The 72,089-nt window shown below is 45.9% G+C and overlaps 4 long non-coding RNA genes across 4 annotated transcripts; all 4 read left to right on the top strand.

Annotated features, from left to right (window-relative positions):
• Positions 1-25,032: 25,032 nt before the first annotated feature.
• Positions 25,033-27,326, top strand: LOC144118926 (uncharacterized). The gene is made up of 4 exons (XR_013312193.1): positions 25,033-25,196; positions 26,309-26,358; positions 26,432-26,524; positions 27,184-27,326. It is a non-coding gene; the product is annotated as an uncharacterized LOC144118926 (long non-coding RNA).
• A 10,193-nt stretch (positions 27,327-37,519) lies between these two features.
• On the top strand, positions 37,520-40,554 carry LOC144118923 (uncharacterized). Its single transcript, XR_013312191.1, has 4 exons — positions 37,520-37,684; positions 39,503-39,552; positions 39,627-39,719; positions 40,377-40,554. It is a non-coding gene; the product is annotated as an uncharacterized LOC144118923 (long non-coding RNA).
• Positions 40,555-60,590: 20,036 nt separating this feature from the next.
• On the top strand, positions 60,591-62,714 carry LOC144118924 (uncharacterized). The gene is made up of 4 exons (XR_013312192.1): positions 60,591-60,733; positions 62,129-62,181; positions 62,257-62,352; positions 62,507-62,714. It is a non-coding gene; the product is annotated as an uncharacterized LOC144118924 (long non-coding RNA).
• Positions 62,715-69,818: 7,104 nt separating this feature from the next.
• On the top strand, positions 69,819-70,411 carry LOC144118927 (uncharacterized). The gene is made up of 3 exons (XR_013312194.1): positions 69,819-69,872; positions 69,947-70,042; positions 70,201-70,411. It is a non-coding gene; the product is annotated as an uncharacterized LOC144118927 (long non-coding RNA).
• The last annotated feature ends 1,678 nt before the right edge of the window (positions 70,412-72,089 follow it).

Genomic DNA, 72,089 nt, shown 5'->3' on the forward strand with positions numbered 1-72,089 from the left:
TCGTGCACGAAAATGCGTGGGATGGGCACCTTGGCTTAAAAAGTTCGAGGCTAGAATGGCTCAGGAGTTTTACTGGCCGTATTGTTGGAAGGATGTCGAACAATTCGTGCGCTCTTGCGACACCTGCCACATAGTCGGCAAATCTACTGACAAGTGGAAGGCACCGATGAAGTTGGTGCCAGTCATAACTGAACCTTTTCGACGACTGGTAATCGATATTGTAGGTCCTCTGCCAGAATCAACGAACTGTTGTAGGTATGTTCTGACCGCCCTCTGTGTCGCGACCAAGTTCCCCGAGGCGGTACCTCTTAAGGAGCTAAATTTCTCCCAGGTCGAAGATTGAAGAAGGAAACCAGCGCAAAAGACGAAGACACAGGAACAAGAAACACAGGACGACGCTGGACTATCGATATTCCAGCGTCGTCCTGTGTTTCTTGTTCCTGTGTCTTCGTCTTTTGCGCTGATTTCCTTCTTCAATCATGTACCGACTCGCCCAGCTCTCCACTCTACTTCTCCGAGGTCGTAGACGCTCTGCTCTCCATGTTCGCACGCGTCGGGTTATCTTCCGAGATTCAGTGGGACAATGGCAGCGTCTTCACCAGCTGCCTAACTTCGACTTTTTTAGAAAGATGCGGCATCAAAAGTGGTGCACAGTTCCATCCATCACCTGCAATCTAACCCAGTAGAGCGGATGCACTCGGTACTGAAGCGTATATTGAGAGCCGTGTGCTTTGAGCGTCACAGTGTCTGGGAGGCCTGCATTCCCGCCGCTATGTTCGCCTTGAGATCTGCTCCCCATGAGAGCACAGGCTTTAGCCTCGCGGAGCTTGTATATGGCCGGAGCCTAAGAACTCCGTTGCACATGCTACGAGAGTCTTGGGAAGGCAGTGACGACGACACAAATTTAGTCTCCTACGTCCTCGACCTCCTCCAGAGGCTCGGGAAGACAAATGATATTGTAGAGAACCACATAAAGGCGGCCCAAACCTTGTCACAGGAATACTACGATAAGTCAGCAAAAAACGCACCTTCGAAGTAGATACCCAAGTGATGTTGCTGCGACCGTCGAAGAAAAACAAGCTCGAAGTTCATTGGGAGGAGCCCGCAAAGGTAGTAGCCAAGCTTTCCGATACCAACTACGAAAATTAGAGAGACGGCCCAACAAAATTTCCCATGGCAACTTGGTGAAACCCTACGTTCAGCGTCACGCGATTGTAAGCATGCCGGTAAGTGCTGCCGATGAGGAAGGGGCCGAAATCCTGACGACGGCTGACGTAAAGGAATGTGGTTTAGAGCTAATGCTGGAACAGCTGACGTTGGACGTGCGTCTAAGTGGTGCCCAAAAGGAGGAGATAAAGGAAATCATTTCAGAGTGTAAGGAGGTTTTTTCGAACCATCCCGGAAGGACCACGGTACTAGAGCACGACATCTAATTAACATCTGAGCAACCGATCTGCAGTAAACCGTATCGTTGTTCACCCGTGCAAAAAAAAATCATGGCTGAGGAGATTCAGCGCATGCGTGACTTGGGAGTTATAGTCCAAACTGAGAGCGACTACACATGAGCTCCTGATACTAGTCCAGGTTCCGGGAATAGATCCGAGGCCGTGCGTCGGTTATCGTCGTCTGAACACGATAACCCGAGACCAGACATATCCGATACTGAACCTGGAAGAAAGGGTAGAGATGGTGTCGAAGTCAAATTACACTGGACCTCGCGCCAGCCTATTGGCAAGTACCCCTTAGGAACGGGCTAGCCGCTGCGCCGCCTTCGTTTCCCCGCTTGGAACGTTCCGCCAACTCATGTTCAGCTTCGGACTCAAAAACGCGCTGTACTGTTTCTCTAGCCTGATAGACAGAGTGCTTGAAGGTTTGGGTGAGTTCGCATTGCCGTGCCTCGATGATGTTGCCATATTTTCGGACACTTGGAGATCACATCTGGAGCACTTGCGAGTCATGTTGAGCAGGTTGAAAGAGGCAGGCCTTACTGTGAAACCAGCTAAATGTCACAAAGGTTGCGGTGAAGTGACTTATTTGGGCCATGCGGAGGGCGCGGCTAAATCATGAGGGATTCAAGGAATAAGTAATCCTTGTATGTACTGTTTACTTTTCATTTTTTTCTCAGCGGTAGATGGATGAGGGCGAACCAGGTTTTGATTATTTTTCCTGAGTGTATTTCGTACTTTTCGTGGAACTTTCACGTCGAAGATGCAGCTTTTCAAATCGTGTAACTGTAATTCAATATGACCAGTGTATGGCGCAATTCCTTGTAGCGGTAACGATTTCTTTTGTGAAATATACTCTCACCCACGCAATTATTCTCTAATGTCTTGTTTTTTTCCTGGCGTCGCTTATGCTGAAGTTCAATGTAAATTCGGTTCCAGCATGCAGTTGCTGTGCATAAGTTTAGATGCGCTGCTCATAGTGAGAGTGTCCGCTGAAGCGGGGAAGTATAGCGAAGTAACTCATGGGCCATAGGGCGTAGTCTCTCTCATGGAAGCCTCGTGTATACGTTGGGTTACTTATGTGAGCTTTGTTATGTAGTTTTGCAAGTGAACTTACTTGCCGTATTTGTTAGGTGCTACAATCCGCAGACATTGAAACGTGGGCGAAGCCTCTGTTGGGCACTCTAGCTTAGGTAACTGGCGTAAACTCCCAGATATGCGACCTTTTCACCTGCATTAAGTATTGTAGTATGTTGCTGCCTCTGCATTGTTCTGGGGTGCAAGTTTGGCGCATTTACAAAAGCTGTCGCGGTGTCTACTGCTATGCAAAACGGAAAGGAAGAACGCATGGTCAGCTGTGCTAGTTGCGAACAGGGAGTAGCTTGGGGCAAAATTGAATGACCTCTTTTGATTCCTCAGTAGGTTGTTTTCGGTCCAAGCAATTTAAAGGGGACCATTCTATTTTCATTATTATTGCTGATTATAATGGTTCCTGATATTTTGATGTCTTCTTAATATAAAAAATCATTGTTTGAATCTTGTGTACCAGATCGTACACCTGTCTCTTGTTGAAGCGGGAGCAAAACGGGGGGGGGGGGGCAGCATTTTGTTAGGTTGATTTGGATTATGGCCTTGTCTGGTGTTTGACTGGAGACAGAAGGCGCTTGCTCGTATTGGGTGTTGCGTTTTGCCGGTCGGTTTTGCAAGCTGCAGAACGACCAACCATGACCAGCGGCGAGAGGCAAGGGCATCGGAACAACCCGAGCGGAGATGGTCGAGCTGCCTTGGCGACAACGCTGGGAACAGAGATCCTGGCCCGGCGAGTGGGACCTGGGCACGTGAAGTTACCTGGCGTCCGGACACTGGACGTGAACTTGGAAGAGCCTGACGAAAGTGCGCGCCTGGCATCCGAGCCACGTGGAAGCAGCTCGTCTTCCCGGCACCTTATCTGATGGCGGGGATGCTGTTGTGCCCGGACAACCAGCCCGGATTCCGAATCTACAAGATGCAGAATTTATCCTGCGAACGCCCTTGGACAAGCCCGGTGCTGCGCCGCAAGGCCACAGCGCCCTAACGCTCCCTTGACAAGCTAAGATGCTGCGTCGCTAGGCAGCAGCGCTCTATGGAGAAGCATCAGCGAGCGACATGTCCAAACGTGCAGCAAATTGCTAGACAGCCAGGCGCCGGTTCCCCTTTCCCCTGGAAGTCACCGCGCGCTGCAAACTGACCAGCGTAGTCGCTGGTTGGACCTCTCGGACGGCCGTCAAGTGCTGGCTTTGTATTGGACCGTTGGAGTGACAACCGTTTCTCGGGGATTATAAGCCCCAACGCTGCCGCCGGGAGAGCCCCTCCGATCCACCGAGCCCGACCTACAGAAAGACCGACCCACCGTGAGCCGAGTGCCGCTCACGAGGGAAGTGAGATGTGTGACGCGTTGTAGCCTCGCCGGACGTCGCCGTGCGAGAACAGTCGCGTTTGCTGTTAGCTCTCGGCCCTCGAGCCGATCTTGTCCTGTATAATGAGTTGTACATAGTGTATAAAATCCCTTTTCTTATTCTCACCGACGCCTGACTCCGAGTCTTTGCTACCGACTTGAGAACTGGCAAAGCTCTGTCACAAAACTGGTGACAAGAGCAACGGGACCACCTCAAAGTCACAACAATACACAGCTTCCAACGACTCTTGAGGTCTTGGAAACAGTGGAAAAACGCAGCTTTTTGCAGGGATAGCAGCTCCTTTGTCGTCGCGTCTTAAATGGTTTCCACGCTCCCCATCCAGATACCTTTTAGGGCTCTCATCACACGAGGAAACAGGAAAAAATCGCATGGGGAGATGTCAGGCGAGTATGGCGGATCTGGAAGTACAGTAATGCTGTGCTTGGCTGGAAATTTTGTCACGCCTAGAGCAGTGTGCAGCCTGCCGTTATCGTGGAGAAGGTTCCATTGTCCAGATGACCATACGTCAGGCCGACAGCGTCGCAGTGCATCACGCATGTGTTGGAGCACGCGGATATAAAACTCCTGATTCACAGTCTGACCTTGTGGGACGAACTCGTGGAGTGTGACACCTCTGGCATCGAAAAATACTATAAGCATCGTCTTTGTTTTTTTCTTCTGTCGCCGCACCTTTCTCGACGCCAGGGAGCCTGTGGACTGTCATTCGGCGCTCTGCCTCTTTGCTTGAGGATCGTATTGAAAACACCATGTCTCGTCTTCAGCAATGATGCTGTCTACAAATGAAGCATCCTTCTCTGTCTCGGAGAGCACATCAGCGCTCACTGCTGACCGCGTGTCATTAGCGTCCTGTGTGAGGGAGTGCAGCACAAGTCTGGCATTCAGGTTTCGTTTCCCCAAGTTGTCACGCAAAATTTGGTGGCATGTTGTCTTACTAATGTCGACAGCATCTGATAGCATGCGGACTGTAATGATGCAGTCTTGCTGTACGATTTCCCTGATCCGAGCCACGTTGTTTTCATTTCGTGAGGTTGAAGGGGCGTCCCTGCCTTGTGTCGTCTTCCACCGACGTTCTTCACGAAACGAACCTCTTGTGCCACTCGAAAACTCGAACCCGCGATAATGTCTCGTTGCCGTACGCGTCACGAAGGAGCTCATACATGTGAGTGGCTGTCTCGCCGTGTCTGCAGGTGCCACCAAACCCCTGTGCTTGTGCGATGTCGGTGCACGTCAAAGATCGCCTAGGTGATCGCAATCACTCCTGAGTTCTCCTCTACTTTACCTATTTCTCTCTTACTTCATTCACTCCTACCTTCCACACTTCCCTCCGTGCGGGGTTGAGGTATTCACCAAGAAGTGAGGCGGTTACTGCACCATTTCCTTTCTTCAAAAACCGCCAAAAATTTGAAAGGACACTTTAGCTCCGCCACCACGGTGGCTCAGTGGTTACGGCGCTCGGCTGCTGGCCCGTAACACGCGTGTTCAACCCCAGCCGCGGTGGTCGAATTTTGATGGAGGAAAAATTCTAGAGGCCTGTGCACTTTAAAGAAGCCCAGGAGGTCGAAATTTGCGGAGCCCTTCACAACGGCGTCCCTGAGTTACTCTGGGAAGTTAAACCCCCTTAAACCAAATGAAACTGTGGAGGTCGCCCAGGAAGGCGACCGCGGCGACATTTATTGAGGGCTGCCGAAGAGGAAACGGCAGCGGAGCGGCGGCGTTGGCGTCCGGCCCTGGCCAAGGTCCCGAGGGTTCTCCCCAGCGCGTGCTGGGAAAACTTCGACCTCTTCGACATTGCTCTAGTGCCGGCCGCGTGGGTCGCTACAAAACCAAACTTTAGCTTCGCATTAAAAGTACGACGCCGTAGCGTTAATGAGCCAACGCTTATATTGTTGTAATTGGTCATTGGTAGCTCCCTAGGAGTCCTCTTACCCACGTACTCCTTGCACCATGGCGCTACGGTTAAATTATGCACCACTGCGCTGCGATGGCAGGTGCTTCCACCGGTGTTGTGCGAGACAAGTTAATCTTCCCGAGTGGTCTCTCGCGGTTAAACATTAATTTAAGTGCCACCAGCCAGCGTGGTTAGTTTGCTCACAGTCCGGTGGGCAGGTTGTTATGGCGCCACAAGGTCACGTGACCTGGGTAGCGCACCTTGGTTGCTTCTGCGGGGCTGGCCACCTGGGCTACGCTACGCCACCCTGTTTATCGCTCACAACGCCGACGGTGCTGGATTTTCTGCACAACGGGAGCCTTAACACTGTAGCGCCAAAATGCGCCTGGCCGCCTGGCGCGTTCATCTCTCGGCTTTCCTTGCTTGAATACTTTATTGGTCTACAGGGTTGTTACACCCTATGGATATACACTCTTCCTGGAGGAGTGGCTTTCAGACCAGGGCTCAATGGACTCGACTGCTCAGTGCCCTCGGGCGATAAGCCATCACTGGCCCTCGCGGCAAGTGCTGCCGAGTGCTCTTTTCCAGGAGACTCCTTTGGGGTGTAAGGTCGGGCGCGTGGTATGAGGCGTGGGTTTTTAACAGCGAAGCTGTTCCTGGTTGAGGCTTTTTTAGGACAAGGCGTAGTAACGCCGGCGCAGAGATGTGGAGAGGGCATAGCCTAGCTAGGGGGAGAGCAAGCGCCCAGCACAGGTGCAGCGTAGTGGAGAAAGGCGGAGAGAGCGTCAGATGCAGGTGGTCGAAGCCAAGGCGCGGGTGAGGGCACGCGCCGAGCACAGGTAGGCGGACACAAGGAGAGGAGAGGAGTCGGCCAATTGGAGAGCGCGGGCACAACAGATGGTTCGGATAAAGCCCCTTGATAATATAAACTGCCGACACTCTCCTTCGTGCGGCGCTTTCCTCCTCGTTTCTCCTCACATACTGAAATGTGATGGTACCATCCCGATGTCGATGCAGGCACAGCGACTCTTCCTGTGGCCCTAGGGTTGAGAGACAACATTGGTTATGTAAGCAAATCTGCGGTGGAAATTAGCGAAAAGCGATTGGAAGATTGGAGGCTCAAAAGCAGAGAGGTGGCATAAGGTTAAAAGTGTATGAAGACATATTTAAAGAAAATGGCGAATGTTAATAACTTACTACGCAGTTAAACGAAAATAAAGGGAAAAAATGCTGGGCATGGTGGCTACTGCCATCACCTCGTTTCAAAGGGGACGCTCATACCTTCCATCCATCCATCCTCCTCACGCGCCGGCTCCCAACGCTCCACACAGCACGCTTTTTCGTACAGGCGCCCGAAGGCCATCCGCAGCATTGAATGCTGGCGCATGTTTTAGGGCTGGCTGGGGCCTCACCGAGTTAGCAAATCTTCACGGATGGTGGTAAAAGAATTGGTAACGCTGAAAGTTACCGTGTGGGTAGTTTTGGCTACTGTTTATGCCGTCTGAATAGGGCGTTCTGATGCCTTACAATTTTTGGGGGGATTTGAAGCTTCATAAACTTGCTGCGTCATGAAATAAGATGTTGGAGTCCGTGTATCAAACCTAGTATTGCCGTTGGCAATATTTATGTGTGTTAAGGCTTGTTCAGTCCGTGCGCGTAAATAAAGCGCTTGTAATATGTTTGGCAGGCCTTATGATAAAATAGTCTCGAATGCACAGCAAGACCAAGTGTTCGGTTTCCTAATGTGAACATGGCTCTAGTGAATTATATCTGAGCTATACGACAAAGTGTCATATTGTACAGTGCCAGCGGTACCGACAACCGCTCATCGACCGCAATAATAGGAGCTGGCACACATGACCTGGTGCATTTTAATGCGAAATCGTTTTATGAATCGTTGAGTAGAAAAACCGGCGCCGTGCGTCCGATGGCGTTGGTTGCGTGCGGTGGTACCATTGCGAGTGTGTTTTGGTGCATATGAGAGAATAATAAGAGCCGTACTGACCAACACTTCTTAGGTAACGAATGGGTGAATAGTGACTGCCAATTAGTGGCAGTTAATTTCTTAAGTCTAAATGATGAACAAAAACGGTGACAACGCCAGAAATGAACTTAATGTAAATGAAATTGCTAGTACTTGAGTTGGGGAAAGCAAAGTTGTGACTGACCCCTAATTAGTGAATAAAAGGGATAAAAATGCTCTGAAATAAATAAAAAATGGTGGTACCAAATTACCGACCCCTATTTACTTATAATTAATTAGTTAGTTTAATATCCAAAGTGCTCCCAATATAATCAAATGAACCGTAGCTGAACTTGAGCTAGTAAAGGACTAAATAGTAACAACTAGCTACCGATCCCTAATTAAATGTAATTACTTAATAAAGTAGCTAAAATGACCCGAATGTAATGAAATGAACAGTACCTGAACTGGATGTAGTGAAGGACTAAATACTGACACCTAATTACTGGCTCTTAATTAGTGAATAAAGTTACCAAAAATGCTCCAAATGTAAAATTAACAGTACTTGAGCTCGACGTAATAAATGACCAAGTAGTAGTACCTAATTAGGGACCGCTAAATTTTATTAGTAATAAATACTGTTAATAATAATAATGTAGTAATAAATAAAAGATTAACTTAGTTACTTAAATGACCGAAATCCTCCGATTGTAATCAAATTAACAGTACTTGAACTGGAGGTAGTAAAGGACTAAATAGTGACACGTAATTACCAACTCCTTATTAGTGAAAAGTACCTAATGAATGAGTGGATTAACTGCAAGCCCCATTGCACTGATGACTGACTTTTGGGAGTGGCCCGGCCCAAATTTAGGTGCGGCGATCGTACTGGCCGTGGTCCATCATATTTCGCTATTAATTTTGGTTCAATTTTGCCTAAGTCAATGTTTGGGCGACTGGTGCCAAATTCTGGGGATGGCCCGGTTCAAATTTCGGTGCGACCATCAAGCTTGGCGTGTTTTATTACTCGTGTGTATCAATTTTGGTTCAATTAGGCCAAGGTCAATATATGGGTGAACCGCGCCGAATTTTGAGGGTGGCCCGGACCGCCAAAGTTCAAATTCAAGTCACAGTCAGGTCATGACTGACCTTGGTTGTGTCTATCATGTATAGGCAAAGTGTCATTAATATGGTTGGCTAAATGTTATAGTGTTTTATTCAACTGCTGCTGTGCAGCTGCTTTACAAGTAAGCAAGACAAGATTTTGGTGGCAGCCTCAGGATTAGTGCTTTCGCACAAAAAAAAAACGACAGAATTGCTTTCACAAACTGAGCATAGGGCTCCCGACCACTCCGTAGTAGTACATATCAACTTAAAGCATCCGCGATCACTTTGCAACTCTGTCAACCGAGCCTGTAACTCAGCCTAAAGCAAACTGTAATCACCACCCACTTAAGCATGGCCGCAGTGTTCAAAGCAAATATAACAATAGAAGTACAACGTGGAATAGGTAGCGCTGATCATCACTTTACAACACGTGAGGTATGCAGATGTCAGGCAACAAGCTTGAATTAGCAACTCCTCTGTAAGGCACTGTTTGAGTTCCAGTAAAAAAAAAAACGGCTTCTAGCATGTTCAGGAAAGGTGTGCTCAAGCTCATGTACTCAAATGCGTGCTGTTCACAGTACAAATCAGTATCTACGGTGCTGCTAAGCTGTTTGTTGTCGGAACGAAGTCCTTTCTGCGACTGTTGTGAAGCCGCTGCATCCTCCGAAAGTCATCGCGCTTTCTTTGAGGGATCATAAAAACTGCGAAGCCATCCTCACGCCTCATACTGCAGTTTAATGTGCAGTAGCGCGGCATAACGCGAGCGCGCAGCACAGAAAACAATTAGTGCTACATCCGCTGCGCCCAGGCACGGCGAAAAATGGCGTGAACCGAGAAGAAAATCACAAGCAAAAACACAAGCGGCGCGCGTTTCCATTGACAACGGCGTGGAGACAAATAGGCGTGAAGCAAAACGGCGTGCAGCCAATGCCTGCGGCCTGGCAATGCGGAGACGAGGAGGAAGCGAGCACGTCGCGCGGTGGCCGCGAAGTTCTAAGAGTGGCGATACTTTGAAATTATCGAGGGACTTTAGGTTCGGAGGAACACGATTGCGCTGGGCGGCCGTTTCTCGAATGTTCGCAAATAGGTTAAGTCGCGCGCTCTACGGAAGAAGCCGCGCCGTCATGAGCGCCAGCGAGAGTTGGTGCGCGAACGGGCTAGGCGTCGTCAAACGAATCCAGAAGCCCGCGCGAGGGATACTGGAGCCATGCGCCAGCGGAGGGCGGAAGGTCCTGAGCGAGAGAAACCAAACGCCAGGCAGCCTCGCTGTTGGCATCAGCATTCGCGATGTTAAGTCAATGGAGCTGGGCTAATTATTTTGGAAGTTACTCGAATTGTTATCAGGTGGGATCGAAGAGGTGGCGTTGGAGGAAATGCGGAAAAATGAAAGCTCATACAGGGCTCCAGGTGAAAATGTCCTCTTGGGAGAGAGCCGGGTGAGTAGGATACGGGTATCTGCGGGCTCTGTGGTAGGCGAGGTGCGATGCTGCCTCTTCGCATACAATAGCCAGCAATGCTCTCTCCGCGATTGCTTCATTCCGTGGCTCGTGCAGCTCGCGCCATCTGTGGAAGCTTCTTGCAACAAGAATGACTAGCAAATTCGTTGTTATAAAAAAAGAACTGCTTTTCCTTCACTCGTTACTGATTACAGTTGGTGCAGGTGGCAATGCAGAGAGGGTGGCAGCATGCCCACCGGGTGGCGGGCAACCTGCACAAGATGGCACGTGGCAATGATATTATAAAAAATAAATTTAATTCAACTGCCATCTGCCCACTGTCGCACTGCGTCCATTGTTCGAGAGGTTTACAGCCTCCCGAGGAAATGTCTGTAGAAAAATTAGCCTTAGAGAGACGAGAGCTTGGTTGGGGTTCGTGAGCTGGGTCTCCCAACACGCGGCGGCCGAGTTAATACACAGATAGAGCGCCTGCACTGAGGTGATTATTTACGGAGACAACACAATAATGTTGTATGCTGCACACAACCTGCGGTAACTCAAGTAACTCCTATATACCGTATGAACCTTATTAATCGTCGGTGAATATTGTTTGCCTGCTGTGGCTAGCCGCGGAGGAACCAGACAGGGAAGGATAAGGGCTAGCACGCCTCTTTCCCCGTCGGTGACGTGCTGATGGAGCTTTCAAGAAGATGCAGTGCCCAGCATATGTCCCATAGTTCCACGATGGCCGCTGAGGTCAGTATTTGCCACGTTTTGTGAACATGCCTCCTAGGAACGCCGTACTCAAGAAGACGATTACTTGCAGTTGGATTTAAGGGTACCAGGAAAGAAAACCTTTCCTAGCGGCTAGCGGACAACACTAAGAGCAGGAGGCTGCTCAGGTTTCTGGAAGAGAACAGCCTCCACGACCTACTTTAGCTTATTGACAGCCTTTTTTATGGAACATCGCTAGTCTTCGAATTGAAAAAAAAACCCCAGACAGTGAGGGATCCATAAAAGAGCTCTACCCGTAAAAATAAATGACTTCCGGATTTATTTCCTCAAGATAACGGAAGAACTGATTTTTTCCTCTTTTGATGTGTGACAAACCGATTTCTTCAGGCGTGCACGACGACAGCCTTTTGTCGCCCTCTTGCTAACTTGTGTAGTGGTACGTGTCTACTTGCACACAATTCGCCTCTGGCGCTGCGGCCGAGAACAGGCCCGGGCTGGGTATCATGCCGAGTTTGGCGGGCGTGGAAGGGGTGAGTAAAGCAATAATTTAGAAAACCTGTGCCAGTCTAAACCTTTAAGCCACGGGCCTGGGCTGAGCAAGTAGATACCAGTGCGAACAAGTAGATACCACGCGGCTCTTTCATTTTTATTTTGCATGCAACTGATGTCACGCTTTAAAAAAAATTAGCCGACGATTACATTTCTCACTAATGAGATTTTCGTGCGCAGCTGCTGTGGTACTCGAACCCTAAGCTGTCGCATACAAACACGCAATGCCGAAAAGAGGTGGCTCTGGGTTTCGACATGGGCAGAGCGCAGAGCGTTCCCCGCCTGTGAGTTTCGCCTCGGTCGAACAGCCAGCAAGCTTACAGCGCGCTACTCTCGCGCCATTCTTGGATAGCTTCGCGTACCTTACTGCGTACGTCATCGGCGAGCTGGTGATCGCGGGCGCTACTCTGGTGCTGCGGGCCACCGCCGCACAACCTGCCTTCATGCTACCCCCATGCCCTCCTCCTCCGCTTTCCTCCTCGCGCTCTTTTCACTATGGCTGTCTTTCATCCTCCGCACTCGATTACCCTGGTGGCGAGGAACGCTGGTCAACCCGAAAACGGGCGCCTGAGAGCGGCGCTCTAAAATGGTTCCTTTTGTACTACCGGCATCGGCATCTGCCCAAACAAGTGGAGTACCCGCAGTCTCCCTGCCACAGAAGCGTAAAGGATTGGACAAGTTGGTCAGACATGCGTAACGGAAAAATGGTGCAGATCAAATGACAGGACAGCAGGAGAGCACACGCACACACACAAGCGCCAACTTACAACTTAATTGTTTGGCTGCCAATATGCCGAATTTATACCAAGCAACACGCCCAACCTGTGAACAACAAACAGTGACGCACATGGACGCGATGTTCGAAGCGGCAAATCATAATATCGCACAAGGCAAACAACTTGACGAGTGCACTAAGCTCTACCGCAGTACGTGGAACATCCCTGTCTCAGATGACTAACTGAAAAAAAAAAGAGGTAAAAAACGGGATGACACAAGCTAAAACCTAAACTACTAACGAACATATCACCGAAGAAAAATTATGACGGAAGGCCTCGTCACAAAACCAGGGAAATGACAAAGGAGGACTAAAAGGGCTAGAACCATGAGAATGAAACCTGAAACGTCAAAAAAACATGGCAAAGACTCAGTGTAAAACAAGACGCATAAAACAAAATTACAAAGCCTACAAAAACACGGCTAATTCGATGAAAATGAATAACAAGAAATCTGGTATAAAAGCGCTAAAAACACACTAAGCATGCTGACACGACCTCGGGGCCCCGTATGGCGAGTAAAGGACAACAAAATCAAAACCCTTCAATTAGGTCTGCCACCTCCAGAGCGCTCTCGTTCGGTGGCGAACGTTAATTCTTTTTTCGTTACACTAAAGTTGTACGTTGGCGCTTGTGTGTGTTTGTGCTCTCCTGCTGTCCTGTCACTTGATCTGCGCCATTATTCCGTTAAGCTTACCACAGAAAACTGGTTGAAAATTACCAGAAAACTTAAATTGATAAACCGCGGCTAGTAGTGTAGTCGTTTACAGCCCTCTAATCCCCACAAGCATTGTAACTGACGGACTCCGATTATTTGGATGACCGCTAGAATGCACACTCCTACATACTATCGTATACACAGTCGAATACACCACCCATCAATCAATCACTACGCACGTCAGCGGTTCACAGTGACCGGTAATTGCTCCCTTATCTCCTCCTATCATTTTCAAATGAATGCAGAGTCATTTAGCGGTAGAAAAAACAGTTGTGAGCAAAATTCTTTCAGTGTACGATTTCTTTATTTGTCCTGCATTGAATCCTACTTTGAAGCAGCTCACTTGCGGCCAGAAAGGTTTCTCTGTACTCATTTCGTCGTTGCTGTGGCGTCTATCTGTTACGCAGCAATAATTTTAGTTCCGAAACAGTGTGAAAGCGCTACACGGAGCGCAGTCGTTATCGATTACTCCAAGCGTGTCTGTTGCGTGAGCGGAACAGCGCCTTACATCGAGTGCCTTTGGTGACAAGGCCGGCGAAGCGATGGGTCACGCTCGTAAGATTCGCCGCTTTAGTAACAGTCCATACGCCGCTGCACATCAAGCTCCTGATCGTGCACTGTCTCGTCCAAACTGAAATACTTTTCGGACAGATCGTTGGGTAACAAAAAGCTTCGGCTGCGTGGGGTGACGAGTCCGTTGTGACAATGCCGAGTGTTCGCCACAATCGCAGGCGCCCGCATATCGCCCGGAACACCCATTGGCAAAATTCAACAAGTCTATGTTGTAGCAATATTGCACGGTGTCTCAAGGAAGGAGGTTCTCGATTCCGCCGAGCGATTACCGTTGGCCCATTCCGCTGGGGCATACATTTGGAAAATGTGCTGTTATCCAAGCGGAAACGCGTAAGTGCTTGTCGTGAACACAGAAACACAGAATGAGGGTATTAAACAATGTCGGGTCAGGAGAACATTCTTGGTTCCCAATATAGCATATCACTCTTGGATATTCTATCTCATGTTGGTATCTTAACAGTTATGTTAGATTCCTATTCGAAAACTTTCGTTACACTTATATCCCTAGGTTCTAGCAGTCCGAGTGACAGATGTACTTTTTCATGGTGTAATGTGAAACGGCCTATACGGCGAGAATATTAACATATGGCCTGTTAGGGAGTATACCAGCAGAGTAATTTTTAAATTAACTAAAGTCTACAGGTAAAAGAGCATTGAAACTGAGCACTCCCAGGAACAGGTCAAGGATTGTATCTGATATATTAAGCAGTGCAGTGTCAGTTCATAGCCTGCTGATTACTGCCTGAAAACGCAACAGAAATTCTGAAATTGCGGTCATTATTTTGCCGATTTATTCCCAACCATCTTTTCATCAGGATAACCAAATATGAAAACTCTAGCGCGTTATAGAATGCAGAAAATTTTAATGATATTTAAAACTTCAATAAGTGGTATTTTGCCCACCCCATTGGACAAAATGACAGTAAATTTCACGGTGCCAAAGGAGGCACTTTTATAAAATGAGCATATTAATTTTCGTTGCAATAAATGCGCACGAAGATGCCTCCATGGACATCTCGGCAATCTTTCAGCGCCTACTCGAATTGCAGACACTGTACTAAATCCGCACCCGCCAGAGTTTTGTTCGATGGCACGCTACACTTTACTATAATCCACAAGTGGTCTCTGCGTGTAGCCTGGCTGCGCTGTTGTTTTTAACTTCCTTTCTTCATCTCAATTTTCTTGCATTTTTGTGTGCCAGTTGTTGCTCAATCGCTCAGCCCTGTTGAATTACCTGCGATTGTGATCAGTTTGTGGCGCCTGAACACGAGAGGTCAACTCAAGCCTTCGTTCGTCCAGACCGATCATAGCTTGCTTCATTGCCAGAATGTTTTGCGAAAACTCGTCGTCCCGCCGGACAGAGCGCGACGCTTACGCAAGTTCCGAAGTGTTTTTATACGTTTTTTAGAGGTGTTGAAACACGCGGCGGCTAAACCCACTAACATATAAGGAAGAAAAACCTACAGACAAGGACAAATACTTACCTTTTTCCTATGTGTTACCGGTTTTCGCGCGGCAGTTATGTCTCAAGATAGTAACCAACTTGCGCAAAAGCTCGCTCTGCTGTCTTTATGCAGATTTTGCATTTCAGATTCTCTCAATACATTTGCTTTTCTGTGCTGGGCGCCTATAAGAACACCATAACGCTCGATGGTACCGAAGCTTTCGTCTCTGCAGATCTTTCTTCGTGTTTTCTGTGCGCTAGTCGGTATTTAATGGCTTCCTTTTGCACGTTCAGGCTACCCTAAATAGTGGAAAAATGAGGGTAGAGCTTTAGAGCAAGCAAAAAAACAATTACATTTACTTGAGCTTCACCAGACCACCACAACGTAGTTTTTTGTCCCGCATGCAGCCTGATGCAAAAATAGATTTTTCTTCATTACCCGAAGTGCAAGAATTCGTCGACTTTGCACAAGATAAGACCAATAACCATTCGTAATAACCAAACCCTTGCGTGAGGCTGACTGAGCCGCACAGTTTTGAAAAATGCTGCGTGCAGGACTTCGTGCCTTTTTGACCGCTTTCTGGTTCACAAAGCCTCCACTCTCAATTGTTTTTCTCCTGGTTGAAGTGAGAGAAACTGGTCAACATTCAACTCGTATATAGCGGACCAGAGGCAGATAATAACATACAAATATCAAGATAATATGATGACTCATTTAAAAGTTATTGGGTGCTAGGACACATAATATCGTGTTTTGCCCCAAGTCGCTTTTGTCACTCTCCCGTATGTTTATCTTTTGGCATATGAATGAAATGTTACTTAACGTTGACCTCTGGCGAGGGGCAAGTTAGTGTTGCGACATATGCTACAGGAACACTGAGGTAAAGCAGGCAGCTCCTGTCGCTTGCTGTAGAGAAATCGTACGCATCTCAACGCCCCACTCCGACTCTGGTTATTGCAGTCGCGCCGTTGAGAGAGTAAAGGTTTAACACTCTACGTGGAACACTGATAGCAGCCCAGAGGGCAAAACCTGAGTTCGGCTCTGCAAGAGATATGAGTCGAAGGCCTACTTGGCACTTAATACTCTTAGTTCTTTAGGCCTTAATGTCCGAAGGCAAAGGAAACGGTTGAAAACCCCCGGATCTTTTCCGACCCTCGACTGTAAGGTCACAATTCCCCATGTGAGCGCAAAGTGCAGCTCTCTTTTGGTATCAAAGCATTCGCTCGTACTTGAATATTTGGAAACGGAGTATGCCCGCCATCTTAAAATTTTCACGGATGGTTCTGTGGACAAGGTCAAACAAGCTAGCGCAGGGGCTTTTTAGATTCCTTATTTGGACTGTAAGTGGTCTGTACGCTTAACAGCTGTCGCATCCTCCACAACGGCCAAAAGTGTTGCTATTGACCAACTTTACAGAAGTTAGGGTCTTGTCCGGCTCAACCTGTTGTCATACTACCTGATTCAAAATCTGCCCTACAGAGGTTAGAGCGCGGATTCCCTACTGATGCCTTGTCTATAAGCTCTCTACGCTTGGTGCAGAATCTGCACAGCAGAGGCTTTACTCTATATTTCCAACGGGTGCCCTCTCACATAGGAGTCAGTGACAGGCAGTCTCACCCATAAAGCTCTGTCAAGGAATCCACCAAAAAAGTATCTCAAGATGGAAAAAGTCTCTACAGGAAAATGGTGCTCGATCATTTCAGTACCCTATGAAGTGCACCCCACAAGTCATTTGTGACCAATGGACTGAGAAGATCCCAGGCGACTCTATTACATCGAATTCGCACGGCCTCTGCTCGCACTCCTGCCTGGATGCATAAGACGGGCATGGCATCGTCTCCGCTATGTTTTTTATGTCGTGTGTGCGGAGATATCGAACATTATATTATGTACTGTCCAGAGTACAACGCGGAATGGTATGTGACGTTCGCTTCCTTCAAGAAGACAGGGTTCTTTCACAGTATAGTTCAGGACATGGTCTACCCGAGTGGAAACCAGACGTGCAGAACAGAGGCTGCAGGCTTTCTTTTAACATCTCTGCAGGACACTGATCTTGTTTCTAAGTGGTGACAGCAGGAACGGACTATGGTCTACTGTGATTGAATGTGTGCGTGGATGGCGTCTTCTGGAGTGGACTATGTTATTCTGTGAGTGGATGTGTGCATAGATTGTGGCACTGCAATGGATTGTGTTTCTACTGTGTCTGAACATGTGCATAGATGGTGACTTCTGGAGTGGAGTGTGATGCGGACTGTGTGGAGTGAATGAGTGCATAGATGGTGACTGCGGGAGGGGAATATGTGTTATTATAGGTGACTGTGCGCATAGTGTGGTACATCCGACTGGCTTTAGGACATTATTAACATAGAAGTGACGCTACGGTGGAGCAATTGCCGGCAGAATAAGCAAGGCTAATCCCACCTGTAGCATTCAACACCTCAATTCAACTCCGCTGATGCATGAGAATCTATTTTAATACAGCCGCCAGACATATCCCGTTCAGTTTATCTCTCCACAAGGTTGTTTTTTTTTACCAGAGAAAGATGTTCTTCCACTATAAACTTATAAGCACTACCCCTTTTGAGATACTTGATCACAGAGTTTTGATTCTTTGCAGCGGAATGCCGATGCTAGAGTGCAGCCTACCTGTTTGCTCTGTATGCATATTAATGGTGACTCAGTAGACCTCTTGGTGCGCAGGACTTCTCTGGTGGTTCCCACCTTTCCAGCCGACAGCCTTCTTATAAAGTTCACTGGCCGCTGACCATGGTCAAAACAAATGACGTTTTGGGAGCGCTTCGGCTCCCTTGTTCACAATGAGGCAACCGGCTGGACGTCTCCGGTTTTTGTAAAACTAAGAAGCGTTTTTAGTGGTTTGGCATAGATGGGATACAGGTAGCCAGCATTCTTGTTTAGTCTGTTAGGCGTTTCTTATTTTTTTTACCACAGGGCTTCATGTACGCAGACACTGTGTGAGATACGCCGAAATGTCTATATCCGGACAGCTGGTAGAGACAGAATTTCATCATAAGGATAATACAAATAAAAATGCATTGGGTTATTAGGTTTGGTTTGGTGTAAGGGGGTTTAACGTCCCAAAGCGACTCAGGCTATGAGAGACGCCGTAGTGAAGGGCCCCGGAAATTTCGACCACCTGGGGTCCTTTAACGTGCACTGACATTGCATAGTACACGGGCCTCTAGAATTTCGCCTCCATCGAAATTCTTCCACCGCGGCCGCCGTGGCCGCACTGGGATATTAAGGCGCCGCCAGTGTGGGATTTCATCCGCCATGGAAACTTTGAGAAGTACACGTGTCGTAATAAAGTCTAATGCCCGTATTACTATGCCTACTCAGCTTTGTTTTTCAATTTATCCCCAAGACATCCGCGTTTACCGAAAACTAACTTTTCAGCATGCGCATACTAAACTTTATTGCTTTCATGATTGCAATGAAATATCCGCCTTGTGCGAAGTTCTGCTGCAGAAAGTTACGGAAGGCGACATAGTGTTTACGAGTGCACTAACCCGTACTATATAACCACTGTCATTATGTTTTGCGTATATTTTATGCACTTGTAGCCCAAAACAATTTTTCACTAATAAGAACTACATAGGAGCACTGCTTCTCTATGGTACTGAACCACTGTGTTGCCTTTTAAATCCGCCAGTTCTGATTACCCTCAGATTCTGCAAAGGAATCGATGTCTCACAGAAATCTAGTGGTTCTACTTCTCTTTGAAGGCTTAGAGAACTGGAAACGCATCAAGACACGCAAGGTTACCAGAACAGAGCGAACCTGCTCAGAGAAAAACTGGCTTAATGACGGGTGACAAAGTTGATGACACTGATATACTTCTCTTTTTAAGGATGCCTTTTTAGTCTGAAAATGAAAATTAGAGGAGACACTTAAGGTCCGCCCTGAGGGGATGGCGCAATAGATTTAGTGGGTTAACCCCCACATATGCGGAATTGCTCATTTTACTCTTTACATCCATCGATCCCTGGGTGTCTTCATACCACTCCTGGCGCATTGGTGCAGTGATAAGCGATGGCCCGGCGATAGCATGTCATGCCATCGATGGAGCATGTGCAACCCAGGTTACTCCTCATGGGCAGCTTATATCGACCAATCATTAATTTAACTGCCACCTGCCACTGTGGTTAGTTCGCTTACTATCCGGTGCACAGATTTTTAAGACGCCACGAGGTCATGTGACTAAGGTCGCCCCCCTAGGTTGCCTCTCCTGGGATTTTTCGCTCACAACACCGACGAAGACTCCGGATTTTCTGCACGACGAGAGACTTGACGCTGTCGCGTTCATAAACTGCGGGGGCTTTAGATGCTCTCTCCACATGTTGCGCGTAAACGAGTGCATAAAGTGCGGGCTCTGGAGAGTTTTTTTCCCCCTAAGATTTATTAGATCAAAGAGCGTCGCATACTAGAAATATCTAATGCACATTATGCTTCAATTAAATCAACGCACACTTGATCGCTGCTCGCATTTTATGATGCCGGCAGCAGGAATAAAACGTGCACGCCACCAAACACAAACTAAACTGCCGAAAGAAAGGATTAGGCCCCAAGCCGCGGCGCCGCTGCGCCAGGAGTGGTATAGGGACTCCAAGGGATCTTTGAATGTAAAGTCGAGATCATCATTCGGCATATGTAAGCGTTAAGGCCGTCGTACGATCGCTTTTGTGCGGATTCCGCAAGCATGCGGTTCACACATTTTCAGTCTGCGTGCAGACGTGGGGCGGAAAGGTGTTTTACAACCACTCTGCTGCTTTCAGGTGAGCCGGACAGTTCCAGCGTTCCGATTGCCGCGCCCGGCAGTGCCTCCCATTTAATCGCGTGCGGCGGTACAGGAATGTGTTTGTAGCAAAACACGCAGACATCTTGCGGCAGAAATTACCCGCATTAATGGCGGCGTACAAGAGACGGCCTTAGCGTCAACGTTCTTTTGCTGCGAGATTTTCGTCGAAGGTAAAATCGTGGTCCACTGTGGTGGTATGGATCTCGATGCGGCCGACCCTGACGGCCGCGAACGATAAAACAGCTACATCGCAGGGGAGGCTGATCCCCAGAAGCGGTGTCGGAGGAAACGATACGTGTTTGAACCATTTGTATCCAGAAGACTGCAAAACGCGTCACATCGTAATCGCGCACTCCTCCTCATTCAACCGTTTTGTTCTCACAATGGTCTACGATTTCTGCCCCAAAATAACAGAAAGGCTTTCCACTCTGAAAGTTACGCGGCCCCTCACGATTTCAGAACGACGACGCGATTCTTATTGCGAATTCTCGATCGCGCCAGGCTGCAGTACAGGCTGCTAACAACCATGAGTAAAAACAGTCAGGATAGTCACATTTTTCAGTTATTTAAGATTGCACACCTAAAGTTTTTGGTCAGTTATTCAAATAGCACACTGCAACGTTTTTTGCATTGCTAACAGAGGAAATAATAATTGCACTTGCAGCCTTTACCGAGCATTTGCCCAGTAGTTGTCAAGGTTATATGTTAACGGCCTCCTGCCTGGGTCCCTACTGACTGTTATTGAAAACTATTTGTTCAATGTCTGTATGCATAAGGTGTATGTGACTCAATTGTGCATGATTTAAAAATTCGCATTTTAACACACTGCTGTCAAACGCAAATGTAAATGCACATGAAAAAGTATGACGTTTCCGACCATTTGGAACAGGTAAAATCTGTAGTAATTAATGCAGTTCTGCATTTCACACAAAAGTGACAAAGCAGCATTAGTGATTTATTTTTGTCATGTTTATTAGCTCATTATGAAATGTTAAAAAAGAAATAGCACTGCGTGGCTGCAAAGGGGCTTAGACGTGCATCACTCGGCTAGAGTGCACGGCTTTGTCCTGCAAAGTGACAGCGGGCCATCAGGTGGTCCTTTAGCATTCTTTCCTCAGCTCATATTGCAGTTCCACAAGATAGAATGCAGCGTTGAAAACAAGTATGGGAAGTTCCGCTGAAGGCCATGTCATTGTTGTCATATACAAAACAAGCGGGCATATACTCTGAGCACCTTCAAAGCATTCGCAAATGTCGCTTTAAATGCAAAACAGAGTGAGTGCCTTTGTATTGCATAAAAGCCTATACATGCCATTCTAATTGTTATAAGCCTAATAAGTTGTGGGAGCCAGCAAACTGAATTACAGGTACAGGAAATGCAAAAACCAATTTGGATGGTTTACATGGCGATGGCTTCTGGCTTAGACTGGGAAGAATACTTCGTATAGTCAGGGAAACAGGATACGATGACCTATTATCTGGTTATCTCGAAACACTAACATCGCAAGAAAAATTTTAAAATTGAATTTCCAGTATGAGAGCTATGATGTCGCACAATAAAATGAAATTCAAAATAAGCCATTTAAGTATGTGATAGGTCCAAAACTTTGGTCCCAGGTTCAGAGCTTTTGCTGCTTCTGCATGTACTTCCGTGGAATCAAAAATATGCACTGTTTAGTGACCAGTGGAACGTGGGTGTTTTGTGTGGAACCTCGCCTCGATAAATTCGAGCCTTTCTCTATTGATACAAGGTGCTGCAAAAGCACACCCAGAAGATGCAGAAAGATGTATCAGGGAAGGCGTCGACATCCTAAAGAATGCCCCTGAGAAGAAGGCTCGGATAAATCGCTCTAAAGTAGCAGCAAGCCTAAAAAATGACCTTCGGCTGATGACTTCCGATCAGGAGGGTGGATTTCTAGATTTGCCTACTGCTACGTTTTGGGGAAAAATTCAGGAGGCCATCAAGGCAAATTTTCGAAGAGTGGAAAAAGTAAAGCCTGAACCTGTGAAGAAAAAGGCAAGAAAGCTTTGTCACGAATGTGGCTAAACTAAGATTGGGCAGGCTATAATCAAGGCCAAGGATGCGAGCTTGAATGCTTTCTTCAAGATGAAGGCCCACACAGACGGCTGGCTTTTGAGAACAATTGTGTTGGAACGAGGAAGCTGGCAACATGCTTTGGGGCGGTTCCTTCAAGACTCCCCCTTCTTGTTACCTCTGATGGACCCCTACCTGATCAAAAAGTCAGAGCAGGTTTCAAAGTACCTACAAGAACAGTGCCTGGAAGGAGCAAGCCTCTTCTCGATCGACCTAAAAGACCTATACTATTCTCTACCCTACTAACGCTTGTTTGAAGCAGTTAAGAAAAGATTAATGCTATGGGAGTTGTAAGATTTCAAAATGCCTACGGAGTAAGCTGTGACAACTTTCTTGAAGTTTTGAGGTTATACCTTAACTCAACATTCATATCTTTCCAAGATGGGCTTTACATCCAGAAAGAAGGGGTCTGCATAGGCTCGTGCGTAGCGCCAATTCTTAGTTATCTGCTACTTGGCCGCTATGACAATCACTGGAAAAAGATCTGGAAAACAGCAGCGTGGTAAGTGTTTTTCGCTACGTGGACGATTTTTTGGTAGTTTACAAAGCATCTGCTGCAAGTTCGCAGAATGATGTAGAGAATATTTACAAGATCTTAGACACGCTAACAGATTTCACTTTGACGAAGGAATTGACGAACGAAAGCCAGCTTGAGTTCCTAGATTTGCGACTTTTTATACGCCCAAAGCACATCTGTTGCAGCTATTCTCCGCGCTCAAAAAAAGGCCTGATGCCTTACAGTTCAGCTCACTCGAAGCTCGCTAAGAGATCAGTGGCCACAAGTGCATTGAAGAATGCCCTTAATCGGTCATGCAATCATCGTATCGAGGAGGGCTTCAAGGGCCAACTGCAAAGACTTCGCGTTGCGGGGTTCCTGGACACTGTTCTACGGAGTATGTGCGACAAGTTGTTAAAAGATTTAAGTCGACCATTCACAGTAACCCAGAAGCAAGGAGACCAAGCAAGCACTGTAGTGATTTCCAACGTGCGTGGAGTAAGCCATCCTTTGAAAAAAGTCATAGGCCTGCCCCCCCCCCCCCCCCCCCCATGTGAAGCTCGTCTTTCCTGCCCCCATCAAGCTGGAAAACCTTTGCAAGTTATTAAACAAGGATCGCCCATCGTCAAAACTATGCGAAAAGAAACATGAAAAGTTCGCTGACTGCAAAAAAGGAGAAGCGTATGAGATACCATTATCATGTGGGTCATCTTACATTGGGCAGACAGGACGTTGCCTTAACGATGGGCTACGGGAGCAAAACAAATACTTAAAAGAAGGCGCAAGAAAAACCTTACCTGACCACATGGCCACACGCAAATGCACGGCAAACATTCACAAAAGCACGGCTCTCACAAAGTACCAGCATCAGCGTGTGCGCGAAATGTATGAAGCCTATTTTATTCATTGCAAGAGAAAAACCTGTGTCAGCGCGTCCCCCTTAACGCTGAAAAGAAACGAGATTAGATTCCTCGATGGTTGAGCATGCGCGGAAGCTTGCTATTGTTTTTATCTTTTTATGTTTTTATGCTGTGAGCGTTGCCCATGGGTATATATTGCTCTTGTCGCAATAAACTTTTTTCGGTTGTTAGTAGCGCTGGCGTGTGTGTCACCTTTCACTTTGTCTCGTCCTTAGCGCTTTGAATTTTTCTTGTTCTCACCTTTTTTATCTCTCTTCTATATTGATGTGAATTGCCGTTCCTCGCTGTAATGTACCCTGTGTCCTGAAAGTAAAATAAATATCTCTTGCCAAGGACCATGCCAGAGGAGGGCGGGGAGGGGGGGTGATTAAAAAAGAGAGAGGGTGCTAACTGGGCCCCAGCCCTCCCCCGGGAGACTGATAACTCGGTGCCTATGTCTCTGTGAACTCCATCAGCGTAGATGATTACAGTATTCTACTAGGGGAACTTCGCTCACCACTGTTGCACGCAGCGAAGTTCGCAGTCGCTCTGAACACTTGTAATATAAACATGTAGCCAATATAATACGCTTCACGGCATAGCTGCCACCGCCTATGCCTCGCTTCCCGGCTCAATCGAACGACGGCCATCTTTCCCAGGCAGAAGCGAGGTGGAGGGGCCGAGACGTTGTGTAAAAAGCAGCCAATAGCTGCAATCCGGTTTCAAGCCGGACCCACACACTGGCACATAAGTAGAAGTTGGTCAACTTTTCCTCCGGCGATTATATGGACAGTGCGGTCGCTCGTCCGCATGCCGCGCGGAACGCGCAAAAAACCGATCGCACAACAGACCTTAACCCCATAAATCTATAGCGTCAACAGCTTAAGGCTAGGCTTAAGTGCCTCCTCGAGTTTTTTTATTTATTCAATAGCTGTACGGCGTAATATCGAATTTGTTGAGGCTGAACTTGACATATTCACCTCTGAATGTTGTCTAATGACTGTAAAAAAAGTCACGACATGCAGTGATTTGTCAGCAGCAATGCTAATCATAATTAGAAAATTTTGTCACAAGTCTCACCTTTCCTAATGGAAAAAATATATTCCCTCTCTGAATGCGCAGTGAAAAACTTCCAGGCTGTTTCAAAAGACGCAGTTGTGTGGGTGCGCGATGCGGTCGTTCAATGGGAGAGCCATAAACCACACAGTTAGTGGATGTGCTCAGGGTAAGAGCAGGAAAAGCGACTTTGTTGATAACTTTTGGCGGCCGTCGCAGAGCTTGGCTGCTTGAAACGTTCGTTCTCATCTTTCTTTTCCCACTTTCGTCGGCAGCGGTAATAATGCAACATAATTTAAGGAGTGCGCGATCTAAGCGCGGTCTTTCTCCATACAATCTCCGACAAATAAATTCTCGCCCGCCATACCGGTGACGGTTCTTCGTAGTATACATCCGTTGCGTGCTAGAAAGAGCAATTTAGGTTAGATCACGGGCTTTCTGAAGCCCATCGCTTTTAATGGAAGTCATCGAGAGCAGCTTTTGACTTTGTTTTCCAGACAGGAGCAAACGATCAGGAGCCTCCAGACGCCTCGCAGACAGTTGACACTAGCGACTGGCTTGTATATAAATGCCTGACACAGGCCACGCTATTATCAGACGTTCAGCTAATGTGCTCCACCTCAAGCTAAAAAACTCATCCACCGTACAGAGGCTATCGCAGATCTATAGGAACATGGCGAAAGTCGTTATTTTGGCTTTCTTGTTGCTGTTAGCGACCTCCTGCCTTTGCCAGGACGACAGCAATGGTGAGTGGTCCGAACAAAGGCGGCACAAGCACCTCTAGGGCTTGCTCACCTAAACCCCTGTTCCCGTCATCGTAGTGTTCGTACTAGGATTGAAGCCTAAAAAATGCATTCAAGGGCTTGCGGGGCACATTTTCACCAACTCTGTAAACTGTTTTTTGCAATAACCATTTGGAGTCCAAGGTCGAAGACCGCAAATATCAGCCATATCCTTACAAGCGTACCATGTATAAACGACCATCAGTAGCCGCGTTAATAGAAGGATAGGAGGAGGAGGTTACTGCAGTAGCAGTATCCCCCAGTGCTTATCCAATATAGGACAGTGTAGCGTTTAGCAAAAGCATTGCGCTCCCCCTGTTCGAACCGAGTTCTCCGAACAGCACTTGTCAAGTTCGTCTTCGCGCTGTAAGCACGTGGCGTCAAAAATTCGAACGAAAGGTATCGGCTGTGCGCTATCATAAATAGAAAAATGCTTTATTTGTGAGAACACCTAATAGCCGTGTAGAAACTTAAAATTCGTCTTTACATTTATTCAAAAGCTACGCGGCAGCCCACTGCCTCTTGTTGTCAGTGGTAGCAAGATCAGAATAGCGAAAGACTGAGCTCGGCATATAAACTAAGCCGCGTACCTTCAGCGCCATCTTCATGACAACTTGGGAAACTGGCATCACTCAATAAGCGATATACTGAGAGTACTTTCTCAGTGGGCACTGGGAAAGGCGCCATTCGGTAGTTACAGTGTGCCATGTACAAACTATTCAGCATGTAAATGCAGAATGCTAAGATTCCGTGAGAAATTTCGCAAGGAAGTTCTTTCTATATATTTCACAGAGTATTCTGTCATGACTGTTGGCAGAGCGAGTAATAAGTTGCAAAAAATTGGAGATATGATGAGTTTGATGTGCCGATTACCAACGTTAGCGTTAACAGATGTCTGGTACTAAGTCGGTTGATATTCTTGGGCCCACAGCACGAAATTAACATCGCTGAGCGCAGCTCGCGGAGAAGAAACCTAAGTGGGTAAACTAGGAGTGCGGCTCAGTGACGATAATTTCGTATATTTCGGCTTGCTTGTAATGAGAATTTATATCTTGCCATTTTTTACTCTCTGACAGAAATCGAGGGTAGGGGAATCGGATGCATAAGGATCATACCGAAGGAGAAGGTGAGTGACTAATATTAGCTTTAAGTTCGGATTCATTGCTTCAGCTGCATTTGTAATTTTTCTTCCCTCGCAGTCGAAGATTGGTGGTCGAGTGATATCGTGCACGTACCCTTGCGTCGGTATCCCTCCTCAAGCTGCAAAGGAGCGTGACGGAACGCCGTGCTGGGTAGGCGTACATTGCCGTTTCCTTTCTTTGTTAAACTATTTCATGCTATGAAATGTGTTGACTTTCACATAGCTGAGCCCACGCATTTTGTTATTAGCATGTATTACCGAATTGTGATTGTTTAATTTCACTACTTTATCTGGTGTTTTCCCGCTGTACCAATGCCAAGTGAAAAAGCCGAGTCACACCGTATGTGCACGTATATTTCATTTATTCTCTGTGTTTCCCGCCTTCCGAAGTGACTGCGAGTAACGCGATGGTGAAATATTCTTGCACCTTTGACATGACGTCACAGCTTCCTTGGGTCGATGCCAGCTAAACCGTCAGATACGCGATCCCATGGCATAGTGCAAACTCATTTGCACCTACAACATCTTAGGGCCACAGGACACCTATTCCCAAATACAATCATTAATTCATTGGTATCACGAACCTTGACCTGTGTTTTATATGATTATTCTAGGAAGACTCGCAGCTGATTCTATGTATTACATTCCACATCTTCGTTCTTTTTTTTTTTGTGATCCTGTTTTACTCTCTTTTTGCTGCAGCTGGAATAGCCACTGTGTAATAATGGTTTTTTAAATACCAATGAAATATTTCAGATTCGTTCCTTATGATTCTTTCTTTCTTTCCTTATGATTTTTGGAAACATCTAGAACTCGTTCTGGAAAGGCAAATGCAAGAACGGTTCATGCATGCAAAAATAGCCATCTGGTTTACGGCCTAAGTCTGACTGGGCGAGACTTGAGAACTTTTTCGCACCAATACTCCGTCATCTGAAGGGACCCAATGAATTACTTGCGACGACTTCAACTGCATCGTCAGTTTTTTTTTTTCCTTTTGGAATAATAAACTTGTTTCCCGCATGACTGTGCTGCATGCGTCTTCTTGAAGTTACAGCTGCATTTGTACTCACATTTCTTTCTGCTTTGTGGAAGGCTGCAGTCCCTTCACCTTTGTGGCGCAGGCTGAGGTTCACAAAGATTCTTCTGCACATCGCACAAATCCTGCACAAACTTCATAATTATTGACGTGTTCTTATATTGACCAGCAGACACGTTTTCTGCACGCTTTGTTGGAATAAAGTTTGGTGTTATCTAATTTCATTTTATTGGTGGCCTTCCCATGTGGTTTCTGCTCGCTTGAGCACACTCCAAAGTTTCCTTGCACACAGTGATGTTCCAGTCGGATAAAGTTTTCTCGTCTCACGGAAATTATTGAGTAAAATTCAAGAAAAAGAGAACCTTAACGTATTTTAAGGAATTTTTTGAGCCGGATGGTCTCGTTTTTAATATGGGTATATTTTTCGAAGAACTACAGGAAGAATGAGAAAACGGGGCCTTATAAATATAATTCTCACTTACGACACGGAACATCTAAGATTTCACCGCCATGTTACGGCACTCGAGTTTTCTCTTATTAATTTTTGGCGCCTATCACATTTGGATACTTTATCTCATGTTAGAATCTTACAGGTTATATTATATACCTATTCCAAAACTTTGTTACTATTAAATCTCTTGGTTCAAGCATCCAAGTGACAGATGTACTCTTTCATGGTGTAATGTGAAATGGCCTGTGCGGGGAGAACATTAACATATGACCTGTTAATGTGTTGTATTCCAACAGAGTAATTCTTAAATTTGGTAAAGTCCACAAGCAAAATGGCCTTGAAATTGAGCATGAGAAGTCCCGAGAATAGGTCAATGATTCTTTCTGATATACTAAGCAGAGCGGCGCCAGTCCATGGCGTGCTGAATGCGGCCTGAAAACGCGACAGAAATTCCGAAATTGATGTCATTATTTTTCCATCTACATATATAAAAACAAACAGCGCCGAATTATTCCCCACCAACCTTGCATCAAGTTTACCAAATATGAAAACTCCAGCGCGCTATAGAATAAAGAAAAATTTAATAATATTTAAAACTTCAAAAAGTGGCATTTTGCCCACCCCATTGGACAAAATGACAGTAAATTTCGCGGTGCCAAAGGAGGCACTTTTCAAAAATGAGGATATTACTTTTCGTTGCAATAAATGGCACGAAGTTGGCGCCATGGACTCCTCAGCAATCTTTGAGTTTTGTTCAATGGCACGCTACACTTTACTATGTTCGACAGGTGGTCTCTGCGTGTAGCCTGGCTGCGCTGTTGTTTTGAACTTCCTGCCTTCATCGCAGTTTTCTTGCGGTTTTGTGTACCAGTTGATGCTCATTCGCTCGGCCCTGTTGAATTACCTGCGACTGCGATCGATTTGTGGAGCGTGAACACGAGAGGTCAACTCGAGCCTCCGTTCGGCCAGAGCAAACATAGCTTGCTTCACTGACAGAATGTTTTGCGAGAACTGTGCCTGCCCGTCGCACAGAGCATGACACTCAGGCAAGTTCCGAAGATCTTTTATACGTTTTTGAGAGGTGTTCAAGCACGCAGTGGCGAAACCCACTAACATATAAGGAAGAAAAACCTACAGACATGGACAAATCCTTATGTTTTTCTGCCCTATATGTAAGCTTTCACTCTGCAGTTATGTCTCAAGAAAGTAAGCAACTTGCCGAAAAGCTCCGTTTGCTGCTTTTATGCGCATTTTGCTTTTTAGATTCTCTCATCGCCTTTGCATTTCTGTGATGGGCGCCTTGAAGAACACTATAAACCGAAGCATGCGTCACTTGTGAGCTTTCTTCATGTTTTCTGTCCGCAAGCTGGTATTGCATGGTTTCCATTTGTACGTTCAGACTACCCTAAATAGCGGTAAATCAAATAATAGGGCTTTAGAGCGAGCAATAAAACAATTAGATTCACTTGAGCTCCACCAGACCATCACAACATCGTGCTTTGTCCCGCATGCAGCCTGTTTCAAAAACAGATCTATCTTAATTACCCGAAGGGCAAGAATTCATCAACTTTGCATAAGATAAGACCAATAACCATTTGTAATAACCAAACCCTTGCGTGAGGCTGACTGCGCCGCACAGTTGTGAAAAAGTTTGCGTGCAGGACTTCGTGCCTTTTCGGCCGCTTTCTGGTTCACCAAGTGCCCCCTTTCAATTGTTTTCCTCAGCTTGAAATGAGCCAAACTGGGGAACAATCAGTCATTTATAGCGGACCAGCGGCCGGTCATAGTATGCAAATATCAAGATAATATGTGTTATTCTTGGATTTCCGCAAAGCATTTGATAAGGTGTCGCATAACATATTAATTAATAAATTAAAGTATTATATTAAAAACGACCGGATACTTACGTGGATTACAGCTTACCTCTCAGACAGGTGCCAATTCGTAACTCTAAACAATATATCTTCTAGCGATGTCCGGTTTATGTCTGGCGTCCCCCAGGGATCCGTTTTGAAACCACTCTTATTTCTATTGTTTATTAATGACATTGTGGCAGATATTTCAGTCTGCGTGAAGCTGTACGCGAATGACTGTATTTTATATCAAGTGGTGTCTTCAGTTGATCACCAGGTACGTCTAAATAATGACCTAGCCAGGGTTGTTGCATGGTGCAACAAATGGCAGATGTGCATTAATTTTGAAAAAAACGTTTTTATGAAAATTACACACAAGAAAATACCTCTTCATTTTCTGTACGGTACTAACAACATATCATTATTAGAGGTGACAGAGTATAAATATTAAGGCCTATGGATTACTAACAACCTTTCGTGGTCAAAACACATAGACGCTGTTGTAGGAAATTCAATGCGGAAACTCTTCTTGAAGCGCTCATTAAAGTAATCCCTACCTAGTGTTCGTCTATTGGCATACCTTTCCCTCATCCCTACGTTACTAGAGTATGCTGTAATCATCTGGGACCCTTTCACGGTAACAAACATTCAGAAATTAGAGCGAATACAGCATAAAAAAGTTACATTTATTTTTAACTCATATGGCCATGCATCTGGAAGTGAGCTCGTGAGGCGAAGTGGGTTACCCTCAGTTGTGGAGCGCAATCGTGTTTGTCGATTAAAGATTTTCTTCCAGCTCATAAAAGGTCATTATAAAGTTAATACTTCTAATTATTTTGCTTACTCCTCAGGTCAGAACACGAGAGAAAGGCATGCTCTAACAATAACACCTTTGAACGCACAAAATAACTGCTTTAAATATTCTTTTTTTCCGAGGACAATTACTGAATGGAATAAACTTAATAGCGAGACTGTTAATCATAATTCTGTGGAGATGTTTAAAAAGTGCCTGCAAATGTTATGAATTTGAGTGTTTATATGCTTGTATTTTGTTGTTTTTTTCCCACCCTGCTATGATCTGTACTAGATCGCAGTATCTATAAATAAATAAATAAAAATAAAGTTTGGTTTTATCTAATGTCATTTTATTCGTGGCTTTCCCATTTGGTTTCTGCTCGTTTGAGCTCACTCCAATGTTTCCTTGCACACAGTGGTGTTCCAGTCGGAAAGCTTTTTCTCGTTCACGGAAATTGATGTGTAAAATTTGGGGAAAAGAGAACCTTTACGTATTTCAAGGAATTTTAGGAGCCGGATTGTCTCGCTTTTTAGGTGGGTATATTTTTCGAAGAACTACACGAAAAAATGAGAAAACGGGTTCTTATAAAGGTAATTCTCGCTTACGACACGGAACAGCTAAGATTTCACCGCCATGCTACGGCACTCGAGTTTTTCCTTACAAATTTTTGGCGCCTATCACATTTGGATATTTTATCTCATGTTGGAATCTTACAGGTTATATTAGATTCCTATTCCAAAACTTTGTTACTATCAAATCTCTTGGTTCAAGCATCCCAGTGACAGATGTACTTTTTCATGGTGTAATGTGAAATGGCCTATGCGGGGAGAACATTAACATATGACCTGTTAATGTGTATTTCAACAGAGTAATTCTTAAAAATTTGGTAAAGTCCACAAGCAAAATGGCCCTGAAACTGAGCATGAGAAGTCCCGAGAATAGGTCAATGAGTCTTTCTGATATATTAAGCAGAGCGGCGCCAGTCCATGGCGTGCTGAATGCGGCCTGAAAACGCGACGGAAATTCCGAAATTGCTGTCATTATTTTTCCATCTACATATATAAAAAACAAACAGCGCCGAATTATTCCCCACCATCCTTGCATCACGTTTACCAAATATCGAAACTCCAGCGTGCTATAGAATAAAGAAAAATTTAATGATATTTAAAACTTCAAAAAGCGGCATTTTGCCAACTTAATCGGACAAAATGACAGTAAATTTCGCGGTGCCAAAGGAGGCACTTTTCAAAAATGAGGATATTACTTTTCGTTGCAATAAATGGCACGAAGTTGGAGCCATGGACTCCTTAGCAATCTTTTAGTTTTGTTCAATGGCACGCTACACTTTACTATGTTCCACAGGTGGTCTCTGCGTGTAGCCTAGCTGCGCTGTTGTTTTGAACTTCCTGCCTTCATCGCAGTTTTCTTGCGATTTTGTGTACCAGTTGATGCTCATTCGCTCAGCCCTGTAGAATTACCTGCAACTGCGATCGATTTGTGGGGCTTGAACACGGGAGGTCAACTCGAGCCTCCGTTCGGCCAGAACCAACATAGCTTGCTTCACTGACAATGTTTTGCGAGAACTGTGCCTGACCGCCCGACAGAGCATGACACTTAGGCAAGTTCCGAAGTGATTTTATACGTTTTTGAGAGGTGTTCAAGCACGCAGTGGCCAAAACCCACTAACATATAAGGAAGAAAAACCTACAGACATGGACAAATCCTTACGTTTTCCTGCATTATGTGTAAGCTTTCACTCTGCAGTTATGTCTCAAGAAAGTAACCAACTTGCCGAAAAGCTCGCTTTGCTGTTTTTATGCGCATTTTGCTTTTTAGATTCTCTCATCGCCTTTGCATTTCTGTGATGGGCGCCTTGAAGAACACTATAAACCGAAGCATGCGTCACTTGTGAGCTTTCTTCATGTTTTCTGTCCGCAAGCTGGTATTGAATGGTTTCCGTTTGGACGTTCAGACTACCCTAAATAACGGTAAAACAAATAATAGGGCTTTAGAGCGAGCAATAAAACAATTAGATTCACTTGAGCTCCACCAGACCATCACAACATCGTGTTTTGTCCCGCATGCAGCCTGTTGCAAAAACAGGTCTATCTTAATTACCCGAAGGGCAAGAATTCATCAGCTTTGCATAAGATAAGACCAATAACCATTTGTAATAACAAAATCCTTCCGTGAGGCAGACTGAGCCGCTCAGTTTTAAAAAAAATTTGCGTGCAGGCCTTTTCGACCGCTTTCTGGTTCACCAAGCCGCCCCGCTCAATCGTTTTCCTCTGCTTGAAATGAGCCAAACTGGGGAACAATCAGTCATTTATAGCGGACCAGTGGCAGGTTATAGCATTTAAATATCGAGATAATATGTGACTCATTTAAAAGCCAATGGGTTGTAAGACCCATAATATTGCGTTTTGCGCCATGCCGCTTTTGTAACTCTCCCGTACGCTTATCTTTTGGAATATGAATGAAATGCTACTTAACGTTAACCTCTGGCGAGGGGCAAGTTAGTGTTGCGGCATATGCTAAAGGAACACTAATGTAGAGTAGGCAGCTCCTGCTACTTGGAATAGAAAAATCGAACGCATCTCAACGCTCCACTCTGGCTCTGGTTATTGTAGTCACATCATTGAGAGAGTACAGGTTTAACACTCTTACGTAGAACACTTATAGCAGCCCAGAGGGCAGCACAAGGCAGTCCACTGGTGCAAGAGAATTTATTTTAACCCAGTCGTCACACGTATCTCGTTCATTTTATCTCCCCACTAAGTTTGTTTTTTTTTCCTTGAAGACAGAAAGATGTTCTCTAACTATAAACTTATGAGCACTACCCCTTGTGAGATACTTGATCACAAAGTTTTGATTCTTTGTAGGGGAATGCCAGCGCTAGAGTAGAGTCTACCTTTTTGTTGTGATTGCGTATTAATGGTGACGGAGTATATCTCTTTGTGTGCAGGACATTTCTGGCGGTTCCCACCTTTCCAGCCGGTAGCCTCCTTATAAAGTTCACTGGCCACTGACCATGGTGAAAACAAATGACGTTTGGAAGCGCTTTCGGCTCCCGTGTTCACAATGAGGCAACCGGCTTGACGTCTCCGGTTTTTGTAACACTGAGTAGAGTTTTTAGTGGTTCGGCATAGAGAGAATGCATGGTGTCATCATTCTTGTTTTGCGCGTTTGACGTTTCTTTTTTTTTAACACAGCGCTTCATGTACGCAGACGCTGTTTGAGATACGCCGAAACGTCTGTACCCCGACCGGTCTTAGAGGCAGAATTTCATGATAGGAATAAAAGAAAAAAAATGAACCGGGATATTCAGGTACCAACAGTGTGAGAGTTCATCCGGCATGGGTATTTTGGGAAGTATGTGTGTCGTAATAAAGTCGAATGTCCATATTACTAAGTATACTCAGCTTGTATATGCCAATTTATCCCCACGACGTGAACGTTTACCAAAAACTAACTTTTAGCATGCGCATACCACACTTTATTCATTTCATGCTTGCAATGAACTCTCCGCCATTCCAGTATTAGATTCTGTGTCATGCTCCGCTGCTGAAAGCTACGGAAGGCGTCATATTTACGAGTGCACAAACCCACACTTTAGAAGCACTGTCACTATGCTTTGTGTATATTTCATGCACTTGTAGCCCAAAACAACTTTTGACTAATAAAAACTGCTTAGGACCACTGCTTCTCTATGGAACTGAACCACAGTGGTGCTTTTTAAATACGCCAATTCTGATTACCCTCCGCTGCTGCAAAGAGATCGATGTCTCACAGAAATCTAGTGGTTCTACTTCTCTTTGAAGGCTTAGAGAACTGGAAACGCATCAAGACACGGAAGTTTACCAGAACAGAGCGAACCTGCTCAGAGAAAAACTGGCTGCGTGACGGGTGACAAAGTTGATGACACTGATATATTTCTCTTTTTGGGATGTCTTTCTTACTTAAAGTAGGGAATTGCGCGAGTTTGCGCCCGTCCTTGTCTTTTCTCGTCTGTGTCTTTTTTAGCGCAATTCCCTTCTTTAAGTATGTACGACCGACTCGCCCAACAACGTGCTCTCCTGAAAAATGTCTTTCTTAGTCTGAAAAAAATCTGAGTGGACACTTAAGCTTCGCCCTCAGGGTATGACGCAATAGATTTACATATGCTTCCGGGAATTGGTCATTCTCCTCTTTACATTCATCGATCCCTGGGGGACCTCATACCACTCCTGGCGCTCTGGAGCAGCGGTTAAGCGATCGTCCTGCGAGAGCAGCTGATGCTATCGATGAGTCATGTGCGACAAGGGCTACTCTCATCGGCGGCTTCTAGCAACCAATCATTAATTTAACTGCCACCAGCTACTGTTGTCAGTTTGCTGACTATTCGGTGGACAGGTTGTGAAGACGCCACGAGGTCATCAGACTAAGATCGCCCACCTAGATTGCCTCTAAGTCGATTTCTCGCTCACAATGCCGACGAACACACCGGATTTTTTGCACGACAAAAGCCTTGACGCTGTCGCGTTTATAATCTGCGTGGGCTTTAGATGCTCTCTCCATATGTTGCGCGTAAACGAGTGCATAAACTGCGGGCTCTGGAGAGGTTTCTTTTCCCCCTTGTAATCTACTATAGCAAAGAGTATTACATACTAGAAACATCTATTATCTCCTATCAAGTCAACGCATATTTGATCGCGGCTCACATTTCATGATACCGGCAGCTGAAATAAAACTTCCGCGCAGCCAAAAACAAACTAAAGTGCCGAATGAAAAGGTTAAGCCCCAACTTATCTGACACAGGACGTAATAGGTCTCGTTTGTTTCATTAACTGGTTGGCTTAGGTTAAGAGGTTTAACACCCGAAAGCGACTTAGGCTACGACGGACGCCGTAGTGCCCGGCGCCGGTCATTTCAACCAGCTTGGGTGCTTTAATGCGCACTGACATCGCGCAGTACAAAGGCCTCTAATATTTCGCCTTAATCGAAATGTGACCGCCACGGCCGGGATTGAACCCGCGCCTTTCGGCTCAGCAGCCGAGCACCATTACCACAGAGCCACCGCGGATGAGTGTTCCTATAATATTTTTTTCTTTATTGCCTGGCTTTGACTCATAAAATTTAACCAAAAAAACACTCAACAAAAACCACACAAAACACTATGTACATAAGACACTGTCGTGGTCAGCCAGCATGAGTCTGGCTTCGTCATTATAAAATTCACGAAGCATACAGAGAGGCTCTAGCCTCGAGAGCCACTCGGAAGGCTCCGCAGCTGCTTTCTGGATGGCCAGAAAGCAGTCCATTCTTTCCCGAAAATAAATTCGGGCAGGTCGTGCGTCTTTGTCACAATAATAGCCTGCCATTCTGGAGCGCCATATACAGTGGAGGCCCAAGAGCATTATGAGATCAAATGGTACCCCATCCTTCACTTGTCCTTGTGGCGTCATTAAACCCGCCCGCTGGATTGCAAGCAAACTGCGCGCCGTAGCAAGTGGCGGTTAAACTAATGGTCATTTGCGAGAACTTGCCCATGAGGAGCAACCTGGATCGCATAAGCCCCATCGATGGCAGCAGCGGCTATCGCAGGGCCTTCGCTTACCCGCTGCACCACGGCGCCTGGAGTGGTATAGGGACTCCAAGGGATCTTTGAATGTAAAGTCGAGATCACCATTCGGCATATATGGGCGTTAAACCAGTAAAGCAATCGCGTCAGACGCTTAAGTCGGAGCTTAAGTGCCTCCTAAATTTTTTTATTTATGCAATCGTTGTACAGCGCAATATTGAATCCGTTGAGGCTCATCTAGGTAGACTTGGCAACCTGACATATCCACCTGATAAAGTTATCTAATGACTGCAAAAACCGTGACGATATGCGGTAACTTGTGAGCTAGCATACTGATCATTATTAGAAGATTTTCTAAAAACGAGCCTTCGCCTTTTCCAATGGAACCAATATATTCTTTCTTTGGATTTGCAGTGGAAAAACCTCCGGTCTCTTTCAAAGACTAAGTATTGTGGGTGCGCGATGTGGTCGGTCAGCAGGAGAGCCATAAACCACACAGCTAGAGAATGGGCTTACGGTTAACAGCAGAAAAAGCGACTTTGTCGAGAACTTTTAGCGGCAGTCGCAGACCTTCGCACGTTCGTCCGCATCTTTCCTTTTACCACCTATAGGGACTCCAAGGGATCTTTGAATGTAAAGTCGAGATCACCATTCGGCATATATGGGCGTTAAACCAGTAAAGCAATCGCGTCAGACGCTTAAGTCGGAGCTTAAGTGCCTCCTAAATTTTTTTATTTATGCAATCGTTGTACAGCGCAATATTGAATCCGTTGAGGCTCATCTAGGTAGACTTGGCAACCTGACATATCCACCTGATAAAGTTATCTAATGACTGCAAAAACCGTGACGATATGCGGTAACTTGTGAGCTAGCATGCTGATCATTATTAGAAGATTTTCTAAAAACGAGCCTTCGCCTTTTCCAATGGAACCAATATATTCTTTCTTTGGATTTGCAGTGGAAAAACCTCCGGTCTCTTTCAAAGACTAAGTATTGTGGGTGCGCGATGTGGTCGGTCAGCAGGAGAGCCATAAACCACACAGCTAGAGAATGGGCTTACGGTTAACAGCAGAAAAAGCGACTTTGTCGAGAACTTTTAGCGGCAGTCGCAGACCTTCGCACGTTCGTCCGCATCTTTCCTTTTCCCGCGTTCGTCGCTGACACTAATAATGAAACATAATTAAAGAAGTGCGCAGCCTAAGCGTGGTCTGTGTCCATTCACTCTCCGACTAATAACTTCTCGCCCGCCACACCTTTAACGCTGCTTCGTAGCATACATCTGTTGCGTGTAAGAAAGAGCACTTTAGGTTAGATGACAGGCTTTCAATGCAAATCATCGAGAGCAGCTTTTGACTTTGTTTTCCAGACAGGGGCAAACGATCAGAAGCCTCCAGACGCCTCGCAGACAGTTGACACCAGCGACTGGCTTGTATATAAATGCCTGACACAGGCCACGCTATTATCAGACGTTCAGCTAATGTGCTCTACCTTAAGCTAAAAAACTCATCCAACGTACAGAGCTTATCGCAGATCTATACGAACATGACGAAAGTCGTTATTTCGGCTCTCTTGTTGCTGGTAGCGACCTCCTGCCTTTGCCAGGATGACAGCGATGGTGAGTAGTCCGAACAAGAGTGGTAAAAGTACCTCTAGGGCATGCTCACCTAAGCTCCTGTTCCCGCCATCGTAGTGTTCGTACTAGGATTGAAGGGACCGAATTCTGCAATATTTTGGTTTATATATGCATTCAAGGGCTTGCGGGGCACATTTTCATCAACTCTCTGACCTTTTTTTTTTTTTTGCAATAACACTTTAGCGTCCAATGTCGAAGACCGCGAATGTCACCCATGTGCTTACAAGCGCACTATGGATAAGTGACCTTCAGTATCATGTTGGGAACAGCGCTAATACAGGACGGAGAGAGAACACAACACAGGCGCTGACTAGCAACTGCCGTTTATTTCAGAAATACAGATATGTATTCATACCACAACTCCGCAGTCAAGAAAAACGAATTCAACTTGCTGCGCGAAAAGATTCTGAAAAAAAAAGGCACGTGTTCTTCGCCATCTTTTCGCACAGCAAGTTTAATTTGTTTTTCCTGACTTCGGGGTTGCGGTATGTGTGTATATATATATATATATATATATATATATATATATATATATATATATATATATGAAATAAACGGCACGTGCTAATCAACGCATGTGTTGTGTTCTCGCTCTGTCCTGTGTTAGCGCCGTTCCCAGCATGATCGTAAACCAACAAGCCCAACTCTCCACTCTTCTGGCCATCAGTAGCCGCCTTAATAGACAGATAGGAGGAGAAGGTTCGGAAGATGAAGAGGCAGTTGTAGTAGACGACAAAGAACGATGTAGTCGTGAAAAGGTACAGCGGCTTCTATGAAGAACTGATGGGAGTGTTTTAAACCTTTTTTCTTGCCTAATTGTACTGCTACCTCTCGAAATAAATGTGCTTGAAAGAGCCATGATTTTTGTAATTGAAGGGATAAGTAGCTTATGTGTAAAAGTTCATCGATTACTCCGGTAATTTGGTAATGTTATAGGCGCTGTCTACTCTTTTTGCTCTTTCGGCCTAGTCACCGCATTAGCAGTATCCCCCAGTGCTTATTCAATATACGACAGTATAGAGTTTCGCAACAGCACTGCGCTCCCCCTGTTTGAGCCGAAGTCTCCGCGCAGCACTTGGCAAATTTGTCTTCGAGCGGTGTGCACGTGGCGTCAAAAATTAGAACGAAAGGTATCGGCTGCGCGCTATCATAAATAGAAAAATGCTTATTTGTGAGAACTCCTGATAACCGTCTACAAACTGACAACCCGTATTTCCATTTACTCAAAAGCTTCGCGGCCGCCCACTGCCTCCTGTCGTCAGTGGTAGCAAGCACAGAACAGTGAAAGACTGAACTTAGCCTGGAAACTAAGCCGCGTATCATAAGCGCCTTCTACATGACCACTTGGGAAACTGTGAGTCAACAAGCGAAATACTGACAGGCCTTTCTTAGTTGGCGTAGTTAAAGGCGCCATTCGGCAGTTACAGTGTGCCATTTACAAATCATTCAGTGTGTTAATGCGGAATGTTAAGATTCCATGACAAATTTCGAAGGGAAGTTCTTTCTACATGTTTTACAAAATATTCTGTGATGAATTTTGGTAGGACGAGTAATAAGTTGAAACAAAGTGGAAATATAACGGTTTTTACGTGCCGATTACCAACTTTAGCGTTAACAGATGCCTGGTACTAAGTCGGTTCCAATCCTTGGGTCAACAGCGCGAAATTAACGTCGCTGAGCGCAGCTGAGTGAGAGCAGCCTAAGTGACCAAACTAGGGGCGCAGCTCAGAGAGGATAATTTCGTATAATTCAGCCTGCTTGAAAAGTTAATGAGCATTTTTATCTTGCCATATTTTACAGAAATCGAGCAGAGTGCAAGCGGGTGTAAGAGGATCATACCAAAGGAGAGGGTGAGTGACTCATATTAGCTTTAAATATGGATTCGTCGCTTCAGCTGCATTTTGTAATTCTTCTTCCCCCACAGTCGATGATTGGTGGTCGAGTGATAACGTGCTTGTACCCTTGCCTCAGCATCCCTCCTAAAGCTGCAAAGGAGCGGGACGGAACGCCGTGCTGGGTAGGCGTGCTTTGCCTATTCATTTCTTTGTTTAGCTACCTCCTATTATGGAATGTCTTCACTTGCACATACCTGAAGCCACCTATTTGTTATTACTATATATTATCGAATTTTGCTTGTTTAGTTTCGCTGCTTTAATTGATGTTTTCCTGCTGCTCCAAAACCAAGTCAAGAGGCCGAGTCACACCGTAGGTGCACGTATATTTCATTTATTCTCTGTGTTTCCGGCCTTCAAATGTGAAATGTGAATAACGCGATGGTGAAAAATTCTTGCACCATTGACATGACGTCACACCTTCCTTGGGCCGATGCAAGCTAAACGGTCAGATATGGAATCCCATGGCATAGTGCAAACTCATTTTCACCTGCCACATCTGATGGCCTGGGCCACCTATTCCCAAATGCAATCATTAATTCATTGGTATCACGAAACTTGACTCGTTTTTGACATGATTATTCTCGGAAGGCTCGCAGCTGATTCTATGTATTACATTCCACATCTACGTTCTTTTTTTACAATCCTGCTTTCCTATCTCTCTTTGCTGCAGCTGGAATAACCACTGTGTGGCAAGGCTTTCGTTAAATGTCACTTAAAGATTTCAGATTCTTTCCTTATGATTCTTTCTTTCTTTCCTTATGATTTTTGGAAACATCTAGAACTCGCTCTGGAAAGGCAAATGCAAGAATGGTTCATGCATGCAATAACAGCTGTGTGGTTTCTGGCCGGAGTCTGACTGTGCAAGACTGGAAAACTTTTTCGCACCAAAACTCCGTCATCTGAGGGGACCCAACGAATTACTTGTTCTGCGACTTCGACTGCATCGCCAGTTTTTTTCCTGTTTGGAATAATAAATTTATGTGCCCGCACGACTATGCTTCATGCGTCTTCTTGAAGTTACCGCTGCCTTTCTACTCACATTTGTTTGTGGTGTGTGGAAGCCAGCAGTCCCTTCTCCCTTTTGACGCAGGCTGAGTTAAATGCCTGGTTCACCAAGGCTCTTCTGCACATCGCACAAATCCTGTTCAAACTTCAGCATTATTGACGTGGGCTTAGATTGACCAGCAGACACTTTTTCTGCGCACCTTGTTGAAATGAAGTGTGCTTTTATCTAATGTAAGTTTATTCGCGGCCTTCCCATGTGGTTTCTGCTCGCTTAAGCTCACCCCGATGTCTCCTTGCACACAGTCATTTTCTAGACGCATAACATCTTCTCGTTCACGGAATTTGAAGAGTAAAATTTGGGAAAACGAGAATCTTTACGTATTTTAAGGAATTTTAGGAGCCGAATTGCCTTGGTTTTTAGATGGGCACATTTTTCGAAATACTTCAGGGAAAATGAGAAAACGGGGCCTGATCACGGAAATTCTCGCTAATTACACGGATCCTCTATGATTTCACCGCCATGCTACGGCACTCTAGCTTTTTTCTTATTTATTTTTGGCGCTTTGCGTGCCTAGTAGCTACCGTCGCTTACGTATCCTAGGGGCTCCCTTCGATTGTAGTCAAGTTCCTCAAAAACACTGAATGGTTTGTAGCAGACGCGTAGTGAAGCAAATTGACTTCTACCATTTTTAACTCCAAACTGACAGCCTACCGGTTTTTACAGCCTGGAAAGATTGCGAGATTGACACCGAGGGGGCGGGAGGCAAAGAAGTCATGAAGCCATTCTATCGAGTGCAATGCCGGCAAACTGCTGTAGCGATGTGACATCAGTGATTTACGCTTTAACGTTAGACGCCAAGTGTAGCCCTAGTCGTTCAGCCATGAAGGGACCAAGAGTCCCTCCTAGTTTCCTAGTTTAATTTGTTGTCACTTTACATCACATCGCTCGTGTATCTGAGACCACCTTCGCGCTTGGCAAGGATAAAACCGCTTCACAAGCGTAAGTTATGATACTACATAAAAGATTTGCGGAAATGGCTGTAAGCAATTAATCTGTGTGCGTCATTATAAGGAGTCATCCCAAATTTATCAAGGAATGAACAAATAGCAAGTGTGGCTGTGACCTCAATTACAGGCACCTACATTTTTGGCCGAATCGATTGAGAGGGGCTCAGTGGTTAGGGCGCTCGGTTACTGAGCTGGAGCTCCCGGGTTCGAACTCGGTCGCGGCGGCCGTTCTTCGATAGGGGCGAAGCGCAAAAAACGCCCGTGGGCTGTGCAATGTCAGTGCACGTTAAAGATTGCCAAGAAGTCGGAATTATTCCGCAGCCCTTCACAGCAACACCTTTTTCTCCCTTTCTTCTTTAACTTCTATTTTCCTCTCTTCCCTCCCTAACGACGAGGTTGAGGTCTCCAACGAGAAGCAAGCCATTTACTGCCCCATTTTATTTCCTTAAAAACCACTAACAAGGGAGGGTGGAGCGAGAAAAATCATAGGGAACTTAAGACTGCTTACTTGCTTTGAAGGCGAAAGCATTAGTTTGTCATCGTGAGCGTATGACCTCGGCACGGGTTGTGGACTGAGAAATCAAACAAAGGCGCGCCTCCGAACGCTGATTCCACAAACGCTGGATCCAGAAATGGTGGTGGTGGTAGTGGTTTTATTAAAAATAATAGTAAAATGGAAGGAAAAGATTTTTGCTAGCCCCGGCATCTGCCATCGATACTGAAGCACCTGAGCTGGGGCAGCGGAAATAAAGGATAGCAGGCAGAATGGAGAAATGAAATGAAAGAGTTGAGGGGACAGGAAGAGAGGTTAGGGGGAGAAGTAATATGTACAAACTATTTACACAATAAGAAATGTGTCCAGGTTGTGCGCGTGATTAGTTCATTTTAGAGGAATTAAATCACACGCGCACAGCACTGTGTTGGTTACAACTGGAGTGGGGCGTCCAATTATTAATCGTTCAAGGTAGAACTCGCGGAGCGTTCGGTCACTGCGTGTAACTACCTGACCTCCAGAAATGTCCGAGTGACACTTTCGGACACTCGATTCGACAGCATTTCGATGAGCTAGCCTCCAGTCTGAATAAGAGATGTATGCTCTAGGAGACGAGATATCATGCGACACCACCAGCAACGGTGTAAGGTCCCAATTCTGATACGACTATTGATTTTCGATAAAAGTAATCGCGCAGTAGCTGTCTGTCATTAAGGTAGACACCTCAACCGACGTGGTAAAGAGTCTGGGAAGGCATCCAATTGAAAGTACATATGTCATCGGTTCGAATCCCTGTCGCAAGCCATGTAGCTTGACAAAACGTGTAAGGTATATTCAACAAGAAATCGTATGACACCATCCGGAACGCAGTGCGACGAACGATTGCTCACAGTTTTAGTACGAATATGTAATCGGGAAAACTGGCGCCACATTGAAGTTAGCGAGTGCAGTATTCATAGAAGAACGCCATGTATATGACTGTCTGAATGGCACTGCTCGGCTTGCTGTGTGCATCCAACGGCGGTTTGATAACGTCACCCTATTAATGCGAAAGCATTTCTCGCCTCATGAGTGACGTTGACAGGATGTGTCACCATGGGCTGTGGACAGAGCGTGTCCTCATTAACAGTAGACCATCCAGTAAGAGTATAATTATCATCTGTAATGAATAATAATGATTGAATGGAAATTTTGAATGACCGAATTAGTGAATAAAAATTTATCATAATGCAATTATTTCGCTAATTACTCCGAATATTTCAAGAAATTTGCGAATTATTAGTAATTCCTCTGAAATTAAAAACAATGATAACATTATAATCACCGAACAAATTTTGTATTTATCAACAGTAATAATGATGTAATGTGTATTAATTAATAAATCGATAGTGATAAAGCACCTAATTTAATTGATTTTTTTTTATCTCATAAAACAATGATAATCAATGATGAATGACATTAGCAAGCGACACAGAAGGCAACGGAACTCCAAATGCTTTCGCGTTTCCGCACGGAAGGAGGCTCAAGTGCACCTTTATTTTTTTTTCGTTCCATCGCTGGGACTTACTGTACCATCTGTGAGTACGCACAATAACATACTAACCCATCAACACATGCCGCCATCTTTACTCGTAGAGGTTGGTTCAGACGAGCGGACCGGATCGCGGATGATCCGGGCACTTCCGCGCGATCCTCGTGCCACGTGACGTGAACGCCACATATTTCAGCGACATTGAGCGGATGGCGCGGATTTCCTCAAGCCCGCGGAACCGGTGAAAAGGCCAGCGCCTTATTCAGTCCGTGCAATACCGTGGTCCGTGGCTAAGCCGGCGGACCAAGATTGTTTTTGCTCTTTTTTGCTTCATCGTTGTTAGGTCTGTCAACTTGGGCTCGCTCGTCTGGCTATCTACCCGTAATAAAGTCAGGTTTGCTTCATGTGAGTGCCTTTCGTTTTGGAGCGGTTTTCGTCGCATTTGCAGTTGGAGCGTAACATTGTGCCTCCTCCTTGTCGTGTGTTTTGTTCACTGCGTTGTTCGCCCCGCGTTTGCTCCACTGCGTCGTTCTTGCGCGTGTTTGTGCCTTTACGTGAGTGCCTGCTTTCGTCTGTCGTTTTTGCTTATTATAAGTGAAGTTGGAAATAAAGCCCTCAGTGACAAAGCGACCGTCAAGTTTTTGGCTCTTCTTGAGAGCTGTCAACCGATATGGAACATTGGACCCGCTGACCACCTCAACGTGGCGCTGAGAAGTATGTTATGGCAAAAGATCGGCACAGAAATAGAGGTTCGTAATCCCCAGTCGGCGCCGAAAGCAGTCGGTAAGTAACGTTTTTTTCTTTTGTCCTTCTGAAACATTCGTGCGATGGGACTTTCGTCGCTGCTCTTGAAGCCGCCGCGGTGGCTCAATGGTTAAGGCTATCGGCTGCTGACCCGAAAGATGCGGGTTCGATCCTGGCCGCGGCGCTCACATTTCGATGGAGGTGAAATGCTAGACGACCCTGTATTGTCGTTGTCAGTGCATGCTGAAGAACCCCAGATGGTCGAAATTTCCGGAGCCCTTCAGTACGTCGTCCCTTATAGCCTGAGCCACTTTGGGACGCTAAAACACCCTAGACGAAACCAAACTTACCCTTGCGATTCATTTTATTTTGTTACGATTCCCTACTCAAGGTTCTTGAAGGTACTGTTTGGAAATAACCGCCAGACATTTCGTTAAGAAATGGCGCGTGACGAAGAGCGGCCAGGGCAGCGAAATTTTGCACTGGCGTGTGGCGATTCTAGTCGTGCTTGGTGTTCTTGGATGCTGCAAAGAAGAACGAATCAAGATTTGTCACTGAAGGGTTTGGAGAAGTGTAAAATGTGAGGAACTTCTCCGGTTTATCTAGCACGAAGTTAGCGAGAAAACTATTGGGCTTTTTTAAGTAATTATTGAAGAAGTAATGCGATAGCCATGAGCTACAGTACACGGGTTTTTTCTGGCGGGTTATGTGCATCGGCTACCTATACACCTACACTGTTTGTAACTGTTTTAAACTGTTTATTCATTTTTTTTCTTGGGTCCTCCTACCCATTCCGTCCCCTAAGAGTGAAGTTTTGGGGGTGGGCAAACCCAAAGTTTTCGGGTCCTTGAAGTCTTAAAATTTGGCGGTACTGATGACGTAATCTCCCTCTCGACCGAGCTGAGTATTTCGTTACACAGAAGCCGCAAAATTTTTGGGTGACGACAACCTAAGCGTTAGAGCAGTAAAATAGCGGCTGAAACTATATAAAATATACACGTTCAATTCCGCTACTGCGATACTGATAATGAAGATAAACTGCAAAATAGCGCACGCACTGCGCTTGCGCTCATTGCTTTTCAAACTTGCTTTCCTTGCTAAACAACTACCTGAGAGTCAGCGCTGAACTCAGCCTTTCAAATTTCTTATCAGAGCCACCAAGTCAAGCCACTCGCTACACCGGTTGCGAGACGATGACTGAAGTGGAGCGCTCCCAAGCGTCACATAGGCAAAAGTGACTCCAAGTTGAACGACAGGTGGCAGCCATGGTATCTTGGCAGGGGACTGCAGCTCAACAGGAGCTTGGTCGTACGTCATCTGCTCATCCGCATTGCCAAGCTGACCAACCAACTCGGCCACTCAGGGCTTCTGCCTCCAAGAACTGAAAAAAGTAGCTTGCTTAAGTTGACAGAGAAGATTCCGCCGGAACGTTCAGCAAGATGGTTCCGTGTTACTTTCGGAAATTAAACGGCAAGAAGAGGTAGCTATGTCAGCCAGATATCACTGACGCTGTTTTGCCGCATTGCTGCGAAACAGAAAGCAACGACCAAGCAGAGTCTGCAGATGGGTGGGAGTATACAGTGCTCGAATAAATAAATGTTCAACTCATTGTCGTGCTTTATTTCTGAACGATGAAGATACCGCGCAAGTACGAGCGCTGCTTCCTGCAAGTGAAATACATGTGAAGAATAGTGTGCAAGCTACTCATTACAACCATTGCAACATGTCCACAGAGAGAAGACAATTTTCCTATATGCAACTTCATTCACTGCTAAAAGAAAACTAAGCCTTAGTGAGATTGTGAACCCAAGCCAGCTAACATGAAGGAATTTCCCATAATAAAATGGAATGCTGGTGATACTCAAAAACCGCCAGAATCTGAATACACGCTTGCGCTAAACGTATATTTTGTACTTCAACATATGTTGCGCATATGATAGAGGGTGGAGTAGCAGCGGAAAGTTTTAATTAGACTCTGAAAAGTGTTTGTGACAAAGCAAACGCGCATCACTCATACAAAATTAAGAAATCAAAAGGACTCTGCATAAAATTTTTCTTTTTAAACTAATAACTACACAAAAGACATACCACCAACTGGAATATGAAAAGCATTGCAAGTCAGTGTACAGTTAAGCAGATCGAGTCACCCAAACAGTGAGAGTAGGAAAATCACCGAGCAGTCTTTTCTGCTAGTGAATTAGCATAAGCTTTGTACCTCTGCCATGGCACTTTTCCTTGACCACTAAAGTAGTTCGAAAGGTCATCACATAGCGAACCTGCTACAGCCTAAGCCGACCCCGGATGTTTCAACACAAAAAGAAAGTGTCCACTCTACTCTCAGGAGCTGCATCGGCTCGTTGTACCTGCTCAACAGCCAGAAAGTTGTGAAGCACACAAACTGTTCCAACGTGCAGATTGGTTCTGCTCGCAATACAGTGTGTAGAAACCAAAACGCTTTGAGAGAATCCCGAATTCATTTTCGACGACGCGACAGGCTCTGGATGGTCTGCAAAAGCAGGTAACACTCATTTGCAAAGTCACCGTTTTCAGGAATTAGTTAAGAAAATGGAGCGGCCTGACTTCTACGGGCGTTCACACTTGCAAGAGCGAACCTCTAGTCGCATTCCCGGATTGTTCTCGTCCGGATCGAGAGTTGTGTACCCTGAAACAAATTTCCGTTCACTTCCACGGCGCCGGTGATTGGTTAGCGGATGGCGACTTGCAGGCGCCAAACTAGAAAATCTATCGTCGTGAGACTGGCCGGCGACTGTCTGTTTTCGACGAGCGCGACCATTTATATACGGTTCCGTTGTGCCTCTTGCGGTGCTGGCCGAGCAATTTTCTTTGTAGTTCTTTTTAACTGTCTGTTGCACTCTTTGGCGCTTTTCGACCGAAACGGTCGAACAACCCCTGCCACTCGCAGGGCAGGGGTTAAGGCACATAAGGCGCGTCATAACGAAGAATGGGAAGCAAAAACACATAGAACAACGTACGTAATGCAAACGCTACGTAACCAACTACCTACGATACCGAATAACTTACAGGGGGATCAAATATCTGTTCAGAATATCTCTTTCAGAAAATAAAACACGGTTTATGACTTGAATATTTTTTGTGTTGTCCGCTCACTTGCCTTGTGCCCAGATCACACTAGTGCCTTGTGTTTCCTATTTTACTCACTCAATTAATTCTTGTATTAGTAATTGTGCGGCATCGATCATTGTGTAATGAATGCTGCGCTATGCAGTTTACTACTTCTGTTTTTGTATCATGTCGCTGAGAAAATGTTTATTAGTCTGGATTTACTTCGTCATGACTTCTGTTTTAGCAACTCTATAAAGTGAACAGTGTGTAGGGGACCTGCGGCCTCGTCAGCGGTATTCATGATAGCTTTTTCTGCAGGCCTCCTGCATCCTGTATGTTGTACTTGATTTATATAAACATTACTATTACTATTGTCAACGATGCGTCTGGTCTGGCGGCTGCTGCTTGTTTTCCCCTGTCTCGCAAACAAAGTAAAAAATTGCTCTCGGTGACTTACATAGATAACGATGGCCTCAGAAGCCTCTCATTAATCGAAATTTCTCTTACTGGCGCGCGGAAAATGTATGCCACTAAACGCTCCTCACCGGTATGCTGCGAGAGTCATAGATTGTATGTATTCAGAACTCAGTGAGACAGCTCCTTTCTTTCATTGTGCTGTGTTATTCGCACCGGCGGTGAAACCTCAAAGAGAAGAGACGCGGCCAGACAAGGGTAAGGGGAACTCTGCGACAGCCGACGGAAGTTTTGGTCTAAGTCGGTCTTTCTGCTCTTTGCCTTTTCCCATCAGCACGCTCCGTGTTTTACGGCTCTCACATTCAGGAACCGTAGAGCAGCTGCTTTTGAAATAGGCTGGAAGTTTTTCACTGCGCATTCAGTGAGGCTGAGATTGGTTCCTTCCGCGAAAGCAAGACTCGTTTAGACTAAACGCACTTATGATGCGTATCGCACTCACTGGCACGTCTGCACAGAAGACGTGACTATTCTTTTACTCATTGGTTTATTTGCACAGCTAATATTATCAAGCCACCTTAATTCTTTTGTCACCGAATCATTATTAGGCTGCCCTGTGGTGCCGTAATAAAAGAAGAGTATTCATTCATATATTGAAATCACTACCGTACATGAAACATCGCAAAAACTTCTAAGGATGATAACCAGACTACCTAATGCGAAATTTTAGCGCAGCTCTCTCAAGTTAGGCTCTTTGTCTTGCTTTGCTGGGTCGTTGATACGTCTGGCGATGATGTTAGTTCGATGTTAGTATTTGTTGATGAAGACGATGTGCAATCCACAGCGTGCGAGAATGTGTAGTTCGATAGCATTATTAAGAGATGAATGCAACCATGTTCAATGCAATGCGCGAGTGTCTTGCAGTTTTATACGAAGCGTGATCGACTGCAGCGACAGCCCACTGCTCTCAGCATCTGTTGACTCATTGTTTTGATTTGCTGGGTCGTCGGCCCGTCTGGCGACAATATTAGTTGAATAGAAGTATTAGTTGATGAAGACGACGATGTGCAAAGCACGGCCCAAGCAAAGCTTACACCGATGGCAGCGACGCGGCTCAACCACGAATGGGATCTTAAGAGTTGCGCTGTAAAGATGAGCAGTAGTAATCAAATGTAATCGCTAATGTCTTTTTTTGTATTTTTATCATTTTCGCCCATCTTCAAATCCATCAATTTGGATTAACTTAGATCACAAACCGAAACAGGCGAACCTGATAGCGCCCGCCGCGGTGGCTCAGTGGTTAGGGCGCTCGACTACTGATCCGGAGTTCCCGGGTTCGAACCCGACCGTGGCGGCTGCGTTTTTATGGAGGAAAAACGCGAAGGCGCCCGTGTGCTGTGCGATGTCAGTGCACGTTAAAGATCCCCAGGTGGTCGAAATTATTCCGGAGCCCTCCGCTACGGCACCTATTTCTTCCTTTCTTCTTTCACTCCGTCCTTTATCCCTTCCCTTACGGCGCTGTTCAGGTGTCCAACGATATATGAGTCAGATACTGCGCCATTTCCTTTCCACAGAAACCAATTATTATTAACCAACCTGATAGCTACTCTCGCATATATTGTCTTAGAAATTAGCAGCCGGCATAAAACTGTGCACCGTCTGGGCCTGGAACCTCATCAGTATTCTATTCGGATAAATCCTTGCAATGACATTATTACATCGTGCATTTAATGGAACGTAACTGCTGTGAAAACATGCTCGAAGAATTTGCTCAGCTCTTCGACTGGCGCATAAAGTCCCTTTATAACGCAATTAGATAGGTATGCTGTGTCACGTTAGAAACGTTCATGGAACATTACATCAAGCGAAAGCATTCCTCAACGCCAGAAAATAAAGTGGGGCGGTTTTACACCGAAAAGGATTATATAACTTAGAACCCTTCTAGAAGCTTGTTTCATGCCAGTGCGAATTTCAGTTTAAGCCGTTGTCTGTGCTCCGGTTATGCGGTATTAGCATAAACGTTTATGTTGTCGCTGCGGGCCGCTGACGGCGTCCACTCGGGAGTGAGCCGGGTGATGAGGAGGAAGATGTCGGTATCCACGGGCTCTGTGGTAGGTGAGGCGCGATGTTGTATCTTCCGACAACCCATCGCATACAACTGCTCTCTCCGATATTGCTTCAGTCTATCGCTGGCGTAGCTGGCGCCATCTGTGGAAGATTCTTGTAACAATACGTGGCAAGCAAATTTGTTGCAAGCAAGAACACTGCTTTTCTTCACTTTTTAACGGTGAAAGTTGGTGCGGGTGGCCATGAATAGTGGGTGCCAGCCTGCTCACCACATTGTGAGAAACTTGCCCATCATGACTGGTGACGATGAAATAATGAAAATAAATTCAATGCAATATTCATCAGCCCACGGTAACTCATTGGCGGAGATAGAGAGCCTCCCAAAAATGATCGGTGCCAAAATGAGCCTTACAGAAAGGAGAGACTGGATGGAGCTCGTGAGCTGGGTCCCATAGGAGGCACCGATGGCTGTGTTTGAAACAGCTTCCCGCAGGGGCAGTGGCGCAGCGCTTAACCGCTGTAACAGTGCGCCAGCAGCGCCGTGAACGATGGACAAGAGGTGATTTAATGGCCGCCGGCCTACCGCGAGCGGTCCGTCCCGCGCTAGCTTCGTCTTCTTGGTCACATTGCCTGCGGCCACCAAGCAATCGCCTCGGTCGTGAATGAAAGACACCGACGAAGATGGGCGCGAAATGGTGATGGGCTTGAGATGACGGTACAACAGAGATGGCAAAGGGGTGTGCTGCGGGTGACCACGATGAAAGAGATGAGGGAATGAGTACTTGTCCACGTAGCTTTCGAGCCGCTGGTCACCAGGAGGCGACGGCCTAGTTCCTTGGACATGCAGAACCGCAAATGCAGGGGGGCATTGTATTCACATGTGAGCGGCGTCTCGGGTCGGTGGATCGGTAGGTCGGGTCGGTCATGGCGTCGGTTCCAGTTCGTCGTTTCGAATGGTCGGGTTGAGGGACGGGGCGGGGGAGCAAGAGCGAGATTGGTTCGGATCTGGTGGGCTGGGGCACGGCCGGCCGACGCGGGCGAGGAACCTTTCACCAAAGGAAGGAGGCAGACACATGGCTCCGAAGAACGATGACCAGAACGAGAAGATTTGGTGGTACCCGGCAAGCTCCACCAAATGTTACGTGGTGGCCAGCCGAAGAATGAAGCCGGATGAGCGATGGAGAAGAGATGATTTAATGGCCGCCAGCCTAGCGCAAGCTCTCCGTCCCGCGCCACTGCCAGCTTCGTCTTCTTGGTCACAATATGTTAGGCGCCGTTCATGTTTTGTTTTGTGGAAAATTTTTCTCTGCAGTTGCAGGACTTATTGCGGCATGTGTGTTGATGATATGGCGCTTTGTTATCCACAAAATAGGAAGGGGGCGATTTTCCGACGGATAACACGCGCAACGATAATGTGAGCGAAGTATCTCGGCGGTGCGCATGCTCACTGCCCTGTGCTGCGTTGTGCTCCAGTCGATCTAGCGTCTTCCTCGCCTTGGGCCGAGTGACGTGTTTGGTGGATGCACAGGGGTACGCCCGTCACACCATAGAGCTTCGGAATGGTCGTCAAGGCTGCCACTATGGCTCAAGCCGGCGAGTCTCGGAGCAATGCTACCGCACCTTTAGTGGTCATGACTCCTCTTCGCGACCCCGGAGCGTTTTCCGGCGCTGATGGTACTCACGTTGAAGACTGCGATGGTAGTGATGTTGAAGATTGCCCCAACAGATCCATTTTGTTTGTTCATTAACATTGTTTTTTTTTTAACGATTTGCATGGCCTACTTCACAACCCACAGGTTTCTTTAGTATGCTACGCGGACGGCACAAGTTTACTGATCACAGACAAGAAAACACATTAAATATAAAAAATGTTTGTGATCAGTCTCTGCGGCAATTCACAGTACGGTCAAAACAAAACTCGCTAATAATAAATGCAGAAAGAACCAAAACCGCCTTATATCGACCTAAAAACGTATGTTTGATCACTTATAGATGTACTCTATAAGCGCCAGGTCGAGATATTAGATAGTATGAAAGTTCTTGGAGTTTAAAAATCTAGTCACTTGAGCTTGGATTACAACATTAGTGAAACCTGGAAAAAAATGTGTCGAGCTGTCGGCGTAATGAAGAAATGTAGCCATTCTTCCTCATCTCATATACGCTTAGTTGAGATGGGGTACCAAAAAACACTTAAACAAATTGTTTATTTTACAAACGAAAGCAGTAAGAATAATAACTAGCATATCGTATGACTCTCACACAAAAAAGTCTTTAAAAATCTGGCAATCATTACTATTTGCGAATGTTACAACCACCGTCTGACTGCATTGTATCACGACGTAGTAAGAAATAAGAACTCCTTATTTGTAAATATTTCATCACTAAAGAAAATGTAATCACATATCACACACTTCGTCCGGATGTATGGTACTTACTAACTCCCAGCAAAAGCTGTGTCTTGAATCAGTAACCTCTGCGCTTCCAGTCTACCGCAATAATATGCTCGCCAGTCTTTCTGTTACCAAACTGGCGATAAAATACTTTAAACAAATATTTTGTGAAGTAATTTATTTTATTATCTCATGCCGCGTTTGCTGCATGCCACTTCTTTGCGACCTTTTTTATATAGCCGTTGATATCTTTTTTGTGCATTTCAGATTAGTTCTGGGAACGAAGCAATGTATAAAAGGCCAATGCTGCGGTTACTAGTGAGGCAGTCGCCTCGTCAAACTGCTGGTAGCAAAAGCTTTTTGTGGCTGCCCCATCCTTGTACTTTGTACAAAGGAAAATCGAATTTCATTTGATTTGATTAGTAACGACACTCTATCGCCTGTTTGTGATCCTCTTGTGCCAGTTGTTATTTGGCACGTGCCTTTTTGTTGTTCTTTTTTCTTCCAAGGCCTGTGCTTGTAAAATTCCTAGATCGTCGCCTGCCCCGATTATGCCAAGAAGAATTTTTTATGACTTTATGAACATAAGCGCAGAAATTGCCCCCGTACCATTGTAACAGATTGCTCGAACGATGTAGCAGTCGCCCGATTGACACGCTTCGTCAAGGAGGCGATTGATCCTTTTTTTTCAGCGAAAGGAGCACAGAACATCAAAATACCTTTTCCGGTTTTCCCCCGAACTGAGGCGCTATACGCTCAGGCAGCTTCACCTACACATGCGTGCAAAAAAGCACACGGACAACGGCGTAAAAGCTGAGTTCAAGGCCTGCAAGAGCCGAACTAAAAGGCTGCTCAGACGTGACAAAGATTATTATCATAAGTCTATTGAGAAGAGCGTCACTCGACACTCGCCGAAAATCTGGCACTTTGCTATCGCTAGAGCCAGGTAAACCCCCCCCCCCCCCTCCACTAACGCCGGCTATGTTACTTACGCTTCAGATATTTGTAAGATGTTTTCATCGTACTTCTCTTCTGTGTTGAGAGGAAATCGCCTTTGCGCCGCTGCTCTGAAAAAGAAACGCTCGTACACTGCGATACAGTCAAGAATTATTCCAGAAGATGTTAATGGCGCCATCCGTCAGCCACCGTCTAAAACATCCTGCGGCGTTGGTGGCATCCCTCCTTTCATCGTTAAGGGTTGTTATGATGTCCTGGCAACACTTCTACTGGAGATATTTGCGTCAGGTCTTAGCCCGTTAACTTTTCTCGCTGCTTGCAAAGAAGCTCTCGTAGCACCAGTTTTTTAGGCCGAGGCGCGCATACCCAGCAATTCTGAACAAAAGCATTTTTGAACGGGAAGCCATTTATTAACGCTATTTTTTCATATAATGTAATGTTTCACATAACAATCAACATAGCTTCAGATCATCCGACGGCAGTATTCAACTTTTGTTTCTATTAACGTTTTCGCTATGGTCAAAAGCTTTGCCCATGGTTTTTTTGGCAGTCTTAACTGTTCGATGTGTCGCCCACGGGGGGTGACGATTGCGCTGTGAAAATACCGAGTGTTCGCACCAATCGCAGGCATCTGAATATCTCCAGGAATTCTCGTAGGCGAAATTCGACAAGTTTATGTTGTAGCAATATTGTGCGTTGCCTCAAGCAAAGAATCTTCCTCTGCCTCCGAGCGCTTACCGTCGGCCAATCCCGCTGGGGGAGCCGTTCTGCATATGTGCTCTCATCAAACCGGAGTTGAGTAAGTGCTTGTAGGGAACAGGACCAGTACTGGTCCCGTGCTCGAGATGAACGTTTTCACGATAGCGCCACTTAGGCGTTTGAGATCGAGCTCAACGCCAGCCTGTCCGGTATTGCCTGGGACATACCCTCAAAGATGTCGCGAATTTCGATAATCGTTTTACGCCTAACCACGTTGTACGCCTAATCGAGATGCCTAGTTATTGTACGACTAAGCACCTCAGGGATACCGGCTTAAGCGCAAAGCTAGTATGCAAATTCACAGCACCTTTCATAGTGTCATGTTAATTTACTCGGAGAATTTATCGCCTTGATTACGCTTGGATAAACGCATGATGCGCTTAATACTCGAGGGAAGGAAACTTTGTTGTATGCAGTATTGTTTCAGCTACAGTGGGCACCGTGGAAGAATAATTCTTTGTTGCTAAACTGGTAGGACTTTAAGCAGCGAGTGAAGAAAACTTTAGAACCTTGCTTGACCTTGAGAGTTCCACTATTTGTAGCTTGGGATATGTTTAAATTGGAAGTTTGTGGCATAGCTATTCAGATCGGTTCCATGAGGTCTTAATTTAAGTATGGTGAGGAGAAGCGGTTTCCTTAGAGACATAATTTACACGAACTAGAATGCGAGGCAGCAGGATTGTACACAGAGGAACTTCCAACTGTGAAATGTCGCCTTCAAAAGTTCGATGAAGAATGCTTTCGGGCAGCTCGTGTATGAACCCGCAGTCATCGTGGGTTGCACTCTGAGAAACCAAGCAGACAGTTCTTGCTTGATGGGCGTCGCCACTTGGGTACCAAGTGGGTCTCTGAGCTCTACTGTGGTAGCGCCTTGGTCATAAGTACAGATGAGATAGTCACTGATTTTTTAAATAACTACACTTTTCTTTTCCTGCCACTTTAACCATTGCTGATGATGATCATGTAGCGCGCTAGATGTCTATGATTTTGCCTCTTTCTGAGGATGAGTGCGTGGTATTAAGTGCTCCTTTAACCTCCGGTGAATTGGAAGATGCACCTGATTCACTGCCATTTCATAGTACCCCGGGACATGAAGTCCTCTTAGGGGAATTTTTCAAGACATTTAATTCTGTTTTATCCTTGTCTTGCTTCAAATTTTTGGGGCCAGCGTTGACGTTGGATGTTTTAAACAGCCATTTTCCAAAAGTCATATTGTCTTAATACCAAAAGCTGACGATAATAGAAAGCTGCGATTTGTTGATGTTAAACATCTACACGGTTTCTAATGAATGGTCATTATAGTATTTACGCTAAAGTCATTCAAAACGGCTACAGCTCGCATCGTCTACTTTTATTGGCACCGTATCAAAGATGTGGCTTGAAGGGATGGTCAGTACAATGTAATCTAAATATAGCGCGCACGGTGCCGCAGTATTGCTGTGACGCTTATAAACAATTAGCGCTGCTGTAAATTGATCTGACACAAGCGTTCTTTCGAGAGTCACATTCACTCATTTTTTCTTCTCTTTTAAACCACATCAGTCTTAGTTCAATTGTTCCTACTAGGATACGCCTTTGTTAAAAAACTGTTCGACGCGGTTGATAGTAAATGGCTGCCTTTCACAATCAGTCCGTTTTGAGTCCTCGATGAAACAGGGCTGCCCACTGACCCCGCTGCTCTTCGCACTATGCTTAGAGCAACTTTTCATAAGTGTTATGAACATTCGAGCCATCAGTATAGTTCGTATTATTGGTCACGAACTGAACGTATCAGCTCAACAGATTACCTCGTGTTTTACTGCTTTGTTAAGCCAAGCTCCGATCAGGTTATTCGTTTAATGGAGGACTTCAGCTCAGTGTAGGGATCTCGTATTAATCGTTCTAGGAGATGCGGTCTCTCGTTTTATATGTGGGGAGCGACACCTGCGAAATATTCTTGTATGCAATGGATGCGTAGGCCACCGAAGCGCCTTTGTATTCCTTTCGAGTGCCATAAGCACAGTGCACATTACTCGAAAGACCGTGTGCCAACTCTTCAGCTCAATGCTCAGGCTTTTATCCCGCGTGGCCTCACGATTTTTGGCATGGTGACCACATCTAATCTGTTTCTTGTCACAGAAATTGATCATGTAATTGAAATTATTCATTGCACAACATTTTAAATGCAGCGTTTCACGGAGTTTTTGCTGTTTTTGTATGGTATTCGTCTTTTTAATCAATCAGGCGTGATAACCTTTTCCAGCCTGTTAATTCTGGCTGACTTAATTGTTTTAGTCCAGCTATACATCGGATAGTTTTTCCAGAGCACTACACACCCAATAGTGCATGCATTTTTGCGAGTCAATTTATTCTGTGTTTTTCCGAGCCTCATTGTGTCTTCTAAAGTTCTTGATCATCCGTTTTTCTGGGGATCATTGCATGAAGTGTATTTGGCTTTTCATTTCCCACTTGTTAGTCCCCCCCCCCCCCCCCCCCCAGCTCCTGTTTTCAATCCCGATGAAACGTTGTACAAGGAGGATTTAATTTGCATGCTCTTCCCTGTGCCCATGTGCCTGTCTGTGTATTTTGGTTTACCGGGGCATGACGTACTCAAGAGGGTACGTACTGCAATGCTTCTTTTGCCATGTACAAGGACATTTTTCTTCAAGCTACGCACCGAGACATTCCCTGTTAAAACATGGTTGGGGAGAAAGGGTATTTTTCTGTCTGCATTAAATTGCCGCCTTTGTGATGCTTCCGAAAAGATTGAGCATTGTTTTATCAATAAAGCCATTAGATTTACTTTAGCTTCACCGGAACATGATACGTCGTGGTTTGTCCCAGATGCGGCCTACTGCTAAAATAATTCTAACTACCCGAAGAGCATGAATTCTTAAACTATGCATAAGACAAGACTAATAAGCGTTTGTTATAACTAAATACTTGCGTTAAGCTATGGCGCCAGAGAGAGCGAGAAAAACGTTTTAATGGCTATGGTACCAGGTTGATTTAGGTACAGTCTCGAAAACTGATACGTGGAAGGTATCGCTGCTTTTCAACTGCGTTCTGGCTTATCATGGATATTTCGCAATTTTTTCTCCTTTCAAGAAGCCAACCTGCTCAACCTTCAACTCAATTACAGTAGACTTATCGCAGATCATAGCATAAAAATATCAAACTAGTATGATAGGTTGCTTAACATAACTAAAACCCCAAATGTCGCGCTTTGCCCCACTCTCACATATGTTTGTGTTTTGGCATATAAATTAAATGTTATTGAACGGTAGCCTCCGGTAGTAACCTTAAGAACACTAAGGTGAATGAGGTAGGTCGCGCCACCTGCCGTATAAAAACTCAACACATCGCAACGCTCCACTGTGTCTCTGGCTACTGGAGGAGCGCCATCGAAAGAGTCAACGTTTAAACCCTTTACGTGGTAGGTAGGTACTTTAATAAAATCACAGGAAAGTTCCTTGAGGCTTGTAGGTGGGGTCCTCATTCCAGGTCTCCACTTGCTTGAGCTGTCAGGCAGACCTGTTTTATGAGGACTCTTTGGTCCTTGATACGATCGCTGGTCACCATCGCCTCCCACCGCTCAAATGACGTTTACTGCGTCTGTAAGTGGTTCGGTTTCGCCCCGCATCCCCACGAAATGTGAATACTGTTGGGCGGGCCTGGCCCCATGGGCATGTGTCAGGGTATACTGTTGGGAGCATGAGGTGAAGTTTGTGGAGATCAGGGAAAGTGTTCGTGGAACATTTACTGCAGGCCAAATGGTTGTAGGGAATGAAGGGGGGGGGGGGGGGGGGAGAAAATCATTTTAACCTTGGCGCTGCACATATATCGTTCAGAGTATCACTCCCAAAACTTAATACGATGAGAGAAAGATCTTCTCTAACCATACAGCTACGAGAACTATCTCTCGTGACATTCTTCAGAGTACATAGGTATTTGTAGTTGAGCGCCAGCGCTACAGTCGAGTTTTCTCTTCTTTTTGTCTGCGCATATTAACGGCGCGTAAGTCGAGCTCTTCGTACGTTGGAGCTCGCTGGAGGTTCGAACCTTTCCAGCCACCGGAGTCTTAGTTGAGAAATCTCAAAAGGCTCGGGTCTTTCTTTTAAACCCGCTTGCAGGGCTGAGACTCGCATTTTTTTTTACCACATCCCTTGAAGTATGTAGGCGCTTTGTGAGATGCGCCGATGTGTCTGTGCCGCGATAGGTGTTAAACGCGTAAAGTTTCATATTAAGAATAAGGGAAGAAAAAAGAACAGCTACTGCGGTATTCAGGCACTGCCAGTCTGAGCGTTCATCCGTCATTGAAATTTTGGGAAGTACACGTGTCCAAATAAAGTCGAATGTACATATGGCTACGTCTACAAAGGTTTTGTAGCGATAGCTACACTACGTTAACACTTCGAGCCTTCAGCGTGGCACCCCTTGAGCTGCGTGGCCGCCCTTGAGCTCCGTGGCGGCGCCGTGGCTGGTCACGTAGTTGGTCACGTGGTGAATAGCAGCTGCCGGGGGCGCGGCGCGTCGGCGAAACCGAGGTGGGGGAGAGGAGAGGGGAGAGAGCGTATCCACGTCCAGGGACGAAGGTGAAGAAGGAACGCCCAGCAAAACGGAGCGGCGAAAGGCTCTTTCCAATTCGACTGAGCGAGTTCCACTCGGCCAGATGAAGCTATCGCGTCACTCCAGGTTTAACCTGAGCTAAACCACAGCCATTTAACCACAGCGATTTTTTTTTCATTTTATGCCCACGACATAAACGTTTACCAAAACTCATTTTTTAGCATGTGCGCATTATACTTTATTACTTTCAAGCTTGTAATCAAATATCCGCCTTTCTATTATAAAACTTGTGTATCACGGTCCGCTGTAGAAAGCTACAGAAGGCGTTATCGTATTTACGAGTGCACTAAGCCGTACTATAGAGCAAAAAAGAAGAACTGCGCAACAAGAACACGGACGAAAGGGAGGCAGACACACACTAACGCAGTGTCTGCCTCCCTTTCGTCCGTGTTCTTGTTGCGCAGTTCGTCTTTTTTGCATTATGATCAACCAACTAGCCCGACAAGTCCTGTCGTACTATAGAGCCACCATCATCATCCTTTGTGTATGTTTCATGCACTTCTTACATGAACACAAACTTTTGAACGCTAAGAACTATTTCGGACTATTGCTGCTGCATGGTACTGAACCACTGTAGCTCTTTTAATAGCCGCCATGCTTACTTACCTCAGATTCTTCATATCAATCGATCCTTCACCCGATTCTTGTGATGCTTCTTCTTCAGTTCGAACAGTTAACGAACTGGAAACACATCAAGAAATGGAAGTTTACCTGAACAGAGCCAACCAGCTGAGAGAAAGCTGGCAGCCTGACGGGATAAAATGGAAGACACCGGCATGGTTCCCTTTTTAGGAAACCATAGATAGTTCAGTCAAAAAATAAACTAAGCAACCTTTCGATGCTCTCTGCGAATGTTCCGCCTAAATGCCTGCATAGAATGCGGGCACTCAATAGTTTTTTTTTTCTTCTTGCGGTTCACTAGAACAAAGAGCGTCACATAGCAGAAATACGGAATAAACAATAAGTTTCCTTGAAATAAAAGCACATTTGATCGCTGCAGGAATATCACGATACCACCAGCTCAAAAAAAAAAAAACATGCGCGCCGCAAAAACAATCTAAAGTGGTGAAAGAAAGAATTTCAACCTCAACTTGATTGACACAGGCAGTAATTGGTCATGTTTGTTCTACTCTAATGATTATGGTTTGTGTGTATTCTCACAAATGCCCAAACGAAGGAAGGAACGATTGAATGAAAAAATAATTAATATTTTACTCCTTCAATCGCTGTGCAGTGTAATATTGAATCCGTCATCCCTGAGTTGGGCTATCTTGGTAACTTGACATATTTACCTGTGAAAATTTCCTAATGGCTGTAAACATAGTCGTGACATGCCAAAACATGTGAGCAAGCATGCTCATCATCATAGGCAAATTCTGTCGCAACAAGCCCCGCCTGTGCCACCGAAACCAGTATATTGCCTCCTTGAATGCGCAGTGAAAATCTTCCACGCTATATCAAAAGACACAGTAGTGCGTGAGCGGTCGTTCAATAGGACAGCCAAAAACAGCAACTTTGTTGAGAACTTTTCGTGGCGGTCGCAGAGCTTGGCCCCTTGACACGTTCGTCCACATCTTTCTCTTCGCACTTTCGTCAGCGCAGGTAATAATGCAACATAACTAAAGAAGTGCGCTATCTAAGCGCGGTCTGTATCCATGCAATCTCTGACCAATCAATTCTCGCCCGCCATACCGTTGAGGCTGCTTCGTAGCAAACATCTGTTGCGTACTAGAAAGAGCAATTTAGGTTACATGACGGGCTTTCTAACACCCATCGCTTTCAATGCAAGTCACCGAGAGCAGCTTTTGACTTTGTTTTCCAGACAGGAGCAAACGATCAGGAGCCTCCAGACGCCTCGCAGACTGCAGTTGACACTAGCGACTGACTTGTATATAAATGCCTGGCACTGGCCCCGCTAATTGTTAGCAGAGGTTAAGCTAATGTGCCCAGCCTTGTGCTAAAAAAACTCATCCACCATACAGAGCTTATCCCACATCTGTAGAAACATGGCGACAGTCGCTGTTTTGGCTTTCTTCTTGCTGTTAGCGACTTCCTGCCTTTGCCGGGAAGATAGAAATGGTGAGTGAGCCGAACAAGGCCGGAAAAAGCACCTGCAAAACGTGCGCACCTTGCCTCCTGTTCCTGCCATCGTAGTGTTCTTGCTGCGATGGAAGGTGCAGAATTCTGCGAGGTTTCGGCTTAAGCACGCATTCGTGGGATTCTGGTGCACATATTCGCCAGCTCTCGGACCTGTTTTTTGTTATTTCACTTTAGCGTCCAAGGTCGAAAACCATGAATATCATCCGTGTCCTTACAAGCGCACTGTGCATAAGTGGCCTTCAATACCTGCGTTAATAGAAAGATAGCAAGAGAAGGTTCGGGAGACCAAGAGGCAGTTGTAGTAGACGACAGAATGATGTAGCCGCGAAAGAGTACAGCGGGTTCTATGAGCAACGGATGGAAGCATTTTGCACATTTTTTCATGCCTAATTGTACTGGTACCTTTTGAGATAAAAGTGCTTGAAAGAGTAATATTTTTTTTTGTAGTTGAAGAGATAAGTAGCTTATGTGTAAGAGCTAATCGATTAGCCTGGTAATTTTGTTGGCGCACTGTTTACTCTTTTTGCTCTTTCGGCCTAGACACCCAGCAGTAGCAGTATTCCCCAGTGCTCATATAATCAACTACAGTACAGCGTTTTGCAGCAGCACTGCGCTCCTGCTCTCCCAGCCATGTTCTCCGCAGAGCACTTGTCCCGTTATTCTCTGCTCGACGTGCACTTGTGTCGCAAAAATTAGAACGACCATATCCACTGCGCGCTGGCAGAAATAGAAACACGCTAATTTGTTATGACGCCTCATAGCCGTTGTCGTGTCGATATATCGCAGAAGAAAAACGTTAACCTCGAAGCCGTAATGTCATAATTATATGTATTGAGGGCAGTGCGGTAGCGCACGTCTCTTTTCGTCAGTGGTTCCAAGCAAAGAACAGTTAAAATGGGTGCTCGGCTTGCAATCTAAGTCGCGTACCATTAGTTCCATCTTCATGACAGCATGAGAATCTGGCATCCACTCCCTTGAGGAATATTTAAAAGCCACTCTATATGGGCGCTATGAAAGGCGACATTCAGCAGTTGTAGTGTGGTCTTTACAAGCCATTAAGCATGCAAATATGCAATATTAAGACAACGGGGCCAATTTCGCGGTGAAATCCCTTTCATCGTCAATTTTGTTTTCTCAAGAGGACAAAATATTTAATCTCGACGCGGCAGATGTGACCATCAATATGCGTAGGGCGGAATCAAAAGGTCCAGTAAAGTGGCAATACGATGCGCCAATTGCCAAAGTTAAGTTTCACAAATGTCTCATATTAATTCAGTTCGTACTCATTTCTACCAATATTTTCGCAAAATTTGGCCGTGTTTCCGATCGAATCTGCATATTTATCTTCCCATCCTGTACTCTGTGGCATTCCAGGTGTCCAAAGTAGAGGAAGCTGGTTTTGTATCAGGCTCTTACCGGATGGCTCAGTGAGTGACTCATATGACTTTGAAACATTGTTTCATCGCTTGAGGTGCTTTTGTAATTTTTTTGTTCGCCCACAGTCGCGTCTCACTGGTGGTCGAGTGATATCATGCGTCTATCCCTGCCTTGGTATTCCTCCGTCAGATGAAAAGGAGCCTGACGGAACGCCGTGCTGGGTAGGCATACTTTGCCTTCTCCTTTCTTTGTTTAATTACTTTATGTTATGAAATGCTGCAGCTGGAATAACCGCTGTATAGCAATGATTTTTTTCTTTTCATTAGGCTGCTTGAAATAGCTACTTTTTCGCTTATTATGTTTCCCCATATCTAGGACACTTTCCGGAAAGGAAAATGCAAGAATGGTTCATGCGAATCATAAGAGCCTTGCGGTTTCCGGCCGAAGTTTGACTGGGCAAGGAATGAGAACTTTTTCGCACCACAACGCCGTCATCTGAAGCGACCCAACGAACTATTTGGTCTGCCACTGTGGACTGCATTGCAAGTTTTTGTGCTTTAAAAAATAAATTATTGTTCCTGCACGGCTATGCTGCATTCGTATTCTTGAAGTTACCGCTGCCTTTCTATTCACATTTGTTTGTGGTGTACGGGCCCCTGCACACCAGGCTTTGAAAGTGAAGGAAGGGGAAAACAAACTGGCTCGAGGTCTCTCTTTCCGAGCCGGCTCCCATACCCCCTCAAACGAACAAAATTCGGACATAGACAGGCTGATAGGATACGAAGATAGAGTTCAGCTCTATAGATGAAACCGGAAGCTGATCACAAGCTCAGCTGAAATGAGGATGCAACTTGGGGGGGTTACAGACGGTCACATACCCGAATCCATACATATTAAACAAATTGTTCCCGGGGCAATAGACGGCGAATGCAAACTTTGCAAGAGACAGGCAAACATGATCCAAATAATATGGACATGCACACGCTCAGAAAACAATTCAGGGACAATTAGAAATGAAGAAACATGGAAGGCCCTGATGCACAGCTCTGACCCAGATACGCAAAAAGAAGCCATCAATCAAGCCCAGACAGCCGGCAGTTCCCACAGGATCGTGGCCGACGAATAGCCTTGGAGGTTGAGACCTCCTCGAATTTCATTGAAGAAATAAATTTCTCTCTCTCTCTTTGTTGTACGAAGGGCAGCCGTCCCTTCTCTCTTTTAACGCAGATTAAGCTGTATGGATGCTTCACAAAGGTTCGTCTTCACGTTGCAGAAATCCTTCGAAAACCTGACGAGAATAAAAGACAAAGCGTCGTATCAGTAGGGGTCGAACACACGCTTACCTAGCTCTCCAGGACCGAAAACGGGTGTCGTAATGACTATGCCACGTGCGCTAAGAGAGCATTCTGAGAACAATTATGGACACATTGTCGCATTGCCATCTGCCTCACCACGCGCCAAACGCTAAATTTTTTAAATTCTCATTTGCAAATTCACGCGCGCTGCATGCACGTTGCCACCGAAATTGACGTTGCCATGTTGCCACATTGCCACAATGCCATTTTGCCACGTTGCCACGATGCCACGATGCCACGATGCCACGTTGCCACGTTCCCACGATGCCACGTTGCCACGATGCAACGTCGCCATGTTGCCACGTTGCCACGTTGCCACGATGCCGCGTTGCCACGATGCCACGATGCCACGTTGCCACGATGCCTCGTTGCCACGATGCCACGTTGTCACGCGTACCATCCTGGGACTCGATAGGAGTAAGGCCTTTGAAACGTGTCACACGCTTCCATCCTCTCTCACCTGTCACTGAGGAACGTAGGCAAACAGACATACGACTACATTGCCACCTTTGTAAACGAGCGCACGGCTATGCTGCATTTAAGGGGAAAAAGCAGCGATAAGGTTACACTAGGTACCAGAGGAACCCCGCAAGCTGCTATACTTTCAACTTTTGACTTCAGCATTAGTATAAGTGGCCTCACGCGTCTTTTAGATGCCATCCCACATATAGATCATTCTATATACGCCGACGACATCACCATATATGGACCAACTCCAGATCCAATGAGAGATTTCCGAGTCATTGCAGCGAGCTATCGACACGGTACACGCTTTCATGGAAGGGAACAGCCTTGCGTGTTCACCGGCTAAATCAGAACACTTAGTTATCAGGTACAAACAACCCTCACAGCCAGCACCAGACCTTCGGGTACCCATCGAGTTGCACATTGACAACCGTCCAATACCCCCGACAGCCACGATCAGGGTTCTTGGCATCTTGATTCAGAATGATACTCACAACACGGAAGTGATCCGTCGGCTACCCGTCACGGCGCACCAGATAGATGGGCTGGTGAGGCGCATTGCTATCCGTCGCAGGGGCATGCGAGAAGCCCACCTAGGCAGGATCATGCAATCATTCATGATAAGTCGAATCACGTACGCCTGCCCGCAGCTTTATCTCCATCACAGGGACGAAGAGGCTCTTAATAGCACCATTAGAACAGCATACAAGGTGGCCCTTGGCCTGCCGGCACACGCCAACTCAGATCGACTGCTGCAGTTTAGATTGTTTAACACGCTCGCTGAACTAATCGAAGCCCATAAGACGGCGCAAGTGACCCGATAATCACACACTGTTGCGGAACGCGTAATTCTCGGCAAACTCCATATCCACCACGTTGAAGAGGCATGTGCAGCATCACATTTATCGGTCGACGTTACTAGTAGACTAGTTGTTAAACCAGTAGCCAAGAACAACCTGCGAGGCAAACACGACGCCCGCAGTAAAGCAAAGGCGCAGGCCCTTGAGAAGCAGTACGAGAACGAACCACGAGCAGTGTACGTGGATGCAGCTCAATACATTAAAGGCGAAACATACGTGGCATGTATGGCCGCCCCAAAGTCAGCCCTCGTTAACGCCACAACCTTTCACGCTAGCTGTATACGCGAGGCAGAGGAAGTAGCTATAGCACTGGCCATCGTGGATATCTGCAATAAAACTTCTGAGTGGCTTTAAGAGCGCCATTCAAACTTTCGCGAAAAACTCGGCAAGTGCGCTCACTATGCGAATTCGGCGCAACCGAACTCTTGATCACAACATCAATCTCGTGTGGGTTCCGGCTCACGCGGGTAACTCCGGAAACGAACGGGTCGACCATCTAGCCCAAGGTTTAACCAACAGGAGGCGGGAGACCTATCAGGAATGAACCCGACGAGGCGCCTCGCTCGTACGCTGAGATTGCAAACATTTATCGCGAGCTAAGATGCACGTATCTCGCCCATAACCCGGTCTGGACAGGGCTCAAGCCACGACACTATGATGCCTACAAACAAAAGCCATTATTCGCCCCTACCGATTATGTTTAATCACAAACGGCGAATATGACCCTGCATGCCCGCACTGCGGTGACGGGACGCACGCCACCCAAGACCATATATTATGGGAATGCGCTAGCAAACCCCGTCCGACGACACTCTTGCCAGCTCCCTCGGCGGAGAAATGGGACAAGATCTCGGCCAGTTCAAGAAAAACTACGCAGCTGGCCCTCCTCCTCAAGAGGTCGCCCCCGACTGGAGGCCGCCCTGGACTCGCCCTAGCCCCAACTAATCCCTTCCATTTTCTGGCAGTAAAGTTTTAACCACCACCACCTTAGTGCTAAGAACACTGAGCTGCGGGAGGCACCTTGCGCACCTGCCGTGGAAAAAGTTAACTCATCGCAACGCTCCACTGTGTCTCTAGCTATTGGAGGAGCGTCATTGAAAGACTCAACGTTTAAAGACTCTACGTAGAACACTTATTGCAGCACAGATGTTTGTACCGAATGCACGGGGGGGGGGGGGGGGGGGCAAGAAAATGTTTTTAAACCTGGTCGCCGCGCGTATGTCGTTCAATGTGTCGCTCCCCAAACATTTTTCAACGGGAGGAAGATCTTTAGCCATACAGGCACGAGCACTATCCCCCGAGACATTCTTCAGAGAACAGTGGTTCTCTGCAGTTGATCGCCAGAGCTACAATTTACCCTGCCTTCTTTTTGTCTACGCATACTAATGGCGCGTGAGTCGAGCTCATCGTACGCTGAAGCTCACTGGCGGTTCGAACCTTTCCACCCAACAGCGTCTGAGTTGAGCAATCTACAAAGGCTCGGAACTTTATTTTAAATCCGCTCGCAGGGCTGAGATGTCGCATTTTTTACCACATCCCTTGAAGTATGTAGGAGCTTTGTGAGAGGCGCCGATGTGTCTGTGTCGCGACAGGTGTTAAAAGCATAAAGTTTCGTGGTAAGAATAAAGAAAGGCGTCCCTCATAGCCTGAGTCACTTTGGGACGTTCAATCTCTATACACCAAACCAAGAATAAGGGAAGAAAAAAAACGCGTACTAGAGTATTAAGTAACTACCAGTGTGAGAGTTCATCCATCATTGAAGTTTTGAGAAGTACACGCGTCACAATAAAGTCGAATGTCGATGTTGCTACGTCTACTCATTTACCTAATTTTTAATTTTCAGCCCACAACCTAAATGTTTACCGAAGACTCGTTTTTTTAGCAAGTGGATACTATACTTCATTACTATCATGTTTGCAATCAAATCTCTGCCTTTCCGTTATAGCAGTTTTTGTGTGTCACGCTCCGTAGAAGGAAGCAATAGACGGCGTCATCATGTTTACGAATGCAGTAACCCGTGCTATAGAACTACCGTCATCATGTTTTGCATATGTTTCATGCACTTCTTGCACAGAGCAACTTCTGAACGCCAAGGACTGCATCGGGCCATTGCTGCTGTATAGTACTAAACCACTGTAGTTCATTTAATAGCAGCTATGATTATTTATCCTAAAATTCTTCGTATCAATCGATGCTTCACAGAAATTTTGTGCTACTTCCTCTTCACTTTGAAAAGTTAACGAACTCGAAACGCATCAAGACACGGAAGTTTACCCGAACAGAGCAAACCTGTTTAGAGAAAACTGGCACCTGACGGAACAAAATGGAAGACGCCGGCATTGCTCCCTCTTTAGGGTGTCATAGATGATTTAGTAAAAAAAAAATAAACTGGGTACGCTTTCGATGCTCTTTACGAATGTTGCGTGTAAATGCGTGCATAAAATTCGGGCTCTCGAGAGTTTTTTTTCTTTTTGCGGTTCACAAGAAAAAAAAGCGTCATATACTGGAAATACCTATTACACAATATGCTTCCTTGAACTCAACGCACATTTTATCGCAGCAGGAACTTCACGATACCACCAGCTCAAACAAAAGATGCGCGCAGCAAAATAAAAAAAAAAGTGCTGAAAGAAAACTTCAACCTCAACATGACAGACAAAGACAGCAATTGGTCACGTTTCTTCTACTCTAATGATTATGGTTTGGGCGTATTCTCCCAACTGACCAAATGAAAGAAGAAACGATTGAATGAATGAAATAATAAATATTTTACTTACGCAATCACTGTACAGCGTAATAATGAATCTTTCGACCCCTGATTTGGGCTAGCTTGGTAACTTGACGTAATTACCTGTGAAAGTTTTCTAGTGGCTCTAAAAATTGTCGCGTCATGGCGCCACATGTGGAAAAGCATGCTAATCATTATAGGCAAATTTTGTCGCAACAAGCCTCGCTTTTGTTAACAAAATGAGTATATTAACTGCCAAAATGCGCTGTGAAAATCTTCCGCACTACATCAAAAGACACAGTAGTGCGTGGGGCAGTCGTTCAAAAGGAGAGCCAACAAAAGCGACTTCGTTGAGAACTTTTGGCGGCCGTCACAGAGCTTGGCTCCTTGACACGTTCGTCCAAATCTTTCTCTTCCCACTTTCGTCGGCGCAGGTAATAATGCTACACAATTAAAGAAGTGCGCTATCTAAGCGCGGTCTTTCTCCAAACAATCTCCAACCAATAAATTCTCGCCCGCCACACCGTTGACGCTGCTTCGTTGCGTCTGTTGCGGGCTAGAAAAAGCAATTTAGGTCAGACGACGGGCTTCCTGACGCCCATCGCTTTCAATGTAAGTAACCGAGAGCAGCTTTTTGACTTTGTTTTCCAGACAGGAGCAAACGATCAGAAGACTCCAGACGCCTCGCAGACGGTTGACACTAGAGACTGGCTTGTATATAAATGCCTGACACCGGCCACGCTGGTTGTTAGCAGATGTTCAGCTAATGTGCTCAACCTTAGACTAACAAACTCATCCACCGTACAGAGCTTATCGCACATCTGTAGGAATATGATGAAATTCGTTATTTTGACTTTCTTCTTGCTGGTAGCGACCACTTGTCTTTGCCAGGATGACAACAATGGTGAGTGGTCCGAACAAGGGCGGCAAAAGCATCTGCAGAACGTGGGCACCTTGCCTCCTGTTCCTACCATCGTAGTGTTCTTGCTGCGATGGAAGGCGCAGAATTCTGCGAAGTTTCGGCTTAAGCACGCATTCGAGGGATTGTGGTGCACATATTCGCCAGCTGTCGGGCCTGTATTTTGCTATTTCACTTTAGCTTCCAAGGTCGCAGACCACGAATATCATCCATGTCCTTACAAGCGCTATATGCATAAGTGGCCTTCAGTAGCTGCGTTAATAAAAAGATAGCAGGAGAAGGTTCGGGAGACGAAGAGGCAGTTTTAGTAGACTGCAAAAGATGGTGCAGCCGCGCAAGAGTGCAGCGGGTTCTATGAACAACGTATGGGAGCGTTTTGCACATTTTTTTTCATGTCTAATTGTACTGGTACCTCTCGAGATAAATGAGCTTGAAAGAGCAATCCTCTTGTGGTTGGCCAACAGACAAGCAGCTAATGCATAAAGGCTCATCGATTACTCTGGTAATTTTATTGGCGCACTGTTCGCACATCTTGCCGTTTCAGCCTAGTCACCCAGCAGTAGCAGTATTCCCCAGTGCTCATTTAATCAACTACAGTACAGCGTTTCGCAGCAGCACTGTGCTCTTGCTCTCCCAGCCGAGTTCTCCGCAGACCACTTGTCCCGTTCTTCTCTGCGCGACGTGCACTTGGTTGCGAAAATTCGAACGACTATATCCACTGTGCAGAAAAAGGCTGATTTGTTAGAATGCCTCATAACAGTTTCGTGTCGAAAGATCGCAGAAGAAAAACGTTGACATCGAAGTCGGAATGTCATAGTGATATTTATTGAAAGCAGTGCGGTAGCGCTTGTCTCTTGTCATCAGTGGTGCCAAGCAAAGAACAGTTCAAATGCGTACTCGGCTTGCAATCTAAGTCGCGTACCATTAGTGCCATCTTCATGACAGCATGGGAAACTGGCACCACTCACTTGGGGAAGCGGCCACTCTATGTGGGCGCTATGAAAGGCGACATCCATCAGTTGTAGTGTGCCCTTTAAAAGCCTATAAACATTCAAATGTGCAATATTAGGACACAAGGGCCAATATCTTAGTGAAATTCCTTTCATAGTCAATATTTTTTTCTCAACAGGACAAAGTATTTAGTCTCAACGCTGTAGATGTCATCTCCAATATGCGTAAAGCGAAATCAAAAGGTGCAGTAAAGTGGCAAGAAGATGCGCCGATTGCAAAAGTTAGGTTTAACAAATGTCCTATAATAATTCAGTTCCTACTCATTTCTACCAATATTTTCGCAAAATTCCACTTTGTTGAGAGCAAATAAGCATATTTATCTTGTCATCCTGCACTCTCTTACATTCCAGGTGTCCATAGTAGAACAGGCTGGTTCTGTATCAGGTTGATACCGGAGGGCCCAGTGAGTGATTCATATGACTTTTAGATATAATTTCATCGCTTGAGGTGCTTTTGTAATTTTTTGTGCCCCCACAGTCGCGTTTCATTGGTGGTCGAGTGATATCATGCGTCTACCCTTGCGTCGGTATCCCTCCATACTATGAAGAGGAGGATAACGGAACGCCGTGCTGGGTAGGCGCACTTTGCCTTTTCCTTTTTTTGTTTAATTACTTTATGTTATGAAATGCTGCTGCGGACCACCTGCTTTGTGGTAATGCTTTTCTTTATTTCATTTCGTTAAACTGCTGGAAATAGCGACTTTTTTGCTGATACTTTTTGATAATATCTAGGACACATTCCGGAAAGGCAAATGCCAGGATGGTTCATGCAAGTCCTAACAGCCTTGCGGTTTCCGGCCGAAGACTGACTGGGCAAGAATTGAGAACTTTTACGCAACAAAATGCCATCAATTGAAGCGACCCAACGAACTACTTGCTCTTCCACTTTCGACTACATTGCAGTTCCTTTCTGGTTAAAAAATAAATTTTTTCCGCCCGCACGGCTATGCTGCATGCGTCTTGAACTTACCGGTGCCTTTCTACTCACATTTGTTAGTCGTGCACGGGGCCCGCGAATCTATGTAGTGCTTGTTCATTCTTCAAACTTCTGGCACGCGCTTTATCGCTTTGTTTGCAATGCGAGAGGGAACCAGATTTATCTCGATTGCTCGCACCCAGGCGAGGCCGATTCTAGGTTGTTCCAGCGTGTTGTAGCTTTGCACGGCGTATCTCGAAAGTTCACTGCCGGCTGTAAATTAAGCACGGCCGAGAGCTACGGGCATTCTGTTCGACGACCGCCAAGCACGCTTTATGCTATGAGGAACTTGCGCTGAAGTTTGCGGTGCCCATTGCAGCGCCATAACCCACTGCCTAGAGAAAAGAGCAAGCAGTTTTGGGTAGAACTCTTAGTACTTTTCTGCGCCACCTTCAGGCGCTTATTGGGGTAAGCCTCCGCGCTCTGTCGAAGGCACACGTGCCATCCGTCAGCTATCTGGGCTACGCCGAGAGAAGCTAGGTAATGAATGCTGTAAGCCAAACGCGGGCATCTAATCGCGCAGAATGTGTTATCGCGTTTGCAGCGGCCCAAGCGGCTGACAAAAGCAGTTTTGAGTCACCGAATGGAACAATTGCAGTAACACCTTAGCCGCGCAGGTTCCCCATGCCGCCGCCGAGTGATTCAGTCCGTTGTCGGCGAAGGTCAGCACAAATTAAGAGTTTTGTTTAGACGCCATTTCCTCTGTCGTTCTGCTCCTCGGATTGCAGTCACCACTTCGTGACATGCGGGGGAGGTGCTGAGTCGCCTTCCATGTTCCGGACGCCCCCTTCAAGTCGCGACGCTAGCCTCCTGCTCTTCGCATCGGAGGACGAGCCCCCAGTTAACCGAACCAGCCGACATCTCCAGGGAAAGCATCCTGAGTTCGGACCCTGTTGGACCGCACCCGACAACGAAAAGACGCGGATACGAGCACCACAAACTCGCCAAAGATGTCGACCCCGATCATGCTCCAGCAGCCGCGGGTGCCGCCAACTTTCAGTGGATTCCCAGGCGAAGGCCTCGAAGAATGTTTGGACCAATTTGAGCGCGTGGCATCATTAAAGAAGTGGGATGATGCGGCACAAATTGGACACGCATTTTTCTAACTGGAGGGCTCAGCTCGTACGTGCTACGAAAACCACGAGTCGTCCCTAACGGCGTAGAAGCTATTCAAGAAGGTACTTTTGCAGGTATTCACCAGTGTCGTGAGGAAAGAAAGAGCCGAACGACTCCTCGAGTCCAGTATCCAGCTTCCAAACGAGCCCGTCCGCGGTTACGTTGAAGAGATGAAGCGCCTCTTTCGCCGCACCGAACCCGAGATGACCGAGGAAAAGAAACTTCAGTTTTTAATGCGCGCTGTAAAGGAACAACTCTTTGGTGGCCTCGCCCGCCAGCCGCCAAAAACAGTCGACGAATTCATGCAAGAAGCCTGCACGATCGAGAAGACCCTCGACGTCCGGACTCAGCAGTACTACCGCCCTTCCTATGTCTGTGCAATCCGTCCGCACACGACGACCACCACAAGCGAGAACTTGCGGAAAGTTATCAGCAAAATCGTCCGTTAGGTCTGCGCCGATTACTGCCTACCTCTCCACAGCCGCAAGCAGCAAATCTCATGCATTCGGTATGGGAAGAAATGCTACGG

The sequence above is a fragment of the Amblyomma americanum genome, chromosome 2 (assembly GCF_052857255.1).
Source record: "Amblyomma americanum isolate KBUSLIRL-KWMA chromosome 2, ASM5285725v1, whole genome shotgun sequence".
Classification (NCBI taxonomy): domain Eukaryota; kingdom Metazoa; phylum Arthropoda; class Arachnida; order Ixodida; family Ixodidae; genus Amblyomma; species Amblyomma americanum.